Source organism: Mauremys mutica, chromosome 2 (genome assembly GCF_020497125.1).
Source record: "Mauremys mutica isolate MM-2020 ecotype Southern chromosome 2, ASM2049712v1, whole genome shotgun sequence".
In the NCBI taxonomy this organism is placed as follows: Eukaryota; Metazoa; Chordata; order Testudines; family Geoemydidae; genus Mauremys; species Mauremys mutica.
The window spans coordinates 125,474,666-125,546,754 of record NC_059073.1 but is presented as its reverse complement, the minus strand read 5'-3'; the positions used below and the strand labels follow the sequence as shown (position 1 = coordinate 125,546,754).

Sequence of the window (72,089 nt, the reverse complement as noted above, 5' to 3'; positions counted from 1 at the left end):
CCCATCTCTAGTATAACAAGCCACCACTCTTCTTATTTAAATCCCCTTTAAAAACACACCTCTTCAGTGATGCTTAAAATAACTAAGTCAATCATATTCACTGTCTTTATCTTCAGTATTTACCCATAAACCAGCAACAACCCTCTTTAATCATTTAAAATGTAATCATTTCTGAGGTTCATCACTTATTCATACATATACAATGCCTACTGTATTCATCCTTCTGCCTTATATGTCCTTTTAGTAAAGTATTTGTGTATGTGAGCTACATGTGCATTGGATTTGTCCTTCCTTTTATCTACAGATTATGTATATTCATGCACATATTTTCTAGGTAGAATGGACACATGCTTTACCACATCTTCCAGATTAGATTCTTTTTATGTTAACAGCAATGTTAGTCATGAAAAGAAACCCAATACCCTTAGATCTTTACAAACTGAAATCATTCTGACATTTAAAAAAAAATGGAGTCTTCCCTTAAATTGTATTTTGCTTGATGGCCCAAGAGCAGCAGGTAAGTCCTCTTCCTGAAAGATTTCTAGAAAGAAATGTTTGGGGCAGAAGAGGGGCAGGTGATGAACGGAATGCCTTTTGACAAATGATACTAGGCACTTCTATCGAACCTTCCATCCCAAAGGATTTCAAAGTGTTTGAAACGGTATACAAACCAAATTTTCACAAGTGCCTTTAGTCTCTGCATGCCCAATTTTGTGCCTGCAATCATTTGTAGGCACAATTTTGTTGGCACAATTGTGGACCCAAGTGATAGTGTTCAGATATTTAACTCTCTAATCTGCATTTACAAATATCATTTACACCTGCAAAACTTGTAGTTACATGTTTAAATTCTGTCATTTGCCACTGCATATTTGCAATGAAATTGATTGTGAGTCAAACCTAGATGACTTTATTCACCTGATTATTCCTATTGAAGTCAATTGGACTACACAAATGAATAATACAAGCAAGATTTTTCCCCAAAGGTACAAAATCAGAGGTCAGGTTGAAGCCCTTTTTGAAAATGTGATCTTATATGTATAAGAATCACTTCACCCAGTACTAAATCAGAGACACCTCTAAGGTTAAGTGCGGTAGATATTTTACAATGCAGAGCAACATTATACCGCTATCTAGGCCAGATAGTGTAGAAAAATATCATCTCATAATCATTCGAAACAGCAGGTGGATTTAAGTAGACAGACTAATTAACCAATCTAGTAGATAGGATGCCAAACCTAATACCTTTACTCTTGCAAAAAGTGGCAAGGATTCTTTAGAGAGCACAAACAGACAAGATATCAGTATTACATCTTATCTGAATGATGCCAAAAAGGAATTCCTCATTATATCTTATGATGTTGTAAAGCCAGTTGTGACTGAGTCACTTGCTTTGTTTATTGGAAATAGATTGTACTTAATAGAATGGCCAGCTAATTGTTTTCACTGGATATGTGCAAAATGAACCTGCGCTGTGAGGCAGAACATGAGAAAGATTTTGTTTTGTTTTTTCTTGTGTTTTCATACCAGGGATTTGAAAGGCAACATAAAGGTAGGCTTACTTGCATATAGTTGTGAGGAGTAGTGCATGGTTAGCAGTTTTATCTCAGTCTTTAATAAGGTATTAATCAGCACATGCAGAAGCAGAAACCGTTTCTGAATAAATACTGCATCTCTGCACTAAAGATGGCCATTTTGTTGATTTAATGTGATAACTCACTGAGGGTAGACAGATTACAGCATGGTATGTATCACAATGAGCCATACAGTAGAATCACTTAGGGGTATGACCCATTAGATGAAGTGATAATCCTAAAGAATGGTATTTAAGCATATTTATACTGTTGAGCTGATTTACCAAGTCACTGAACTATATTGTTATCATGTGAAAAGGGAACCTCTTGGGCAGTCAACACACAGATCAACTGCATGCTTGCATTTCAGCCTTAACCATAAAGTGCAGCAATTACAAATAACAAACTTCTATTCACCAGTTCACCTGAGGAAAGGTTTTTTTTGTTTTTTTTTTTGGAAAGGCCAGTAAAATATCAGTTTTTCTTCATTATTATTACTAATCATGGTAAAGAGTGTGCAAGCTGGTTGTTTTTTGTCTATCCTCATAAATGTTAACCACATTTGGCAAGGATAATTCATTCTTTATGCAAACCTGATAGGTTCTCAGGTAAACCAATACAATAAAAACAACTCTTAACAAATATGGATTCAGCATAACCAAAGCGGAAAACTAACAGATGTCTGAGGAAAGACTAAATAAAATCTGTAGTAAAGCTATTAATGAAAGGGAGTGAAGACTATTAGAATCGTGGGGTTTCAATATGATGAGAGTCTCTAACTTAATGTCTATACAGTCTCAAATAAATCCCCCTTTCCCTTCATTTTTTACATCTTCTTTTGGTAGGATTCCATCTGGGTCAAATTAGAAGTCCATTCTATTTCCACTTTGAAAGCACCGTCCTTCCAATTTCTTGATATAATCCTTTTTGCCACCATTAATCTTAGCTAATCTGTATCCAAGTATCTTTTGTCAAAATTTCTTTCACTTCTGAACTACCTTTTCCTAAGTGTGCTGAGAGGGAAAGAGAGCACTTACTTTGATGCATCAGTTATTGACAACTTCCAAAGGCAGGATACCATACTTAACAGATCAGTGACCTTGTCTGGTAGGAGAACTCCTATGTTCCTTAAAGGTACAATACCTGTGAGTAGAAAAAAAATTTAAAAGGCAAAATTATAAGGAAGAAAAAATTAGTGAACAAAGCATAAATATAGCAGCTTTAAAAGAAGCATTTTTTTTGCCGCAGTGGATATGCAGATGGGCTCGCAAGGAAGATACACTGGAGAGAACTATAGTGAGTAAGAATGTATTTCATAGAATCGTAGGACTGGAGGGGACTGCAATAAGTCATCTAGTCCAGTTCCCAGTTTTGCTTTTCTTTAAGTCTTCCTGTATTTTCTTGGCTAAGTTGTTTTTGTAGAAATTGTAAGATATCCATAACCCTCCATATTTGTGCTGTTCTGGTCAGTTCTTCTGACAGTGCCGCACTTCCAGTTACTTTTCAGATGTTATATGGGGGGAAAACATTAAAGATGTGGGATTTAGGCCTGGCCAGTACTTGGGGTTACCCTCGAGTGAGCCAATGGTAGCCAACAACTGAGGTAACTGCACTGAGCAAGTCCCAAGCATAGATAAAGAAAGCCATGCTTTGTACTGATTGAATTCATTCCCCTTTCAAGTCCACATTGGGGTTTGCACTGATATATATTAACCAATTGCTAGCCATCAGTGGCTGAATTCCTAGTATATACAAGGCCCGAGACATTAGAAGGCTATGAAGTGTCTCAAGTCTGTCATGAGCATAATAACAATTATTTACATGTAGATAGTATATGTCATCCTGACAGACTATTAACAAAAAACAGATATATTCAAATGCAGCCATCTTTCAGATGGAAGGCAGCAACCAACTAGGTCACACCAAACTGCACAACAGTTTTCACCAAGAATACTGTAGCAAACTCCTATTCCGAGCACACAGATCCTAGGGTTCTGAAGTCTCTTCTGAAAGACCCACATATAATAAACTGCATGAATTCAGTTTTCCCAAAAGTGATGGAGGCCCAAGTCAACCTCAATATTATTTATTACTATAAATAGCAAAGACTGGTGTGCCTTAAAGAAATCCAGATGGATGAACTTGAAAATAAGTCAGCTATAGGAATATTGCATATTGTGGGTGGTTTGTGAAGCTGGGAATGGAGTCCCAACACCAAATTATGAAAGACAATAAGAATGGACAATGGCATCCTCTTCTTAAAGTGTATTATTGGTATATGTCACATTCAGGGAGGCCAATTAGATAGTACCACACACACTTCCTGTGGCGATTGTAACAATTGGGTCTGAGGAACAAAATCTAGAGGTTGATGTGAAAATCGTCTCAGACTGTTTTTTTCAAGGTTTAGGAATGTTACTTTTGCTGTATTAGAACAGTTCTGGGACAAATGAGGTCAGTATGTCTTTATTCCTTGTTGCTTTATTCTTTTAGCCTGAAAGATTGCTGTGAAGGCCATGCACTCATATTTCTTATTCCCAGAGGCACTTTGAAGCTTGGAGATAAGAACGAGGTAGATAGCTCTGTAGCACCTCAGATAGTTATACATACTGTAAGACTCTATTTCTTGCGCTGGTTTGATTTCATAGACAGCAGCCTGAAGTTGGCTCAAAAGGTTCTTCATCTTGTTGGTTAATAGTATTTCTTCATGCTTGGTATTGGAGTCGAGGCAATCAGCAAGGTCAGGGCCAGATAATATAGCTGTCAGTGTTGGCCTGCAATATAAATGTCAGATCCAAGAAAGTTTCAATTAGGATGAGGGTTTCCAAATCCTGCAATACTGATAGCCACACGGGCAGCTACCCTGTAGCTTGGTGGCCATATCTGTCCTACTTTATAGGACATGTTTTAATAAAAGAAATTAATACATGCACATGACTGTATATTTAATAAATGTATCTTGCTAGATGGCTAGAAAATGCTTGTTGTTTGGAACAAAAATTTGCTGGTGATCATCTTTGTCTTCACCCTGCAGCTGTTCGGAGATGGTGGCTTTGGGTCAATTTTTAGGATATTACATTTATCCTTGGACTGGATTTTTGGCATACTGGGATTAGGAGCATACTATGTATTTTATAAAACCCACCTTTTACGATTAACGTATGTTTTTCAAATCCATACGTTCTCACTCTCACCTGGAGTTTTGAGTTTGTGTCATATGCGCACCAAAATGCCACTGGGAATATCAAGCTAACTGGCAACACTTAATGGTTTTGTAATGAAACTAAAAAGTTTTCTCACCTCCAACAGACCCCCGTCCCCCCTTCTTTCTGATCTCCTCTGAACACCTCCAACCCAATCTTCTCATATTTTTGCTGGCAGCCAGGCAGCCTGCTCTTCATGTCTATTGTTTGCAGATAAGCTGACAGGTATAGCCTCCAATCTCTGTGGCACTTTCTGGGGAACAGGCTGCCTGCTCATCCCTCCATTCAGCAGCAGTGGAACAAGAAAGACTCCATCTCTCACTGTTGGGTGGAGCTTTACCACATTCTGGACCTGAAGCATCCACAATACAATTCCTGATAAATAGGGGGAATGCTTCAGTTACCTTAGTTACCATGCAGTGTAGGCTGGGACATCTCAAATTCAAGGCACTATCCATTTGTGGAACTGGAGCTGTTTTTAAATACACTACTGCTGAATGAGGGAGCAGGCAAGTCACCTGTTCAAAACCCAGCAGATGTTTGTAGCTGTAGAAAACAGGTTATAATTGATCTCACAGCAAATGAAGGAGCTGGACATCTGACTGAGCCCCAAATACGTTAAGAGGGGAAGGGAGATCACAGGCTGCTAGGTTTCTCCCTACACAGAAGAGTTCAGCACGCAAAAGGTCCTGGGTCAGCTGAAGAAAGAAGGTGGGGGTCATGCTGAGGGGAGAAGGGATGCTTGAGTGGGTCCTCATCAAAATTTACACAGACCTCTAGTCTAGTGTTATAAAGCTCTAGATCAGGTTCACGTTCACAAAACATCTCTTGGTGGTGGCTTGCCAATCTGAGCAAGAGGTTTGTGGGAACCCATCATGAAACCTGGATTTACCTAATTTTCAAATTTATTCTGAAGTCTTGCACTGCCTTAATTATAGGGGCATTGTTTTATTTATATTTATGGGGTTTTCAAATATACTCAGCATTGGCCTAACTCTGCTCCCATTGGTATTGACTTTAGAGGAAGCATTTCAGCCAGCACTGAGCAGTTTTGAAACGCCCATCTTTATTTATTATAGCATGTCATTGTCAATTAGCTCTCATTTAGTGAAAACTTTGGAGTAGATCCTCAGCTGGTGTAAATCATTGGCATACTTCCATTTGGAAATGTTTACCTTGTGATTGTTTGTAAATTTCCTTCTTGGTATGTTTATGGTCCTGTAAGCATTCTACTGGGATTTATATGATGGGACTCCCTCTGTCATTCTGCAGGAGTTCTTCATTCTGCAGGCATTCCATAGTTTTGAAGGACTTCAAATCTTGAGTAAAATGAGTTCCCTGATGTGTCCCAAGAGAGATGGTTGACTGGTCTGTGGATGTAACTTTGTGACATTGCTCCGTATTCTGAGTTAATGCTTACGCACCATATGGTGCATTGTCAAGTTTCATTGTATTTATCCAGATCTTAATAAAAAGAAAAAAAGGGGGAAGGGGGAGAAAGAGAAAAGCACATTTTCAGACCCAGTCTATTTCCCAAACTAACAAATGTCTGGGGAATTTGTTTTTTAATGTAAATTTGCACAATATGTAGCAATAATCCCCAACAGTAGCATTATGCTAGAACAGGGATCAGCGCAAGCAACTCTGAAAACACCCCACCTTCCTTTTGGTAATGATGAGCATGGGGTGCAGCCATTTATTCCCTTGTTCAGTAGGAGGCTAGTACATAAGTATTACAAGACAGCATTATGAACAACTAAGGGGACAGTACGACTGGAAAGTAAGCTGGGAAAGAATAAAAAAGTAATCCATTTACTGGAGACAAGTAGTCACCCCTCACCCTGTGTTTTAAATATCACAAGAAATTCAAGGAACAAAATAAACAGCTCACTTAGAGCACATTTTGCACTCAAGTTTAATTTCTTCCTACTGTGTTCATTACCAAGCTGTTTGGTTTCTTTAGGCAGGATGGTGGGTGGGGGGGGGCCTTTAAAAAGAATCATTACACATGGAAATCAATTTCCACTAATGTAGTCTTAATACAGGATAAGTGCTACTGAAAACCATTTCTGCATGTATATGTAAAAAAATCAAATGTATGTGTGTGTGTGTGTGTCTATTTATTCCTAGAGAGAGAGAGATTATAAATGTATCCCTCTTCCCCCACCTTTTCTGTGTCGCTTGTCTTTTAAGGCCTCCATTCTGCAAACAAATTACCTTGCGTCACCCTGTGCCCACTGAAGTCAGGAGGGCTCTGTACAGGTGCAGGGGTCAACCCACCCAGATCCAGCTAAAAGATTTTATGCATGTGAGTAATCCCATTGCCTTTGATGAGCTCACCCCCAATGCATTCATTGACCTTACTCACATGCATAAAGTTAAGAAGTGTGTAAATCTTTCCAGGATTTGGGCTTTAGCTAATGAGATCTTGGTGCACTGAATCTTCATATGTTCATGTTTGTAAAGTGCCTAACACAATGCACCTAGCCCTGACTGGGTGCCAATATCATTCTATAATACAAACCATATTTTTATTCTTTCTTTGGAAGTACCATTGTCTGCGGAAATAACATAAGAAGTGGTTCATGTATAAGACCAGTGACAAGTTTGTTCCTACAGATATTTCTCTCCCTTTTAACCTTAGCCTGAAACAGATATTGAATAAGCAGTAGTTTAACTAAAGCATAAATGTAAATTTTTAAAAGATGGGAGTTTTACATCAGCTCCTACATAGAACACACATTAATATTCAGTTGTAGAATGTGAGTTAAGAGTTATTTCAAACATGGTGGAGAATGCATAATTGTGCCCCTTTATATGGAATGACTAAAGAGTTGTGGACCACCAGTTCCACAAGGTTCAAAAAGGGCTTCACGGGTCCTAATGATGCCAAAAGCCATATTTGTAACTGTTTGATAAAAATAATAAAAAGACTTTCCCACAATGTGTCTGAGGCAGGAGTAGGAGAAGGAGGTAGCCTAGATAACTAGGTAGCCTAGATAGCCAGATAGCCATCACAAAAAGACAAGCAAAAAAGGAGTTCATGTCGAGCACTTTGGGTCAGAGATCTAAGCTGTTCTGATGTAGCCAAGGTGTTACCATGGGGGTGTCAGATGTGGATAACAAATTGGGTTCTTAGACACACTTTTAAATTCCATCATTTATTTCTAAATTGAAAAATAATATACTCTCTGAGGTAGGGTTACCACCTTTGAAATGCAAAACAAAAACTTCCCTCCCACCCCCAAAAGGGCAAGCCCACCACAAACCCAACCCCCAGTTACATGTCAACTCCACAAACCCACCCCTCTTCAACAGCCACTTATGGTATCTAGATAACACATACAGATAAGATAGATAACATTGCACGTCTCTTCACTCTCCAGTGACTCAAACCCTCTCTCACATGCACCTGCAGTTCGCTTGCATGTTCGTGGGCAGACAGCTGCTGTATTTTCAACAGTTTTGATCTGTTATTGCCTAAACTGTGGAAGTGGGAACACTGCAGCATCTTTAGCTGGACACAGAAACTTTTAACATTAGATATCCCAGTGTAGTGTGATAACAATGCCAGATTAAATTATTTTTCTGGCACCTGGCAAATCCATTTAAAAAAACAAAAAACAGAAAAACACCAAGCCAGTCAGTAACCTTCCTCTGAGCCAAATCCTGCTCATGCAAACAGTCTCACTGGCTTTAATGAGGCTCTCCACATGAGTAAAGAAAGCAGGATTTCACCCTTTATTCGGTTTCTAAATTTTTTAAGTAGCAAAATCCTAACTAGTCCAGTGTCATTTTCTGTTATATACTCCATGTGGAAAGCAGAATAGCTATCATTTCCATCTTTTCAGATGTTTAAGCCTCTTGAAAACTCTTACATGAGTCCATAAAACAATTTGCATTAAGGGAAGGGAATATTAAGGACCTTACTACATGAGTAATTTCACTGATTTTACTCAAGCTACTCACATAGTAAGGTACTACTTAGCGTGAGACTGGATGGCATTTGATCCTAAAGTTGTGTTGTCAGTCACTGACATATCAGACATTTTAAAAAAACAACCTTAGGTACACGTGCGCTAGATTTCATAATGTTCTGTAGTCCTCCCTGTAACCTGACAAACAATATTATAGAAGTGCCTTTCACAGCACCAGAGTTAAGGAATTGGTTTTGCACTTAAAGCAGGGATTCAATTACTTTGCTATATATGAAGAATATAGTATATCCTCCCCAAAATTACACTTGCTCTTTGGGCACAAATAATTCTTTTGAAAATTTACAAGGAAATCCAATAATTTGAGTTAAAATTACTTTAGGTGATAAATTTCTTAAAAGATAATATTTTTAAAGTCTATGTTTTTGTCCCAAATGATCTTAGTAATGGAATAGTACAAACTTTGCATATAGTTAAAGTCATTAAAATCTAGTGTGTAGGCTACGTTGAAATTTGTTTTATTTAAGGATTAGTGATCATCACTTACCATTTTTCTTCATAGCTGAAATTTTCTCCTTCAGTAGAGGCTGACAGGTAATTTTTCTTCTACAGAGAATTCTAAGAACTTCCCTCTTTAAAAATGCCTGCCATCGCCCATTGTTCTCAATGAGATTGGAGCTACAGCTGCCCTTCATAAAGGTGCCATGTTTCAAAATGGCTACTGCCTCCCATTGTTCCCAGGAAGAGTGAAGTCAAACTACCCTCAGCTAAGATGGTGATGAAAGCATAGAGAGCCACTGGTTCAGTGGAAGGTGCCTTGAGGAAAAAGAATAGGGAAAAAAAAACCTGTGTCTTTAAAAATCAGGTTAATTTAATCTGGAACTACAATCATGTATGTACTAATCATAATTATAGGTTTATTCTCCAGCATCACTACAGGGCAGAGCCAACGTCATTTGGGTACCTTACCATGCATTTCTGTACCCTAACGTTTAGATTTCTTTTAAGTAACTTGTAATTATCCCCAAAATGAAGCATTAAAACTAGACGAAATTCAAACATCCCTATAATGTTGTTACTTGTGCAGTACCCTACCTCACTCACTGTGCATCTTCACCAAATTCACTAAGAGCTTGATCCAAACTCAAGTTAATTCAATGGAAAGGTTGCCCTATATGTAGCATGATGTAAATAGTTAGCTATGTGATTGTTAATTAATTATTTTAAAATACTAAAAAATGAAAAACAAAACATTCCAATATGCTGCACAGGCAATACATTTCCAAAGACATATCATCATATCATTCATAATATAAAACTAGGAGACTCAAAAGCACCTCTTCTCAGTGGTGCGTATTTTGTTGCCAAATTTCAACATTCTAATAGAGCCATCTTGTTGCTAGCACTGGTATTAAAAAAAAATAGTAAGAAAGCTGTTGGCCAAATATATTCTTTCTTACGCTTACTTTTAACCTTAGCCTGATTTGATCACAAGTAGATGCATGATCACAATGAGACAGAGTCAATAGAGTGCCATATGCCCTAATGGCGTTACATAATAGCTGAAATGTTCTTGCTTACATTAAATAATAATTAATAATAATTCATGCAGACACTAAGAGTGGAAAATTTCAGCCAAATTTGCAAAGTTTGGGAAAGTTGCAAGCTATTGAAAAGCCTGGGGTTAGAATGGGAAAGCTTACACAACTGAATGCTCTAGTCTGCCCACAGTGGGAATACATAACATTTAGAAACACATTCCACGTAGTCAAGACATTAATTTACATATATTCTGCCTAATGGCAAAATTTCTGATGATGGTATTACCATCATGAAAGGGATTTTGACTGTATCATAAATGTTCTCTGTGATATGGCTGTTGGGGACCATAGAAAATGCATGTTCTGTGGAGATGCACATTTTCAAAAGGAGTTTCTAATGGAAATTGAAGGCAAAGCCCAATGATGTTCAAATGAAAAGCAGTATTAGTACAGAAAGCATGGCAGCATGAATTTCACTGCTTCCCCCTTTCATTTTCCTGTTGCTTTCTGCTGGTACACATATAGGCAGATATAGGGGAAGGATTACTGTGATCAGATTCCCTGCACTAATCCCCCATAGCTGCTTCAGCTTCAGCCATATGATGTTATGTAACTGGTACTACTTCGGCTGACTGCAAACAACCCTTGCCAGGTGTACATAGTGCTAGGAGGAAACTGGCAGTGTTGGATTTGGATGGTTTGATGTTTTCTGAGATTACCTACAAACAAAATTCTAATTATAATGGGAATCTGTTCAGTATGTCAGGGCAATAATGTATGATTTGTGTTCTTTATAGCTATAAACATACCTGATTTGTGCTGATGTGCAGTAAATGGGATCACAGGCAAGTAAAATTTCAAGCAGAAACTTTGATGACTCATACTCCAGGTTCCCTGCTCATTATGGGTAGTAGATGAGTTCTTATGAACACTGGGGCAGGGCTGTGCCATGTACACAAAATATAATTCTTAAACAACAACTTCCTTTTGTAGAGAATCCCCCACTGGATCTTAAAATCTTCAAAGGGACTTTCTCTTTCAATGGGCCTTATCAATATCAACTCTCACAAAACCCTTAGATTGAATAGTATTGTGCTATCTGTGCCCAACTAAGGGTATGTCCATACTTACGGCCGGGTCGACGGGTAGCGTTCGACTTCTCGGCGTTCGAACTATCGCGTCTAATCTAGACGCGATAGTTCGAACTCCGAACGCGCTCCCGTCGACTCCGGAACTCCACCACCGCGAACGGCGGTGGCGGAGTCGACGGGGGAGCCGCAGACTTCGATCCCGCGGCGTCTGGACAGGTAAGAAGTTCGAAATAAGGTAGTTCGACTTCAGCTACGCTATTTGCGTAGCTGAAGTCGCGTACCTTAGTTCGACCCCCCACCCTAGTGTAGACCAGGCCTTAGGGTCGCAGGAGTCAGACAGATTTACCCCATACACATAAAATGAAGTAGACTGGAGCCACCTGACTTCCCAAGCCACAGATGAGTACTGCATGTTGGGATCAGGGGTTCCCATGGGCCACAGCATCTTATTAGAAACTAGGCAACTGAAGCAACATTGTAGAATTCTCTGGGCCATATATGTACTGCAAGCTGCACTTCAGCTGCCTCTCGCATAGAGTTCCCATCTTCTCTATATCATAGTAGGCATATGCACACTATTTTGGCCCTTTTGAGGTATGGTTCCTAGAAGGGGCCTATTGTATTTGGACCCAGCACAGAAGGAGCAAGACACAGAGGGAGCTTATAGAAACACAGCTTGTTTGCTGTGCTTGCTTTATTTTTCTGACAGCAAAACTGAAACAAACATTAAAGTGAGGCTTTGCACTGGGGAGTGGAAAGTGCTCAAACATTTAAAAGGACAGGACATCATATTACATTCCTCCACACTACTTTAAAAAACTTTACAAAAGCATAGACATTGTCATTTATATGGCTAACATTAGACACTGTATAACCTAACTATAAATTGAGGGGTGGTCTACCACAGACTCTTAAATTGCAAGGGATCATTCTGACCTGGAATAGCAGCTGACTAACTAAACAATCTATCAGTTCAGGTGCACAACTGGTTTTCACACTCTCTTGGGATAATATGGCGATGTGTGTGGGTGGGGAGGGGGGTGGAACAATCTGTGGTAAGGAATCAACTAGATCTAGTATGGAATCAACTGGATTTGATATCAAAGTTTCTCTCAACAAGTCATCGAAATTAGGAGTTGTCATGGAAAGAGGTTCGATCAGAGGAACAGAGACCTAGTGGAACATCCCTGGACTCCAGTAATAGTTGAGGCTGCAACTGGTACATATTTCATTTCCATAAAATACCATCAGATGTTTTGTTTGAGGTAAAACTAAGTCCCTTGCATTTTACAAGTTCTCCAAGTACCCCTTTCACTCCAGAACTGTAGTTAGGAGTCCACACTAAGTTTCTGACTTAAAAAGAATGATGCTAAGTCTCACATCATTGTTTAGTTTGCATAGCTTGAGATTTGGCTACATGTGAGGCAACATCAGGACATAACAGATCCCTACAGGTACACAAAGATCATGTAAAGAAAAGCATTGTAGGTGACTCCTGGGTACTAGCATGTCGTATGTTCCTGTAAACAAGCAAGAAATTGTCTAATTTCTGCTGATGACTCAAAATAGATGTGTTAGCTCTTAAGGTATGCTTAAGTGTTAGTACAAAGCATTCCACTGGTCTGTTTGTAGCAGGGTGTTATGGAGCAGAGCATATGTGCTGAATTTCATTTGAAGCTAGGTACTTATGAAATTCTTTAGAACAGAAATGAGGTCCATTGTCCTTCATCAACTGTAATGATAAACCAAATTGCTAAATAAGGTGCGAAGATGTCCAATCATCTTGGTAGCTGTAGAAGATGTTATTCTGAAAACTTCTGGCCATTTCAATTGGGCATTGACTACAACCAACATCATATAACCTTCTAAAGGTCTGGCAAAGGCCATGTGAATACCTGTGCAAGGAGTCTGCGGCCACAACCAAGGATGTAGACCAGCGGGGCCAAGATCATGTTGAATTTCCTGACACATAGTCCTCCCAATATCTTTGTGGCTCCCCAGCCACCACACATGACTCCAGGCTTTGGTCTTCATATGTACAATACTTGACCTTCGTGAAGAGCTTCCAAAACTTGAGATTGAACTGATTTCAGAATGATCACTCTCATTCCCCATAAGATGCAACCATGTTTCACAGATATTTCACGTTGATGTGACAGGAATTGTGTAAACTGGGGATCCAACACAGTAACGTGTAGTACCTCCCCCTTCACAACAGAAAGCATATTATCCTTAGCAAGTTCTTTGTTGATATCCGTGCTAGTGATGGGTAACTTATCCATTAAACTGAGATAGAACACTTCATCTGAAGTTTCGTTGGGTTGAAGGGAGCTTGGACATGGCAGGCACGACAGCCCATCAGCATTGCTGTGCTGAGTCCGTTTATGAAATTGAATAGCATAGGAATGAGCTGAAAATAGTAATGCCCATCACTGCACACAAGCAGCACCTAATGACAGAATTCCATGTTTCCATCCAAAAACAGAAAGTAATGGGTGATGACATACAGATAGGTCTGGAACTTCCAGATTCTGAAGATAATGCTGAAAGCTTTTCGCTCTATTTGTGCATAGCTGTTCTCAGGCTTAGTGAGTGTTCATGATGCAAAGGCAGTTGGTTTCTTCATATCATTAGGGAAAATGTAGGAAAGAACTGCATCCACTCCATATGATGAGTCATTACAAGTCAATTGCAGTGGTAGCTAATCATCAAAGTGCATAAGAATTTTGACTGATTATGAATTTTGACTGATGACAGCAGTTTCTTTGCTTATTTACCATAAATGAACACACAGACTCATTAGTCTATTTCTATTTTTACTTTGCTTATAATAGTTCAAGTAAAGGTCAATACTGGTGCCAGATTAAGCAGAAATTTACCATGGTAGTTAAATAGTCTTCAGAATGAACATAACTTTTGAGGATGATCCTCTTGATCCTTTTGTATAACAAGGATCATGTTCAAATAGCATTTAACTACATTCAGTCCCTTCAGGATCTCATCCATCACTTTCTGGAACAGGGCAGGTACCAGTGTGATACCAAAAGACACCCTGTTGTAACAAAATAAGCCTTTTTGTGTGTTGATTGTGAGATATTTGCAAGATGCCAGATCATCTCCATTTGCAGGTATGCATTGAGCAAATCCAATGTACTGAAACATTTTCATTCACTAAGAGTAACAAACAAATCTTCAGTATAAGCTAGTGGACGTTGGTCTGCCCAAAAAACTGGGTTCAGAGTCACTTTGAAATCTCCACAAATTCAAACAGAGCCATCCTTCTTGATCACTGGTACAATGGGTATAGCCCACTCATTGTGTGTGAAACCAGTGACAAGACTCCAATATTCATTAAATGGTCCAAATCAACTTCCACCAGAGGCTTCAGAGCATAAGGCACAACTCTGGGCTTTCAATAGTTTGGCTGGCTGTCAGACTGAACAGTGAGCTTCACTGACACATTGCTCATCTGTCCAAGCTCTTTTTCAAAAACTTTGGAGTGTAGGTCCAGTGTTTTTCAAAGATTTTCAGGTGCTTTCGTGACTGCCTTGATCTTCGTCCAGTTCACCTTGAGCTTCTCAAGCCAAGATCTGCCAAATAATAGTAGATACTTCCCTTCAATCACATACAAAGATAACACAACTGATTATCCATCTAATTGAACTTTCACCTGGAGTATCCCTTTTGGGACCTACTTTCCCCCAGTATAAGTCTTCAAAATTGTGGAGGTGGACAAAGTCTGGTGATAGTAGATGCAGAAATCAGTGAAACAGTAGGTCCAGTATCAAGCTCCATTCTTATAGGAACTCCTTCAACCAACGTTGTGACCCAGATGCCATCTCTGACTCCAGCTTCTGGTAACACATGTAGTGTTAGATCTTGGTCAGTGTCAGTAGAACTCTTGTCTCTTTCCACATAATCAATTCCCACCTTCTGTCCTTTCTTAGGTTCATTCTTGGATGGACTGTTTCTCTATGTTTCTGGTTGCTGAACTGTGATACAAGTCACAATGATGTGCCCAGCAATCCTTCTAAGCATGCACAGTTTCTGCCAAATGGAAATTTCTTACATTCCCATGTTCCCCACTGTTGCTCATTCACAAGATGAACTTCTCGGTTCACACTAAATTCCAGAGAATCCTTCTCTGAGGGTTCCATTGCAACTGCTACATTAACTGCCTTATTGAATGTAAGTGCTAATACAGTCAATAACTTCTTCTGAACCTGGTCATTGCATAATCCAAAAAGCAATTGGTCACACAGGTCATCACTTAATGTTTGTCCAAATGACAATGCTCTGACAACTTCCTTAGAGCAGCAATGAACTGTGCTATCGACTCTCCACTTCTCTGATGTCACTGATGGAACCAATATCATTCTGCCATGGGGTAGGAGAAAATGTTCCTGCATTGCTGCAGTAATTGCAGCTTACATGGCAGTTCTGTGCACAGTAAGAGACAATAGATCATGCAGCAGTCCATATGCCTTTGGACCCATCACTGTCAATAAGGTTGAAACTCATCCATCAGAAATGGTTGTTTGCAGGTTACAAATTACTCAAAACATTCACTCATCTTTTGCAGTTTTTGTCGAATTCACCAACACACCCCACAAAAGTTGCCATTTCTCTACTCTCCTGTTGGACTCTGCACCTAGGGGATGTCTTCTCTGCCACAGAAAAACTGTTACTGCACTATCTGTGCTTGACCTGCCTCTTCTGGACCCATGTCAACTACAAATTTTTTTCTTTGCCTGTTCTTGGTTTCTCTCTGCTTGCTATAGACCCTCAGCGCAGACTAAACTGTTTGTCCGTTTGTCAACCAAGAAGGCTGCTTGATTTCCACTCACTGCTTTGTTTTCAGATACTCCAGGCAGCAGCCTATTCCTTTATTCTATTTTTAATTGCCTATTTTCCCATTCTCTAGCTGTCTGGTTCATATTGTCTCAGCAGCAAAAGCAGCAGTCTATCGCCTTGTGCCTATAGATGAACTTTTCCCCCTTTTTACAGTATTATTTGCTTACTTTCTCTTGTTTTTCAGGCAATGGGAGCAGTGGACATTCATGGGATAGAAATCTTCCATTGCCAAATATTATATTCAGACCCGGCAGAGAAGGAAATAGACACAGAGGGAACTGATAGAAACGCAGCTGTCTGCTGTTCTCACTTTATGCTTCTGGCAGCAAAACTGAAACTAACAGGAAAGTGAGGCTTTGCAGTGGGGTGAGGGGAAATGCTCCAATATTTAAAGGGACAGGACAATCCTGGGCCCAATTCTGACTTGAGTTACACAGGTGCAACTTCCATTGACTTTACAGTGAGTTGGATTCATTTAATTGGGGACAGAGTTTGGACCCAAGGGATTTATCATGCCAACATCAGTAACTGCCCTCCCTCTACAATTTATAAAGGCCCGTCTATTCTGTAAATCATTATGGCTATAATGTATTTATACCATTGAATATTTGTTGTATTTTGTGCCTTGTTTGTTGTACCTGTTATGCTTTAAGCTCCTCAGGGCATGGACTTATTTGTTTGCCACACTTCACATAATGTACAACAACATGCACATCAGTTGCTCTATATAAGGACACCTTTTCTATTATACCCCCTTAAAAGCCATGGTTATATTACAGCACTCCATTCTTGTAACTTCTTCATGTTGAAAATATCACATTATATTACTTTCCACTTAAAGAATTTTCTCTGCAGCTGTGCAAAATAATTTTTAATGATTTTTAATCCTTTGAAGGGTTTCAGTTAAGGGAATTTGACAGATATCTCCTGCCAGTTTTTATTTCAGGATGAAACAATTAAGTAGGCCTCAATGCCATAAATTTATAACATTAATGAAATTAAGTGTGTGTTAGTTAAGTGTCACAAGTGAAAAAACACTTGCTAAGGAGTTCATTTGTTCTGAGAGGGAGGGAAAGTAAAGTTCCCCAAAAGAACAGCAGAAATAGACCCACAGGATGTGCTGTGTATTTTGACAGAGTAACTCAAGTGCAAAGTCACTTAATTTAACCCAGAAAAACAGTAAAAGAAAAGATTGCAACAGTCAATGGCCTGGAGTGAGGTCACCAGCTAATCTGACTTCATGACAAGAAAAGATCCTAGACTGAGGAGAAAGTGTCCTCTGATGGAGGTCGCATTCCTCTGCCTAAAATGAGCCTTTTAGGCTTAAGAAGGAAAAATGTGTTAGCTCGCCTCGCTTACACATATCCCACAATAGCATGTGACAATCAGCATTCTGAAACCTTTTGTGGATTATATAATGATTAACTGACCATTCACATTCTAGAAATGTCACGTTAGAAGCAGCAATCAGCTCCTCAGAGAGAAAGCAACAGAGTGTAAAACCTGAATTCAAGCAACAGGGGTTTGAAAGAATTACAAATAATTAGAAAGAAATAATTTGCAGTTGCTAGAAATGAAATTCAAGGTTTGTAATATAGCCATCATATTTAAGGTGGTTTCTAGACAGAAAAAGAAAGTCACAGAGGTATTAGTTATCTATCATAATTTCCATCTTTTAAATGTTTTCATGGGGCTTCTGGTCATAAATATTTCTAAAGTGCAACCTGTTAACTCAAGCTGATCAATAATATACTGGAACCCTGCAGGTACTTAAGTTAGCAAAGCAGAGAACTCTTTCTTACTAACTATATCCCATTGGTGAGTGTGCAGTGCTACAACTAATAAATTAACAAGTCTTCCTTGTCTAGGACATGTATACCCTGGTATCAGAGTTTTATGTGGAGAATTGAATGTTTTACAACACAGTTGTCTTTTGTGAAAAAAGATGCTCCCTCTACATTGGCAAAAACATGAACTTCTTACTGTAGATTATCCTTAACTTTACAGGAGACCATCATTCTTAAAGCTGTCCGCTCCAGTCAAAGTCTCTCTTGGAAGTTTCAAAGGCCTACCTTTTTCTTCCTGAAAAACCCAAACTGTGATGTTTTGACTTTAAAAAAAAACCCTGGTAAACAGATGTGGACTTCAGATAGAATGAGCAATGCAAAGAACTGGCTTAGGCTTGGTGTGTCCTTATATTTTTGGGGACTGATGGACCTTACTACACTTGCACTGTCTGGGAGTGCCAGGCCACTCACCAAAAGCCAGGAAGATATCCTGTCGGACAAGCTGCTACTGCATCTGCGAATGAAGAGGAGCTGGGTATGGAACCAGTTTTTTGTTCTTGAAGAATACACTGGAACCGATCCTCTCTATGTTGGCAAGGTAAGAACCATGAAATCGGAGGGAGAGGGGAGATCAAACAGAGAGAGAGAAAGAGAGAGTGTGTGTGTGTGTGTGTGTGTGTGTGTGTGTGTGTGTGTGTGTGTGTGTGTGTGGCAAAACATGGGAAGTTTCCCCAAGTACCTGTTCTTCCCTTCCTGTGGCAATGAATTCATCCACAGCTAATTTATTTCAGCTCCTGAGTGCTTTTGACTGGTGTCACCTTGAACAGGGAAGAATGTCTGTTTCAAGAAGCTATCAATGTGTTTGCGTATTTCAGAAAGATCCACTCTAACAATTATCAGTTGTAATTGGGGTAGCTTTAGAAAATCTGCAACAGACTTTCTAGGGACCACTAAATTGTCAAGGCAAAGCAAGGTTATATTGACATATGAGGATTAGGGAAGAAAGAGAGGGCTTGTGATCATGCTTCTGTCTGTGATCAAATCTGGTGTTAAAGCTAAAATTTACACTCGAATAAGAATAACCAGTGGCTTGTGAAAAGCAAGACTTCAAATGATTTTCTGTTGACTTCTACGGTCTGAATCTCCTCTCATTTACACCAGCTTTACTATAATGTAATTCTATTGATTTAAATGCAGCTAATGCCTGATTTAGACCAGTGTGAGAGCAGGTCATTAAATTCAAAGACATTCGGCCTGATTCTCCATTAGCCTGCACCTTGTGTAGACTACTCCACTAGTACAAAGCCAGGGCAAAGCTGATGTAAAATGCTATCAAATCCAGTGGTGCAAGAGGCTACACAAAGTACAGGCTAATAGAGAATCAAGCCCATGATGTTTTCAGTCACAATTTACCTTTTGTCACACACTGTAACCCATCGTCTCTGCTCCATTTTACCACTGCTTATCGAGACTGATGTGGATGAAACAATTTTGACCCTGCTATTTTAGAAGTTTCAGCAACTAGCTTTGCTTCCAGTCTGTGTTGATTGCAGTAAGTTGTAATTATAGCTTGAACAATACAGTTATGGTTTCCACACCTCAGGATGATCAGATGCTGTGGTGAGGAGCACACTATAAATACAGATAAATATGATAGATTAATAGATGGGTAAGTAGATATGTAGAAAGATTACATTAGATTACATTATGGTTTTTACCCACATCATCGGGTTTTGACATGCTGTATTAGGACCTGGGGAAAGTCAGACATCTCTGGTTCATTCTTTTCTTCTAAGTTGTGGATCTCAGCAAAGAAAATTTCAAAAGTCAAAGGGCCTGCTTTTGAATTGATTTATCGCTAGTATAACTCCATAGGGTTCTCGGTTACATGGTGTAAAATCAAAATAATTCCACTGACTTCAGTGGAGTTATTCCTGATTTGGTGTTAATGTGACTAACACCAAAGACAGTCCCGTTGACTCCAGTGAAGTTACCCCTGACTGACACTGGTGTAAATGAGCCCCCTTCGAGAGTCTCACCATTTTCGCTTCATCACACAGCCTAACTTTTCTGTTCTTGGTCTCCATTTCTTTTGGAGTGAAAGGAGTTAATATTTAATTCCCCCATAAGTTTAGGAATAGGGACAGTTTTTTCTCAGTCACACCAGGGTAACAGTGAAGTTATTTCAAATCTGCACTGGGCACTTGGAGCAGAATCTGGGTTTAAATGCATATATAAAACTGGTTAATGTTTTTTGGGCCAGGTTTTGTAATTAACCATGTAAAAACTTAAATATAAAAAACTGCAGGCAAAATCCTCAGATGATCTGAGCTCCCACTCAGCACAGCTGAGAAAAGTGTGGCAAAGATAATTCTAAGACACCTTTCTATCTGCCTTGATCCTAGGATCTGCCCTTGACACAATTCAGAACAGACACAGGGCTGCTCTAATTTATGCCATATACAGTGGCCCTCTGTGCATCGTTCTGGTGGCCAGAGATTGCTGGAGCGCACATATTTTGTCAATGCTCCCTCCCTGATGGAAGGGGAAAGAGTGAATACCAAAAAGCCAGTTATATTGACTTTACACTATGAAGTGTTCCCCTGTAACAGGGAAATCCCTTGCTGCTTCTTTAGAACAGCATTCTAGTCCCCTTTGTGCCACTGGAGCAGCACCAAGGAGACTCAATCTACGCTGTGGATCTTGTCGGCTATGGAAAATGTGCCTCATAGTTAACTGAGAAATATAGGGAAAGTATCTTTTGGGCAAGAAAAAGGAAAAGATTCTCCAGGGCTTTAGTCAGCATAATGCTTGCTTTTTTCTGTGATGCCTGAAGTTATCATTTAGTTGTCAAAAGCCTGGTCTACACTACGCGTTTAAACCGGTTTTAGGAGCGTAAAACCGATGTAACGCCACACCCGTCCACACTAAGAGGCCCTTTATATTGGTATAAAGGGCTCTTTAAACCGGTTTCTGTACTCCTCCCTAACGAGAGGAGTAGCGCTAATATCGGTATTACCATATCGGATTGGGGTTAGTGTGGCCGCAAATCGACGGTATTGGCCTCCGGGCGGTATCCCACAGTGCACCACTGACCGCTCTGGACAGCAATCTGAACTCGGATGCAGTGGCCAGGTAGACAGGAAAAGCCCCGCGAACTTTTGAATATTTCCTGTTTGCCTAGCGTGGAGCTCCGATCAGCACGGGTGGTGATGCAGTTAAAAATCAAAAGAAAGAAAGAGCTCCCGCATGGACCATGCGGACGTGATCGCTGTAAGGGCAGGCAAATCTGTTCTATCAGCACTCCATTACAGAAGACGAAATTCAAAATCATTTTTTAAATATCTCCAGACAGATGCCATAGCAGGGACTCAGCGCACTGCTGCGTGACAAGCGTAACGGAAAGCCAAAGAATCAAATGGACGCTCATGGACTGGAGGACTCAAGCTATCCCACAGTTCCTGCAGTCTCTGAAAAGCATTTGCATTCTTGGCTGAGCTCCAAATGCTTCTAGGGTCAAAAATAGTGTCCGCGGTGGGTCAGGGCATAGCTAGGCAATTTACGCACCCCCCCACCCACCCCCAGAAGTGAAAGGGAAAACAATCCTCTCTTGACTCTTTTACATGTCACCCTATCTTTACTGAATGCTGCAGATAGACGCGATGGTGCAGCACTCAACACCAACATCCTTGCTCCCCCCACGCTATGGATGGCTGATGGTACAAAATGACTGGTACCCGTCCTCATCATCAGCCTATTGGCACATGGGGCAGTGCAAAAGGACTGGTAACCATGCTGACTAGCATCTGTTAGGTCGATCAAGGGCACCTGGTCCTAATTTTTCCTGGTAGATGGTACAGTATGGCTGATAACCATCGTCGTCATAGCAACAGGGGGATGAGCTCCATCAGCCCCCACCCTTCATGTGTAAAGAAAAGATTCAATTGCCCCTGAACTAGCAGAGGGATGCTGGGCTCCTCTCCTACACACTCCTTACTGTCCTGGACTATCTTACTGGACTATCATAGCAGCTGGAGGCTGCCTTCCACTCATATCTCACTAACAAGTCACTGTGTCTTATTCCTGCATTCTTTATTACTTCATCACACAAGTGGGGGGACAATGCTACGGTAGCCCAGGAAGGCTGAGGGAAGAACGGAATCAACAGGTGGGGTTGTTGCAGGAGCACCCCCTGTGAATAGAATACAGCTCATAATTTCTGCAGGATCTGACACAGAGCAGCTGTGCTCTCTGGTTCTCTGATACAGTGGTTCTCTAGTACACTTGCCCATATTCTAGGCAGGACTGATTCTATTTTTAGATACCAAAAAGGAGGGATTGACTCAGGGAGTCATTGCCAATTTTGGCTTTTGCGCCCCTGGCTAAGAGCAGCCAGGGGCACTTATGACAGCAGCAAATGGAACAGTGCAAAAGGACTGGTAGCCACGATCATTTTATTACCAATTTATGGTATGGTAGATGGTACAATATGGCTGATAACCATCTCTGCTATCATGCAAAAGCAAAAGCATGCTGCTGTGTAGCGCTGCTGAATCGCCTCTGTGAGCGGCATCTAGTACACATACGGTGACAGTCACAAAAGGCGAAACAGGCTCCATGATTGCCATGCTATGGCATCTTCCAGGGCAATCCAGGGAAAAAAGGCATGAAATGCTTGTCTGCCGTTGCTTTCCCAGCGGAAGGAGTGACTGACGACATTTACCCAGAACCACCCGCGACAATGATTTTTGCGGCATCAGGCACTGGGATCTCAACCCGGAAATTCAAAGGGGCGGGGGAGGCTGAGGGAACTATGGGATAGCTACGGAATAGCTACCCACAGTGCAATGCTCCAGAAATCGACGCTAGTCTCGGACCGTGGACGCACACCACCGATTTAATGTGTTTAGTGTGGCCGCGCACACCCGATTTTATACAATCTGTTTTGTTAAACCGGTTTATGTAAATTCGGAATAATCCCGTAGTGTAGACGTACCCAAAGTGTTACAGCTACATGACTCTCATTAAAGTTAAAGACTAGGTAGAGGTGCGTGGCCAGTGTGGTAAGTTAGGGAGACAAAAACTAATTTTCAGTGTCAGGCTTTTTCTGACTTCATCCAGTAACCTACAATGCTCCAGTGTTTGAACTCTGGTTCCAGAGGAGTTCAGGGCTCACTTCTTTGCACATACCATTCCTCCCCACCCCTGTTTTAGAGGTTAACAGGCATTAGAGCCTGGCAGCTGAACAAATGTGCAAGGGAGTGGGGAGGCCACAGGACACCTCCCACTGTGCGCCGTTGTGCATCAGTGCAGCACAGTTACACTCCCTCACAGAGCCCCTGCACACATTAGCTTCCCTAAAGGGATGGAAGGGGCAGGGGGAGGTAGGGCCATGTCCCAGTGAGTGGAGCTGGTCGGCTGCACAAGGGAGCACATGCTGCGCTCCCTGAGGCACAGTTCCCTCCCTGAAATAACTCCTGGGGTGATTTCTCACTGCCCCTTACAAAAGCCTGTGTCTATCAGACATAAATAAGCTCCCCCGCAGGTTTTACCATCCTGGCCAAAGAAGACTACTCAGACTGACATGGTTAATGCTTTCTCAGGGGCCACCTGCTTCATCTCTCCAGTAGCTCATCTTTTACTGTGCAGAGAAAAATCCAAATAAATTCCTCCCAGCTCCAAGCCTGCCACATAGCAGCATGATGCTGCAGCAGCCACAGCACTGTGAAAACTTAAAACTGGATTTCCTTTCCAGCATAGTAACTGCTATACTGAACACACCTATTCATAAAACTGCAGTGTCAGAGGATTTGGTTTGTCACTGCAGTGATATGAGCTTCCATCTCTGCAATGATGAAATGTGTTAGATTTATAGTATAGGCTGAAATGATAGAACCTTTGCTTTCAAAATGCTAAACGCATTGGAGAAGAAATCTCGGTTTCTTCACCCTATCTCTCCAAACACACACAATTCACTTTTATGCTCCTCCTCTTCGCTCTGTCTGGAAACTATATAGGATATGAGATAAGTAATGCTAACAGCAGTTTTACAACATAACAGCTACCCTGCTTGGGACAGAGTACTCTTAACACACAACTGCAGAGTAGGACACCCTCCACTATCCTAAAATTGTTATTAATTGGCCAAATTTACACCATGTAGCTTCCTATATTTTATTTGATTTACTGTTTAATGAACACTTTTTTATGAATGTACCAGACACATCTCTTTCTCTCTGCCATAGCCAGTCAAATGTGAGAGCTACACCTACCCAAGAGGTCATGCTAACACACAATACAAACACCCTAAAAGAGTAGGAAGTGGCTAAGTAGTTCTGAATCAAAATTTACAAAAGTGTCCTCCTCCTGGAAAAGTCCTGTTTACTAGCTTCTAAACTGATATTCTGAGTAATGGGTGTGTAGAGCAAATGGTAACAACTAGTGTCTTTTTTAATTAATCACCAGATACCATTTTATAAAGATATGCTAGTTTGTAGGGTGGCATCTGTGTTAATACAGTAACTCCGCACTTAAAGTCATCCCAGTTAACGTTGTTACGTTGCTGATCAATTAGGGAACACACTCATTTAAAGTTGTGCAATGCTCCCTTCTAATGTAATTTGGCAGCCGCCTGCTTTGTCCACTGCTTGCAGGAAGAGCAGCCCGTTGGAGCTAGCTGGTGGGGGCTTGGAACCAGGGTGGACCGGCAGCCCCCCTATCCGCTCTCCTAAGCTCCCTGTGCTGCAGCAGCCCAGAAGGCTATCAATTGCCGGGCAGTTCAGCTGTCCCTCCCACCATTGCCATGTGCTGCTGCTGCCCTCTGCCTTGGAGCTGCTCCTGGAGACTCCTGCTTGCTGTGGGGGGGGGGAGAAGGGAAAGAGGGGGGCTAACGTCAGAGTGTCCCCCTCCCTCTGCTCCTGCATCCTGCTTACCCCATCTTCCATAGAGCGGGGACACAACAGGGCTCAGCTCAGGATGGAGGGAGCTCGCTGGCAGCAGCTGTGGTCTCAGCAAGCTGATCTAATTAACAATGCAGTGTACTTAAGAGTAGGGTCAGCAGTGTACTTAAGAGTAAAGGGGAAATGCGCATCTCTCTCACACATACACACAGGGTGTGTCTCTGTCTGCGATGCTGTCTCCCGTCCCTCCATTCCTGTTGCACTGTTGAGTGTGAAAGTTAACCCTTGAGGGCTCAGCCAATTGCTAGTTCATCATTTAGCAGTAAGGCATTCCCTGGGAAATATCCCACCCTCTGACTCCTCCACCTCAACCAAGCTTCACATCACTGTGTACCAGTATTGAATTGTTTGTTTAAAACTTATACTATGTGTGTGTGTGTGTATTTGTCTGGTGAAAAAAAATTCCCTGGAACCTAACTCCCTCATTTACATTAATTCTTATTGGGAAATTGGATTCGCTTAACATCGTTTTGCTTAAAGTCGCATTTTTCAGGAACATAACTACAACGTTAAGTGAGGAGTTACTGTACTGGTAACAGTCATCTGAATTTGACTGCTTTGTTTATGCTGAATGTAACTGGTTCTCCTGTTCTTCCCCCATTTAACTGATGCATCAGCTATGAAACGCTAGTGTTCCAGTGAAATGTCAAGACTCCAAAGAACACTGTCCGATTCCACAGTAGCCATAGCAGAGACCAGTAGCAACTGGTTAAATGAAATATAAATTACCAAACAAGTTCACTGTCACCACCTGTACCTTTAGGTTTTTCAGCATTTAATAAAAAGAGGCTCAGTTGTAACTTTTAAACCAGTGTGATTCAGAGTAAAGCCACCAGAAGTGGATTTTTTTTAAAGGGATCAGGTGGTCTGTAGGGAGAAGGACCCTAAAATATGCTTTAATGCTTTTTAAAAGAAATACAAGTTACATGTTTTAATACACATTTTTCACATTCTGATATGGATTTGATTATAAAATGAATCTACTGCCTCAACAATGTAATTTCAGTGTCCTTTAAAGGAAACACTAGTGATTGGTAGACCTCTATTTAGCTAACTTATATATTCTAAGCAGTTTTTTGGGGGCACTCCAATTGTGGCTACAGCTTTGCTGAATCAGTCTAGTTCTGATCTAAATTAATGCGAAATGTCCACTGAATTCAATAGGGGTAGGCTCAAGGGCTGCATAGGTAACACATTGTACTCTGACAGATTAGGGAGAAAAATAGCCTCCAAAAACTTATAGAATCATAGGGCAGATCCACAGCTGAGTGCAAATTGACATACCTCAGTTGAAGCAGTGGGGCCACAGTGACTTACAATAGATGAGGGTCTGGCCCATAGGAATTAGAGACAGGCAGTATAAGGTGACTTAGTCCATCCCCCAACAAATCTGAGGTTCTTCTATATTGAAATCAGAGGTTATTTTATAATGTATATTGGTAGAATTTTATCAGTTTAATTTTAAATGTCCCTGAGATGGGATTTCACCACTTTCCTCAGAAGAGTATTCCTTTGACTAATAAATCTCACCATCAGGACTTGGTTCCTGCTTTTCAACCTAAATTTCTTCTTTAGTAATTTCATTCTATTGCTCCTATTTATATCCATTTTATTATTCTAAACAATTCCCCCCCGCCCTTGATATTTGCTGGTGCTCAGTCCACTAGACCAATGCTACTCCTGTTGGCCACAGTTCAGTGATGCTCTTACGCAGCCCTCCTCATCAAAATATTTATACATGTGTAAAGTTAAGAAAGTGCTTAACTACTTTGTTGCAGCTGGGCTATTATGCCCACCATTGTTTATTCATCCACCAGTGTTGCAAATATATTTAAAAAAATAACAATCAAGTTTGACGAACAAAAGCTATTCTTCCTAAATCCATTCTGATTATTGTTCATAGTTCTATTATCTTCCAAATGCATAGGTCCTGATCTAAAGTGTTTCATTGATTTCATCAGGCCATAAGGCCCCAATCCAGCAAAGCATTTAAGAATGTGCTTAAATTGAAATTAAACAATTTGTTTGATCTTAATATTTGTTCTAATATCGCACTAGGGTTAGATGTTTAGCAGAATGGTAATTACCAGGGTGACTCTTGTACCTGGTTTTGAAGATAATTAGTACAACATTTACTTTTCCTCTGTATTTGGTTGTGTTTCCAGTTATCCACAACTTCTCGGAACTGTTTACCAGTCATGCAGCAAATTCATTTGTTAATTCTATTTAAAACTCTGGGATGCATTTAAAATCCACAGGCTAGCTTGTATATACACAAATGTTCCAAACTGCTTGCCTTACCTGTTCTTTAATAATAGAAACAAGGTGGGTGAGGCAATATCTTTTATTGGACCAACTTCTGCTGTGAAAGAGACAATAAAAGCTCCGTGGAGCTCTAACGCGTGTCTCTTTCACCAACAGGAGATTTTGTCCAATAAAAGCTATTACCTCATACACCTTGTCTGTCTCATATCCTGGGACCAACATAGCTACAACGCTGCAAACAACTTTCATAATAGCTATTTTATACTACCTGCTTTATTACCTATCTATCCAGATTTATTTTTTCTTGAGACAATTTTTTAAAGAAGTTCTGCCTCACAGCAATTATTGAGTAGTCATTCACTCCATTGCACTCCTCATTCACTAGTTGACTGAGGGCTTGTCTACACGACAAGTTACTGCCCAGCAAGCCAAGCTATAGCTCACCAGCTAGCTGTGCAGTGACATCCCATGTGGACACTGATACCACATACTGAAAAACCTGGAGTGCAGCGTGGCAAACTTTCAGGGTGATGTAGAAGTGTCCACATATGGCAAGTTGGTGCACTGTAGATTCATACCCTGGCTTGCTGGGTAGTAATTTGCTTTATAGACAAGCCCTTACTGTATTTTCTCTCTAGTCCAGTACTACTTTTGCCCATGGTGTACTTTATAAGAGATAGTCTCATTCCTTTTAATCCTCATTAGAAAGTGTAAAGACATTCTGTATGTTTTTTGTCCTTATCTTTTCCTAAGCCTTAGCTCAGAGGTCCCCAAACTGTGGGGTGTGCCTCTCTAGGGGTCGCAGAGGAACATTCATGGGGGTGCAGCAGGGCCCAGGTCAGCCTCCAGGGTGGCAGAGAGGGAGCACAACCCAGTCTTGCTCCGGTGCCACCTCCCGCCCCAGCTGCCAGTCCCACGCCTGGCCTCCCTGCAACAGCAGCTCTGCCCCTGGCCCCAGACCCCATCCCTCATCCAGTCGAAAAGGGTCCTTGGCAGCTCTGGTCAGCACTGCCGACCAGGCCATTAAAAGCCCCGTTGGTGGTGCTAAGTCAGACTAGCCCCTATCTGTCCTGGCTGGCACTACGCTGCGCTCTGGAAGCAGCCAGAAGGTCCGGCTCCTAGGCAGGGGGGCCATGGGGCTCCATGCGCTGCCCCTTCATCGAGCACTGGCCAATGGGAGCTGTGGGGATGGTGCCTGCGGGCGAGAGCAGCACGTGGAGCCTCCTGCCCCCCCACCTAGGACCCAGACCTGCTGGCTGTTTCTGGGGCACGTGTAGTGCAGTGTCAGGACAGGCAGGCAGCCTCCCTTACCCTGCTGCACCACTGACCGGGAGCTGCCTGAGTTAAGACTGCACCCCAACCCCAAGCCCCAACTCCCTGCTCCAGCCCTGAGCCCTCCCCTCAACTCAGAGCACCCGCCTGCACCCCAAACCCCTCATCCCTGGCCCCAGCCCATAGCTCTTACCCCCTCCTGCACCCCAGCTCCCTTCCTCAACTTACAGCCCCCTCCTGCATTCCGAATCCCTCGGCCCCACCCCCACCCCCAGCCTGGAGCCCCCTCCTGAACCCCAACCCCCTGCCCCAGCCAAGTGGAAGTGAGTGAGGGTGAAGGAAAGTGAGCCACTGAGGGAGGGGGAATGTAGGGGGAAGGGGGCAGCTAGGGTGTTCGATTTTGTGTGACTAGAAATACCCCCAACTGTGGGCCCAGCCTCAGCCTCCTGACCCCTGTCTGCTTCCTGTCCTGGCTCAGAGGGTGGGAGGCATGGACAGGAGTAGGGGGCAGCATGACCCTGAAAAGTTTGGGGACCATTGCCTTCGCTGAGTATGGGCCTTATCTGAAGCCCATTGAAGTCAACAGAAAAACTCCCACAGATTTCTAAGAGCTTTGAATCAAACCCCAAGAGCATTCTTGTTTGGTTGCCTCCTCCTTTTTTCCACAGTACAGATTTGGGGGTAGCAATGGGTGGAGGTTAACCTCAACTTTGCACTTCTGCTATATGAATTATTTGCATCCTTCCATATTAAACAACAACAAAAAAGTTTCTAAAACCAGCAGATGAATTTCAATAGGGAGACCAAAATGTTCTGAAAAATAATTTTCATAGCGGTGTTCTCCACATACACTCCATGCTTGTGTCCTGAGTAGATTGTGTTATTTTTTGCAGCTCCATTCCGATATGGACAGAGGAGATGGATCAATCAAGTACATTCTCTCAGGAGAAGGAGCTGGTATTGTATTTACAATCGATGATACCACTGGAGACATTCATGCCATTCAGAGATTGGACCGAGAGGAGAGATCCCAGTATACCCTGAGGGCTCAGGCTCTGGACAGACGGACAGGCAGGCCAATGGAACCAGAATCAGAGTTTATCATCAAAATCCAAGACATCAATGACAATGAACCCAAGTTCCTGGATGGACCTTATATAGCCTCAGTTCCAGAAATGTCACCAGTAGGTAAGGTGGATTTAGGAACATAATTTTCATTATGAGCAAATTACAATTAATCACCAATACATAAATTACCCACGTTTTTGGCCTCTACTTTGGGTCCTTTGTTCTGCAACATGGGAAAAAACTTCTCTAGAACATCTCTGGCTGCTGCAAGCAAGTGTTCTTGGTCTACATCACCAGTTGCTGGCCCCACCCAGCATAGGACGCATGTCAATGGAAAGATGAGGGCAGGGAAGGGCATAGCTTGAATGTACTGTGCTCTGACCATCTGTATGTGTGTAATGTTCTCTTGGACACCCACTACGAGTCAGTGAAGGTTAGAGCACCTCTGTGCCTGATCTAGCTTATACCAAAAGTTGGAATTGCCTCCAGCTGCCCTCAGGATTGAAGGTGTGCAAAGCTAGCTTTAAGCCACCTTTTGACTTCCACTCCTTTCTGGTCCTGCACCAAGCTTAGCTCAGAGGACCCAAAGATCTGACCCAATGTGTTTCATGCTGTTAGAAAGAGTGGGATCAAAGAAGAATTTATTGGATATTTTTTGCAGTACAGCCGGAATGCAAACAGGAGGCTTCCTGGGACCTGAGCAAAACAGGAAAACACCTTTCTATGTAAAACTTCTAGTAAACATGGAAAGTATTTTTTTCCAATTTTGTCAATTTTTCATTTCCTTGGAAGAAACAATTGTTTTATGGTGGCATAATGCTGACAAAGAAATACTGCAAGATAAATCATCTGTTGTTGCTTACAGGCAGAGCAGAGCACCACACAGTGTAGGTGCACCGGCCCTCAGGCAGGGTGGAGCACCAAACAATCTGACATCCTAGCTCTGCAGATGGCAGGCAAACACAGGCCTTTTACCATAAGGCGGGGAGGCTGGCAGCAAAGGATAGTAGGGGGACCTGGGCCCACCCTACTTCACCGGGTCCCAGCCCAGGGCCCTAAAAGCGATGGAGTGTTCTGCCACTGAGTCAGTGGGGATTTAGCCAAAACATGCTGACTTGGATTCAGGCAACAAGAAAACTGGACTACAGTCTGGTGTCCCTGGGCTACTTCCTATATTCCCTGCATGGTGTGCCTGTGTCTCGGGTTCATCCTCTGTCTCGCCAGGGTACATGGCTAATGGCAGTCCCAGAAATTCCTCATCATTCCTAGCAACAGGAAGCTGGATCCTCTTCAGGCTCCAGCAGCAGGCGGGAGGCATCTGTCTCCTCAGGTGGCTCCAGCCCAGCTGAGCTGCAGGGCTTGCCTTTTATAGTTCCTGTCCCGCCCTTCTGCTTCTGGTGGGGCGGGTGCAGATGTCCTGGTTCCACACACCAGAAGGTGGGCAAGGGTCAATCTCAGAGGGAAGCTATGGCGCCTCACTACAATGGCACACACTAAATGAATTGAAAACTGGCTAACTGAGAGGTCTCAAAATGTAATTGTAAATGGGGAATCATCATCTAATGAATTTGTTTTCAGTGGGGTCCTGCCAGGATCGGTTCTTGGCCTTACACTATTTAATGTTTTTTTTATCAGTGACCTGGAAGAAAACATAAAGGCATCACTGATAAAGTTTGTAAATGACACAAAAATTGAGGAAGTGGTACATAATGAAAAAGGACAGGTCACTGATTCAGAGAGATCTGGATTGCTTGGTAAACTGGGTGCAAGAAAACAGTATGGATTTTAGTATGGCTAAATGTAAATGTATACATCTTAGAACAAAGAATGCAGGCCATATTTAGGGGATGCAGGATGGGGAACTCTGTCCTGGGAATCAGTGACTCTGAAAAGCAGGGGCGGCTCTATGTATTTTGCCGCCCCAAGCATGGCTTTCGGCGGCGCACCTGTGGGAGGTCCTCTGGTAACATGGATTCGGCGGCATGTTCATGGCGACCGGCAGGCCGCCCACCACAGCTTGCCGCCCCAGGCACGCGCTTGGTGCGTTGGTGCCTGGAGCCGCCCCTGCTGAAAAGGATTGGGGTTTGGGAGGGAGATAATCAGCTGAACATCAGATCCCAGTGTGACGCTGTAGCCAAAAGAGCTAATGTGATCCTGGGATGCATAAACAGGGGAATCTCCAGTGGAAGAGCTTATTTTATTTCCATATTTGGCAGTGTTGTGACCACTGCTGGAATACTGTATCCAGTTCTGGTATCCACAATTCAAGAAGGATATTGAAAAATTGGAGAGGGTTCAGAGAAAAGCCACAAGAATGATTAAAAGAATTAGGAGACATGCCTTATAATTTACTCAAGGAGCTCAATATACTTACCTCAACAAAGAGAAGGTTAAGGGGTGACTTGATTTCAGTCTATAAGTATCTATATGGAGAACAAATATTTAATAATGGACTTTTCAATCAAGAGAAAGTTATAACATGATCCACTGGTTGGAAGTTGAAGCTAGACAAATTCAGACTAGAAATAAGTCATAATTTTTTAACAGTGAGGGTAATTAACCATTGGAATCGTTTACCAAGGTTCATGGTGGATCCTCCATCATTGACAATTTTTAAATCAAGACTGGATGTTTTTCTAAAAGATCTGCTCTAGCAATTATTTTGGAAAAGTTCTATGGCCTGTGTTATATTAAAGGTCAGACTAGGATACTCATAGTGTTCCTTCTGGCCTTGTAATCCATGAATCTATGAGATCCAATATAATAGAACATTTGTTATGGATTAAAACTTGTTAGAACTGGTTTTTTTCTTCCCAGTTATCAATTTAATAAGGGTCTACCCCGTTGTGGGTTTTTTTGTTTGTTTTTTTCAGGCACCTCTGTTATCCAGGTGACAGCAACAGATGCTGATGATCCAACCTATGGGAACAGTGCCAGAGTAGTATACAGTATTCTCCAGGGGCAACCATATTTCTCTGTGGACTCCAGAACAGGTATTTCATTTCAACAAGGAATTAGCCAAAGAGTATGACTTCTCTTATGGACCCCATTCCTCCCCAAAGAAACACCCAGTTTGTATTAAATACCAGATGGACACAGGAGAGCAAAACTACTGGAGCAAAAAGAAAGTTAAAAGACAAAACACAATATCCAACTCTTATTTCTATATATAAGAGCCAGGAGATAACAGTTTTATGTTGGAGGTTAAGCATCATTGCAATAGAGATCTTCAGAGCAAGAATATGCTCTCTGCAGTAGCATATTCATCTAAATTACCAAATTCTGCATTGGTGGAGTTGGCTTTATTTAGTGCTGTTACTATCCGTGTAGACTATCATTTCAATGAAGTCTTCAGCAGATCTGGTTGTTCACAAATCCACATGTAAAAAATCTTAATACTAATGGAGGTAAGAAAGTAGAAGCAAACAAATGCAGTTAGCTGGAGTAGTCCTATATAAGGGTTTATTTATTAAGAGCCCTAGATTTATGCACAGGATGCTGCATATAACACACACACACATAATGTCTATCATAGGAGGAATCGTATATTTTTTGACAACTCCCAGGGGCCAACTGTAGTGTTAAGGTCAGAAACTCATGAGAGGATATTTACTGTTAAACCCTAGGGGAACAAAATAAAAAGAAATACCATATAACTCACTTTTGAAAGTTACCAGTACATGAAATATGTCCATTATCCAAGAACAAACTTAGATACGGTTTGCTCTTTCCTGAGCCCTATTATACATAGACAAAACAGAGCTATTTATTTAGTATATGGGTTATAAACCATAGAATGAGTAAGCCCTTAATCATTTTTGTTTTCAGATACTTAAGAATTTCTAAGAGGGTGAAGTGAGGACATTTGCTGTATTAAGGGGCAGAGAGGGGACACAGTCTATAAAGTATTCACACACAGAGGGACCATTTTGCAAAGATGCTAAGCATTTTCATATCCCAGTGGGAATTGAAGATCCACAGCACTTAATGGGCAGTGCTCAACTTCTTGCAGAATCAGGCTCATAAAAACTGCAGGTGGCACCATTTAAACAGTGCACTTGTGAATTGCTTGCATTAGTCTCTATTTCTTTCTTAGTATATAGGATGATAGTTGCCACTGCAGTATCATTTTAGTGCTATTTTGTTAAGCCCCACACATAGTGTGTCTGCTAAAAGTAACCACTAAAAGTATGTAGAATTCAGCAAGGGCAGTCAGGTATTAAAAAAAAGAAAAGAGAAAAAGAAGGGAAGGGGGTGCTGACGTGTGGATGAGAATAAGAGGTCAGTTACACTACCAGAATCCCTGAAGCAGGAGACCGAGAGCGAGCTAAAGAAGCATGATCTAAAAGTCCAGAGAGCTATAGCCTTGTGAGTTCCCGCTTTTATAACCAAAAGCAACAATCTGCTTTAGTGAGTCAGCAAAGGCAGTAATTGCATTGGATGGCTCTTTGCAGACTCTATAAGAGAAGTAGTGCTGCCACCTCGTGTTCTTTTTCAGTAATATTACCATAGAAGAAAGTGGACTGCATTGAACTGTGGATTTTTGTGTGATTACCAATAGCAATTTCTGTCCTCCTAACCCTGAGATGTAAATTACAAAATAAACTACCAGTCTTTTTTAACAGAATATCTACAGGAGACAAAATGGAGACTGAGGGACAAATTCTGTTCTCATTTACACTGGAGTTGATGTGAATTAACTCCATTGGCTTCACTTGAAACACTCTAGATCTACACTAGTGTGATTAAGAGCATAGTCTGACCCCATTCTTTTAAATTAGAAGCAATTGTGTTTGTTTGTTTTTTATTAAAACCAGCTCTGTCCTGTTTTGCGTATTGTTTAACCAAACCTTTAAAAAAAAATCTTACAGGTTTAATTAGGACAGCTCTAATGAACATGGACAGAGAAGCAAAAGACTATTATGAACTGATTATCCAGGCCAAGGATATGGGTGGACAGCTGGGAGGATTAGCTGGGACAACCACAGTCAACATCACCCTCTCTGATGTCAATGACAATCCACCCAGATTTCCACAGAGTGAGTATTTGCTGCATTACAATGTTACTGAAAAGGGAAGATGGGTTGAAATACTTGCATGATGAATATCTGCACTTACTTTGACCTTTTCAAATGGAATCAATCCATGACAAGAGTAGGGCACAACACAATTTTCCTATCCCCCTGAGCATTTTTTAAATTTTTTACTGTCTCAAAACAGGATGAAAAGTTAAAATCTCAAAAAAATTCTGAGAACTGATGATCCAAAACAAATATCAGATCTTGTTATTGTTTCAGTAATTTCAAAACATGTATTGATTTAGACATTTTAAAATCTTATTTTAATGAAAAGGTTTTTTTCAAATTGAAAAACTAAACTTTTTGTTTAGAAAATGACATTTCAAAATTTTTCAAAAAAAAGTTTTAATCAAAATATTTGTCAAAACTGACCCTTTCCTGCAAACAGTTTTAGACAAATTGACATTTTCCAAGCCAAAAAATAAAAAAAAATCTCGACCAGCTGTTCCTGTTCCTGGCCCCTCCCCCCCTTTTTAAACCTATTTTTTTTTTGTTTTTATGGTTTTGTTTTTCCTTCTTAAATTTAGGAAATCAGGGGCATTCCTTTATCCCTAGATTAGATACTGCAGGCCTTTGGCAAGTGGGTTTCCATGTACTACTATGTTTTCTCATCCTTAGCATGGAAGGATGTCTGTCTCAAGGGTTGGGAGGAGGAGAGAGAAAGGGATTGAATTCAGCAATTCAGTTTAGTCTCTTCTCTTTATGAGAGAGTCTGTTGTTTGTGCTGAATAGTATGGAATAGTTTTGCATGCAGACTGTTCCCCAGTAAAAATTCAACTGAACTCACCAAAAGATTATTTAAAGTCAAAGACATATGATGATTTCAAAAAGGTTAGTTTGGATTTACACCGGTGTAACTCAAAGCAAGATTTGGCTCATTATGCCCTTCTCTAAATGCATCCCCTAATGGCCTGATCCTAAGCAAAGTCCATTGAAGACTCCCTTTAACTTTAGACTAACAGCCTGATATTCTAGTTATTTTTAATGTTTTCAACACTTTTGTCTGTTCCTTTTCTCTTCCTCCCTTTGATTTGCTAAAACCGAACTTATGTGAGAGCACCCTCCAGCAAAACCATCACTGCATATTGCTTTTAATTTTCTTCCTCCTCTTCTCTTTGTTAATCAAGTCTGACTTGATGCATGTTATTGATGTTATTTCTATTTTTAAAACAACATCAAGTGGAGAGACTTGGTGTCAATCCTATGGATTAGGAAAAATGGTAATAAATGACATCAGGCCCCATCATTGATGCTGTCCTTTACAATGGAGTTAAATAAACGGTATAGTTAAGAGAGATTGTTCAAGCATGGAGCTGAGCTAGGGTGGCAGGTAATATCATAAGCACAATATTTGTGCTTTTTTAAAAAAAAAATAAAACCTACTTTATTAAATTGCAGTTCTCTCTTTCCCCAGGCCTGCTGTTAAAGCAGATCAGTTATGCACTAATTCTGCTCTCATTTCGAGTTGCCATTGGAAGCACTGGTGTTTTGATGAAAATCACTTAAATATGCCCCTAACAGGCAGCTTACTGAAACTCAGCAAGGCAAATCCAAATTAGTGATGGCTTCCTAAATGGAGATGACCCTTTGCTTTTCAGCCTGGAAAAAAAGAACCTTTAACTGGACCTCTCTTCAGACTGCTGGATTTGTTGACTGTGGCCAGTCCTCTGAATTCCTGTACAGTTTTTGTTCCAGTCATGTTTTTTTCCCCCTTCCCCTCCACTTCTCTTGCCAGAACATTATCAGATGAGTGTGCTGGAGTCCGCTCCAGTCAGCTCCACTGTGGGCCGTGTTGTTGCTAAAGACCTGGATGAAGGCATTAATGCTGAAATGAAATACAGCTTTGTAGATGGAGATGGACTGGATGTCTTTGACATTAACACTGATCCTAATTATCAAGTTGGCATCATAACTGTGAGAAAGGTAGTAAGTTTTCTTTTTAAATCCATTTATACAGCTAATAGTTCCGGTTACATTTCATGGGTGCAATATTCTGTTATAGCTACTGTAACTTGGTTCCCATTACATGACAATAGCTTCTTTCCTGTTATGAAACACCATTTCTTTAACACTCTTTGCTAAAATATGAAAACTGGCTATATTCTCAGAAAAATCCTTAAAAAGAGGGTAGTGTGATTATAAATAAATATGTACATAAATGTCCCAGTTCAATATTTATTCATGTAAATAACCTTTGTAGCTTAATTACACAACAGTGTGAGTGATCTGATCAATATTTGCATTTGAACTGTAGACATTTTTCATGCTGGTGTCCCATAAACAATAATAAAGCAAGCCAAAGAATTATTTATAAATCAATAAAAACCAAGCAGTTTTTTTAATTGCTGCTTGAAGATCCATAAATGCTAATTAGGTTAGAAGAAGCTCTACTTTAAAATGGCAGCTGTGAAATTGCTAGTATTTTGTACCACAGGCTACACAGAAAGGAATATAGTATTTTGCTTAGAGTATCTCCAGCAGGATATTTATTCTATAATTTTATATAAATGTTAGTTGTTGAACTCTCTTTCTAGATTCTGAAGCTATTGTTATACCTTTTCCTAGGCATATCTCGTGCACTCATAATGAAATACGGTCTCTATTTAAATAGCCTGAGCCAAAATCATCCACTAAAATAGAGTGACACACAGGATGGATTTGATCCTCTACTTTCCAGATTACTGTACCCCTTTCAGGAGTCTGTTTTGTCTTGCGTACCTCAAGTTTCACCTCACTTAAAAACTACTCGCTTACAAAATCAGACATAAAAAATACAAAATTGTCACAGCACACTATTACTGAAAAATTGCTTCTTTTCTCATTTTTACCCTATAATTATAAAATAAATTGATTGGAATATAAATATTGTATTTACATTTCAGTATATAGTGTCTATTGAGCAGTATAAACAAGTCATTGTATGAAATTTTAGTTTGCATTGACTTTGCTAGTGCTTTATACGTAGTCTGTTGTAAAACTAGGCAAATATATAGGTGAGTTGATGCACCCCCTGGAAGACTTCTGCGTACCTCCAACTGAGAACCACTACTTTAGTGCTTTAGGCCAAGATTCAGCAAAGCATTTAAGCATAAGTATGCAGTACTATAAAAGATGCATTCTAGAACATACCAAATGAGAAGAATATCTAACACCAACACAGTAAGGTACATCTCATTCTAGGCTAACAGAGTTTATATGCTAGTAAAACTGTGTGTGCCTATGGTATTTTATAAGATGATTCATTTGTATATAGCCACACTCCATTTTGGAAAAGTTCCCATTCAGATCAAGATTTTACACCCCAAGGGCAGCAGAAGTGTTATATTGAACTTGCTTTGATCCCCGGAGCACTGCTTTACTGCGTTATATCTGAATTCGTGTTATATTGGGTCGCATTGTATCAGGGTAGAGGTGTATAACCTTGCAATTGCTTTTGCTTCCACTAAACTTATGGATAGCACTTGATTGGGTGAATGATTTTCAGACCTTCAGTTGTTTCAAACAGAACCCTTCCTCTCATCAATTTAGGTGTTGGGTTTTTAGTTAAATATAGAATGTTCCTGATACAATTGCCCCTTCAGGATTTATTTTCAACTAAAAATATTTAGATGCGGTATTTGGCATAAAGACTGACTGTGTACTAGAGATTAATCTGTGGAAAGATACTGAGATGCAGTAAAAAGGGGAGCAGCATTTATTTTAGGCACACAGGAGGCTGCAGCCTAACACACTGAATTCAACAGGCTTAACACAGTCCTTTTCTCTTCCTCAGCCCTTAAGTTTTGAGAGCAAGAAAAGCTACACTTTAAAAGTAGAGGGCACCAATCCCCACCTGGAAATGCGTTTCCTGAACCTGGGCCCCTTCCGAGACACCACGACTGTGCACATCAGCGTGGAGGATGTGGACGAGCCACCAGTGTTTGAACCTAGCTTCTACTTTGTGGAAGTGCCTGAGGATGTGGAGATTGGAACCACCATACAAATTATTTCTGCCAGGGACCCTGATGTGACCAACAACTCAATCAGGTTTTTCATACTGTTTTTTTTAGCTTTTCTTGTTATCCAGAGATTTTCTACTGTATGTCTTAGGCCAGATACTCAGCTGGTGTAAATTGAAACCCCCATTGCAGATCTGTCCTCATCTTGTGTTGTAGGTAATCAACTCTCTTCTCCCTTCTGTTTCAAAGCACGTTGTTACACACAACCTATCTTTGTCAACAGTTCAGCTATACAAATACATTTATAATAGAATGCATGCTAATAACATATGCCTGGACCACTCAATTATCTATTGTGACATTCAAGCTGCTTAGTTAGATATTCCCATAAGTAATAAAGGAAGGTAAACTACATTCACAGTCATGGGAGCTTCATGTCTACAATTCAGCTAGGAACCAAAAGAATGAGCTGCATGATTATCGCTCTCATTTCCAGAGTGGCAGCCAAGTCTTACCAGAAAAGACCAATATTCTTTGAGACCATATTCAGTATTGAAACTTACATAAAGTTGCAGGTTCATTGCATTTTCATAGACCAGCAAATAACCCTTAAAAGTTTCTCTGATCTATGCAAGCGGTTGCTATATTGTTTCCCTCCCCCTGTGCAAGTTCAGCTTCTCAGCTGCCTGGCTTCAGGATCTTTACAGAGAAGCACAGCAGGAACGCTAGATGCTGAGTTGTTACAATTTTTGAAGGGACAGTGAAATCCTTATATGTGGCTTTACGGGCTTCACATAGGGAGGGAACCGGGTAGACACAAAGCCTGTTCTGCTTAGTGCACTATTTTCCCTTAGCAGTGCTCTCTCTAAGATGTATGCTTTCCTTTTTCCTACATCATGTCCATTGTTTCTAACTCCTAACTAGATTATGAGACTATCCTTCATTCGGCTCTGTGTTTCTCATCTTAGTCTTTCCTTCAGTATCAAATCAATCAAACTACATCATTCTACTCTCTCTGCCTCAGGGTCTTATCATTCTAATCATTTGCTGGCATCATCCACATGCTGCAGCTTTGCAGTGAAAACAAGTTCATGTGCATTTGTGAAAAAATATATCCGTAGACACAAAAGGTAGATATATGTTCATATTTTTACTGTGGTTTTGAGTTTTTCCCAGGACTTTTCAGCTAACTCAGTTGAGAATAAGCTTTTTAAGGGGGGAAAAAATACAAACAGCAAGGCAAGAACAACTACACCTCTACCCCGATATAACGCGACCTGATATAACACAAATTTGATATAACACGGTAAAGCAGCGCTCCGAGGGGGGCGGGGCTGCACACTGCAGTGGATCAAAGCAAGTTCAATAGAACACGGTTTCACCTATAACATGGTAAGATTTTTTGGGTCCTGAGAACAGCGTTATATCGAGGTAGAGGTATATTTAAATTCAGGCACAATTAAAAATATGCTCCAGTATTTACATACACATATTTTCTTGTGTGCAGCCTCTCTTTCCTCCTGCATTGTAAATACACAGAGAGAAACAAAATATGAGTGATTTGGGTAAATAAAGATGTAGAAATCAACTATTGCTCCTCCACTGCCTTGCACCTCATTTGGCCAGTTACATCGACGCCTAATGAGAGCAAAATCAGAATGGTAGTGTTTTACACCGTCACTTTCTACTGGTGTAAATGACTGCACAAGGTGCAAGGTTGGGGAGAATCTGGCCCTTGTAGTGCAAGGAAGGAAAGGAGGAGGAAAACGTACATTCAGTGCATCAGAAATGATTCCACCAGAAACTAAGGTTGTAATAAAAAAAAATTAATCAAAAATGCCTTTTTTTTCAAATTTGAAAATAAATTTAAAGCACCAGACCATGTTTCAGAAGGGCACACTAAACACATGGGAATGCTGAAATCCTCTTATTCCCAGCTTCTGGCACCTGGACTCCCCCACTGAGAGACTCCGATTGCTGGAAATGTGGCTTGATTACTGCTGAGTGACTAAGGAAGATTATTTAAACAGTACAATGGACATGAGCGTGGAAGACTAGTTATTAATAGGAGATAGTGTGTGGAGAAATCAGTACAAAGCCTCCACCTGTGCTTTGTGACATCACTGATTAATGCTGAACCACTAATCAGAGGGCTATATTCACTCTCAGATACTAGCTGGCCTTAAACTGTCATAGGAAAAATCTTTTTATAGACCTCATACAAGAATGATTATTATAGAAAAATACAGCAACTCTCATGCAGATTTCTGTAATAAATTTAATAGCTCAAAAATCTCTATTTAAAATAGAAAAAATACCCTTTTTCCCCTTCTCTCACTTTTTCTGGGGGAAATAATTGCTGTTTCTTTCCCAAGTGCATAGCTCTATAGTGTTGTGTATTGCCAGTGCTATACAGCAGCGGGAGGAGGGATAGCTCAGTGGTTGGAGCACTGGCCTGCTAAACCCAGGGTTGTGAATTCAGTCCTTGAGGGGACCATTTAGGGATTTGGGGATTTAGTTGGGGATTGGCCCTGCTTTGAGCAGAGAGTTGGACTAGATGACCTCCTGAGGTCCCTTCCAACCCTGATATTCTATGATTCTCAAAGTCAGGCTGCCGCTTGTGTAGGAAAGCCCCTAGCAGGCCGGGCCAGTTTGTTTACCTGCCATGTCAGTTGGTTCGGCTGATCACGGCTCCCACTGGCTGCGGTTCGCCGTCCCAGGCCAATGGGGGCTGCGGGAAGCAGCGCAGGCCGAGGGATGTGCTGGCCAGTGGGAGCCGTGATCGGCTGAACCTGCCGACACCGCAGGTAAACAAACTGGCCCAGCCCCCCAGGGGCTTTCCCTGAACAAGCAGCAGCCCAACTTTGAGAAGCACTGCTATACAGCATGATGCTGTCCTAAAATCAGTTTTGCATGTTTGTTCTGCTGATTGTAAAACAGAAAAAAATTCAGAATAAAGGTCCTGATTCTGCTTCTGGTGAGGTCAGTGGATAAATTCATATTCAATTCAATGAGAGCACTGTGGAGTGGGCCAACAGTGGTGGAAATGGGTCTGAACTATAATCTAAGGAACGGTGCTTGGATTGGTGCCTGGTGATATCTTTTGAGGGACTGTCTATCTTAGATCAATAGCTATAATAGATTAACAGTATACATTACAGTTACACATTATACATTACACATCAGCAACCTCCAAAGACAGAAAGAGTCTACTCTAGTCTTTAAGTGTGAAAATTAAAGGTATTTATCACCTACAGAAAAGCATCATAATACTGTAGAGAAAGTGGTCTTTGCTTCCAAAGGCCAAATGTTCTTTTCCACAACATAAAATGAATCTGTGGACCTCATTACTGCAGGATATCATTGATGCAAATAGAAGTCAAAAAAGGATTACACATTATGGGTTCATTGCAGACTCTCAGAGCCAGAATGGTACTGAGGGGGCAGATGAACTGCCTCCACAGCAGTGGCTGGATGCACTTCTGCACCCTATATTCACATTGCCATCTGAGAGTTTTGGATGTGCAGAGAAATGGCAAAATTTCCACCTCTGGTAAATATATGACAGCCATCAGAAGGATTGTCCCTGTGTTCCATGAAGGGTGATAATTGTGGATCAAATGACTGAATTAAAAAAAAAAGCCATGGGTACTGTCAGACAACTCTGCTCACCACAGAGAGACACATTCCAGTGCTTGTTCCTAACATCCAAACTAACATGGTTACTATACTGGTACAGTCAAAGTAGTTCAATCTCCTGTTGCATGGACACCTTTATACTAATATAAAAGTGCTTATACCAGCATATCTTATTCCTGTACAGGACAGGAAATAACTATACCAGTACAAGGTACCTTTATCCTGGTATAATTGCATCCCCAGTAAGGGTTGTACTAGTATAACTATCTCAGTAACGGACTCCCACCCCCAACTAGTTAGTTAGGCAGTACAACGTTCAACATAGTCTGTAGTGAACAGTGCATTACCTCCCTACCCTCCAGCTTCAAACTATTAGTGTTCCCTGTGAAAGGAGGCCAACATTGAACTATTTATCAGTTAGTGAAGGCTCCAATCCTTACCTGCTGAAGTCAATAGGAACAGGAGCAGGTCCTAGATGAATGCAGTTATGTTCTATATGATAGTTGGTGAGGTACTTTAGTGGCTCAAAGTTGGGCAACTGGGCAACAAAATGGGAGATTAAATTCAGCGTTGATAAATGCAGAGTAATGCACGTTGGAAAACATAATCCCCATTTTTTTATATATATGTAAGAATATGAAATGATGGGGTCTAAATTAGCTGTTGACACTTAAGAACGAGATCTTGGAGTCATTGTGGATAGTTCTCTGAAACCATCCCCTCAATGTGCAGTGGCAGTCAGAAAAGCTAACAATGTTGGGAATCATTAGGAAAAAGATAGATAAGACAGAAAATATCCTGTTGCCTCTATATAAATCCATGGTAGGCCAACATCTTGAATATTGCGTGCAGATGTGGTCGCCCTGTCAAAAAAAATATATTTGAATTGGAAAAGGAACAGAAAAGGGCAACCAAAATGAGTAGGGGGTATGGTACGGCTGCTGTCTGACGAGAGATTAATAAGACGGGGACTTGTCAGCTTGGAAAAGAGATGCCTAAGGGGGGATATGAGAGAGGTCTATAAAATCATGACTGGTATGCAGAAAAATAAATAAGGGTTATTTACTCCTTCTCATAACACAAGAACTAGGGGTCACCAAATGAAAATAATAGGCAGCAGGTTTAAAACAAACAAAAGAAAGTACTTCTTCACACAACGCACAGTCAACCTGTGGAAATCTTTGCCAGAGGATGTAGTGAAGGCCAAGACTATAACAAGGCTCAAAAAAAGAACTAGATAATTCATGGAGGATAGGTCCATCAATGGCTATTAGCTAGGATGGGCAGGGATAGTGTCCCTGCCCTCTGTTTGCCAGAAGCCGGAATGGGCAACAGGGGATGGATCACTTGATGATTACCTGTTCTGTTCATTCCCTCTGGGGCACCTGCCATTGGCCACCATTGGAAAACAGGCTACTGGGCTAGATGGACCATTGGTCTGATCTAGTATGACCGTTCTTATGTTCTGTATGTGCTGTATGTGCTATAACACAACACTTCCCCAAGAGTTGCATAATATTTTTAATATGTACTTTTGCAGATATTCAATTGATAGAAGCAGTGATCCCGGGAGGTTCTTTTACGTCGACATTGCAACAGGCGCTCTGATGACTGCAAGACCTCTTGACCGGGAAGACCTTTCTTGGCACAATATCACTGTGCTGTCTGTGGAGCTGAGTAAGTGGATGGAGACTGTAGATAGATTAGAGATACAATAGGTACAGTGATAGATTATTTTCAATTAAGCGATTCACATTTTTTTTTATTAATTGAATGGAAGTCACATTATCTGTCTGAATTGAACTTCTCACATTACAGAGTGAATATTGCATTTTAGTTTTTACACTCTTTTTTGTAAAGGGATGAGATTTGGGAGGTTACAATTAAATGCAGAGTGTTGTTTTCTCAACTCATTAGTATTCAAGTGAAGCTCTTCTTGAAATATGATTCAGTGAGAGCAGTCTCCCCAGAACAACTAGTTAACAAAAATAGATGCTTCTGTGTGTATATCAGAGTAGACACCAAGGCTCCTAGGGAGGATTAGATGGCTCAGGGAATTGGTAATAGGATGAGAGCTTTTTCATTTCTGGGTCACTGATTCAAATCCATCCTAGGTCAGTAGAGAGCAAATGTCATTGCCATCTGCTTGCTGTTTACAACCAAGTCATTTCGCACAAGCCACAGAAGCTGCGTGAATTGCTTTTAACAACTCCAGAACAGTTGAAATTTGCTAGGATTCCATGTTTAGTTACATACCAAAAACTCAGCCCAGATTCACCATTGTGAACTTCTAGGTGCAAAGGAGGCACTGAGAGTTTTAAAGTGAATCTATGAAAAACTGCAATTTTGATAGCGCTTAGCTTGAGGTACAAATGAACATGAAATTCAAAGCAGAGCTTCAGGCATCTGAGCTGAAACCTCTGTGCTTCACAAGGTTTTGTTAATGATCTCAGTCCATTTTCTTGTGGACATCACAAAATCTGCCACCACTCAGCATTAACTGGTATCTTTGTCAGCAGTCTCTCAGTTGTCCAAGAACTGATTGGACTCGTCTAGAAAGATCATATCTAGGGCTACATCAAGTTTGAAACAGACTAGCTGGGCAGTTTGAATGAGTGTGCACTCCTGCTATTTAGGCAGTGCCTGCTTTACAGCTGGAGTACTTCATACTCCAGGGCTCTTTAACCTGGCACCTTTTGCAATCAGTAACTTAAATGTTAAATTTAACATCCCTGTGGCAGGGAAAAATCCACAGTGGCACAACACTGTAGCATTTAATTTCAGAAAGGGGAACTACACAAAAATGAGGAGGTTAGTGAAACAGAAATTAAAAGGTACAATACCAAAAGTAAAATCCCTGCAAGCTGCGTGGAAACTTTTTAAAGACACCATAGTAGAGGCTCAACTTAAATGTATACACCAATTTAAAAAACAAAGTAAGAGAACCAAAAAAGAGCCACTGTGGTTAAACAACAAAGTAGAAGAAGAAGCAGTGAGAGGCAAAAAGGAATCCGTTAAAAAGTGGAAGATAAGTCCTAATGAGGAAAATAGAAAAGAGCATAAACTCTGGCAAATGAAGTGTAAAAATATAATTAGAAAGACCAAAAAATAATTGAAGAATATCTAGCCAAAGACTCCAAAAGTAATAGCAAAAACATTTTTAAATACATTAGAAGCAGAAAGCCTGCTAAACAACCAATGGGGCCACTGGCTGATCGAGATGCTAAAGGAGTCAAAAACAATAAGGCCATTGCAGAGAAACTAAATGAATTCTTTGCATCAATCTTCACTGTTGAGGATGTGAAGGAGATTCCCAAACCTGAGCCATTCTTTTTGGGTGACAGATCTGACGAACTGTCCCAAATTGAGGTGTCATTAGAGGAGGTTTTGGAACAAATTGATAAACTAAACAGTAATAAGTCTCCAGGACCTGATGGTATTCACCCAAGAGTTCTGAAGGAACTCAAATGTGAAATTGCAGGACTACTAACTGTCATCTGTAACCTATCATTTAAATCAGCTTCTGTACCAAATGACTGGAGGATAGCTAATGTGATGCCAATTTTTAAAAAGGGCTCCAGAGGTGACCCTGGCAACTACAAGCCAGTAAGCCTCGCTTCAGTACCCGGCAAATTGGTTGAAACTATCATAAAGAACAAAATTGTCAGACACATAGATGAACATAATTTGTTGGGAAATGGTCAACATGGTTTTTGTAAAGGGAAATCATGCCTTACCAATCTACTAGAATTTTTGAGGGGGTCAACAAGCATGCAGACAAAGAAGATCCAGAGGATACAGTGTATTTAGATTTTCAGAAAGCCTTTGACAAGGTCCCAGGCTTTTAAGCAAAATAAGCAGTTATGGGATAAGAGGGAAGGTTCTCTCATGATTGGTACCTGGTTAAAAGATAGGAAACAAAGGGTAGGAATAAATGGTCAGTTTTCAGAATGGAGACAGTTAGATAGTGGTGTCCCCCAGGGGTCTGTACTAGGCTCAGTCCTATTTAACATATTCATAAACAATCTGGAGAAAGGGGTAAACAGTGAGGTGGCAAAATTTGCAGATGATACAAAACTACTCAAGATAGTTAAGTCCCAGGCAGACTGCAAAGAGCTACAAAAGGATCTCACAAAACCGGGTGACTGGGCAACAAAATGGCAGATGAAATTTAATGTTGATAAATGTAAAGTAATGCACATTGAAAAACATAATCCTAACTATACATATACAACGATGGAGTCTAAATTAGCTGTTACCACTCAAGAAAGAGATCTTGGAGTCATTGTGGATAGTTCTCTGAAATCATCCACTCGATGTGCAGCGTCAGTCAAAAAAGGGAGCAGAATGTTGGGAATCATCAAGAAAGGGATAGATAAGAAGACAGAAAATATCATATTGCCTCTATATAAATCCATGATACGCCCACACCCTGAATACTGCATGCAAATGTGGTCGCCCCATCTCAAAAAAGATATATTGGAATTGGAAAAGGTTCAGAAAAGGGCAAGAAAATTTATTAGGGATATAGAATGGCTTCCGTATGAGGAGAGATTAATAAGACTGGGACTTTTCAGCTTGGAAAGAGGCGCCCAAGGGGGGATATGATAGAGGTCTATAAAATCATGAGTGATATAGAGAAAGTAAATAAGGAAGTGTTATTTACTCCTTCTCATAATACAAGAACAAGAGGCCACAAAATGAAATTAATAGGTAGCAGGTTTAAAACAAACACAAGAAAGTATTTTTTCACGCAACGCACTGTCAACCTCTGGATCTCCTGCCAGAGGGTGTTGTGAAGGCCAATACTATAACGGGTTTCAAAAGGGAGCTAGATAGATTCATGGAAGATAGGTCCATCAATGGCTATTAGCCAGGATGGGCAGGAATGGTATCCCTAGCCTCTGTTTACCAGAAACCGGGATTGGGTGACAGGGCATGGATCACTTGATGATAACCTGTCTGTTCATTCACTTTGGGGCACCTGCCATTGGCCACTGTCAGAGGACAGGCTACTGGGCTTGATGGACCATTGGTCTGACCAAGTATGGCCATTCTTATGTTCTTATGTTCTAACCTAGGAGCCAATTCTGCCACCCTTCTGTGGAGCAGAACCCCCAGACTGCTAAGTGAATTGGACTACCTGCCCCATAAGGTTCAGTTCACTATGGTGGAGGAATCAGGTCCTTAAAAATTGATAAAAGAATAAGGTTGAGATTTTCAAGATCACCTAAGAGATTTATACACCAAATTCCTATTTATTTTAGGCAGCTTTGAAAATCTCAAACTAACTGTGCTGTCAAAAGGCTTCAAAAGTAAATGTTACTTCTGCAGCAGTGAACACATAGGGCTAGATTCACAAAAGGACTTAGGTGCACAAGTGCCACTTTATGGACCTAAATCCCAGAATCAGGTCCCTCAGGGATTCACAAATCTCCAGCTGAGCTGCCCTCAAATCCTGTAGGCACCTAAACTTATTCTGTGCCTAAAATTGTGCAGTAAAAGTTCATTAGGAGCCATAGGTGCCAATATAGGCCAGAGCACCCACAGAAAAAAATTGGTGGGTGCTGAGCATCCACCGGCAGCTCCCCATGGCCCCGCCCCCCTGCTCCAACTCACCTCTGCCTCTGCCATGAGCACACCGCCCCGTCCTGCTTCTCCTCCCTCCTAGCCCTTGTGTCGCGACACAGCTGATTCGTGGGGCAGGGAGGGAGGAGGGGGAATGCCGCACGCTGGGGGCAGAGATGGGGCCGGGGTGGGGATTTGGGGAAGGGATCCAATAGGGGCAGGGATGGGGTGGAGTTAGGGCAGGGACTTTGGGGATGCGATTGGAATGGGGTAAGGGGCAGGGATGGGGTGGAGTCAGGGCGGGGCCAATGGCGGAGGGGCACAGGCACCCACCAGCGCCGGAGAAAGTTGACGCCGCTGCTAGGAGCCTACGTTTCTGCTGTTGAGCATGTGCTCTGCAGCCTCTCACCAGGCATCCAGCTGGCTAAATCCCAGAATGATGCATGATCCAGGAGAAGACAGACTTGCCTACCACATTGGGCTCCAATAGACAAGCTTACAAAAACAGCCAGGGGCGGGTGACAACTCCTAACTTTTAGCTGGTGGGTAGGGTACTTACCTTGGATGTGGGAAAGCCAGTTCAAATCCCCACACACACACACATACACACCTGAAGAATCTGGACTGAGATCTTCCACCTCTCAGATGCATGCCTTAGCCATGGTGTTGTGGGATATTCTGATGTGGTCCCTCAGTCTCTTGTTCAATCTGTGGATAAATTTAAAAAAAATCCATTAGAGCAGGGGTACTGGGTGCGTTCTGCCCACCGTGCTACAGCATCATTCTTATGCTTGCCTCCCTCTCTGCCATGAATTTTGTTAAATTATATACTCACCCTCAGTCTACAAGTGAATATTTTTTTTAACATTTGTACAAAATATACCCAGCCATCTCTGAGTTAGGTGAAGGGCGGAGGTTGGGGGGGGGGTGGAATATACCATTTCCGCTTTAATAGAAGTGTCAAGGGTTTTTTGTTGTTGTTGTTTTGTTTTGGGGTTTTTTTTTAATATGCACAGCTCAAAGATAGAAGTGTAAAACTTTGCCTTGGCTTAATCCTCGAAGAAGAAGAATTGCTTGTTTTATCTGAAAAAGATTGAGGGACAGATCAAGAGGATCTTGACTTGTCACTGCTTTGCACTACTGCACCACTAGTGCAGCCAAAACTCCAATTTCATAAGTCCAGGGAGGCTCACCTAAGTCAAGGGCAAGGATGACCTACCCTAGTAGTGGAGAGCTAATGTAAGGGCTTTTATAACACACCTCCCCTCCCTATATATCAGCAGAAAGGTGTCGTAACCTGATATGACCTCACACCATCCCAGCCTATCCTTAGCTGTGTGCTCAGTCTTCTGTGGCCAAAGCAGCCCACAGGCTCAGTTAAAGCCGTGCATTACAGCAGCACTAGGATCAGAGAAAGATAAGGTGAAACTCCTTTGCACAGCACCCACTGACTCATTGTATGGGTTGGCTGTAGCTACAGAAGTGTCCCATATTGTCTGAAGCAAATAAAATTTCACTTTTCTATATGTGCAGTACAACATTTCTAGTAGGTTTCTAGCTTCCAAATTGCCTGAGTCTGTATGCACTTGTGCATACAATAGATGAATAAGGTGAAATGGGATGACATTTAATAGTGCAAGGTCATGTATTTAGGGACTAATGAGAAGAATTTTTGCTATAAGCTGTGGATGTTTTAGTTGGAGATGACAAAGGAGGATGAATGTATTGGTTGATCACAGGATGACTATGAGCCACCAATATGATGCATCCATGAAAAAAGCTAATGCAGTCCTAGGCTGCATCGGGCGAGGTATTTCCAGTAGAGACAGAAGTGTTAGTACAGTTATACAAGCCACTGGCAAGACCTCATCTGGAAGACTGTGTGCAACTCTGGTCTCCCAAGTTTAAGAAAGATGAATTCAAACTGGAACAGGTGCAGAGAAGGGCTACTAGGATGATCAGAAGAATGGAAAACCTATTTTATGAGCAGAGACTCAAACAGTTTTGCTTTTTTAGCCAGAAGGTGACTGAGGAGATATGATTGCTCTCTATAAATACATCAGAGGGATAAATACTAGGGAGAGGAAAGAGTTATTTAAGTTAAGTACCAATGTGGACACACGAACAAATTGATATAAATTGACCATCAGCAAGTTTAGACTTGAAATTAGATAACGGTTTCTAGCTATCAGAGGAGTGAAGTTCTGGAACAGCCTTCCAAAGGGAGCAGAAACCCTAACTGGCTTCAAGACTGAGCCTGAAAAGTTTTTGGAGGGGATGATCTGATGAGACTGCCTACAGTGGCATGTAGCCGATCTACGACTGCTAGAAGCAAATGTCTCCAATGGCCAGTGATGGGACACTAGATGGGGAGGGCTCTGAGTTACTACAGAGAATTCTTTCCCAGGTATCTGGCTGGTGGGCCTTTCCCACATGCTCAGGGTCTAACTAATCACCATATTTGAGGTTGAAAAGAAATTTTCCCCTGGGTCAGATTGACAGAGACTCTGGGGGCTTTTCATCTTCCTTTGAAGTATGGGGAATAGGTCACTGGTTGGGTTAAAGTAGTGTAAATGGTGGATTCTCTGTAACTTGGAGTCTTTAAATCATGCTTTATGGACTTCAGTGACTCAGCCAGAGGTTAGGGGTCTGTTACAGGGGTAGGGGTGTGAGATTCTGTGGCCTGCAACGTGCAGGATATCAGACTAGATGACTACAGTCAGAAGGGACCATCACAAAGTCTATGAGTTTCTATTTTTAAAAGATAGTCTGATATTATTCAGTCTATAAATTAGATATTCATATGCCTCTGTGATAGGTACAGTATAAAACATATAGATAGATGACAAGCTACATAATCAAATTATTTGACAGTATTAACTCAGTGGGACAGGCATGCTACATGCAATATGAATACCATACATAAAAAAACTTATGAAAATTCCAGAATGTATGCTGTACTGTATTTGAAACCATTACATAATGCTATAAAGAGATAGTATTTTAAATATATGCACAAGGTAGCAGGGTTAAAGTTGAGAATTAAATCTCAACTTTTATGAACTTTTGAACATTTGATCGCTCAGTCTTCATCTTGTTTTTGTATGGTGTTTCATTTTGGTTTTTTATGTGGAATGATTGGGTGTGGGGGACCAAAAAACACCACAAGAAGAAAGAAGCTAATGTATTCATCTTGAAGACACAGGGTTTGTATGTTATTTGATCTGAAGATATTTACCTTGATGAACTCATCTCTACTTCCATTTGTGAGCAACTAAGCCAATAAATTATGTTCCACTTGGTTTCCACAAAAGATGTCATGAAAATTCCATCTTTTTCTCATTGAAATTTGACTGAAAACTTTTGTAGAAATTTTTACATTTTTCAACTAGTGCTATAGCTGATCAAAAAACTGGATGATTTTTGTATAAAATATTTGTCCAAAATGTCAAGCTGTTTTATAGTTGAAATTCAAAATTTTGAGAAAAATCAGAATTGCAGAATTTCAAAAAACAATGTTATCAGCTCCTTGAGCCCAATGCCTTCTGAAACAAGGCTAATTGAACCACACCTTCCAACCTTAGCCTACCTTAATTCTTGGCATTGTCTCAAACTTTCCCAGAAATTTACCTTGTGTTTGTGGCCAGGTTTGAGATACCTGTGAACATTTCAGGAGTCGAGGTGGTTAGACTGGAATCTGGAACTTAATCTTGCCTATAGTATCTGCTCTCTTCCCACACCTGTTACAATTAGAATAATTTCTTTCAATGCAACAAGGCTAAAAAGGAGAGTTCGCTTGCCTTTTTGGTAGAGCGAGCAGATACTTTTTCCTGTGATTATAAAGTCCCTGTAATTATTTTGTTCTTTCTTCTTTTAGACAATCCCTCACAGGTTGGCAGTGTATCAGTCACAGTAAAAGTCCTGGATGTGAATGATAATGCTCCTCAGTTTTCCAGGTTCTATGAAGCTTTTGTGTGTGAAAATGCAAAAGCTGGACAGGTGAGAAATCCTATATGTCTGTGTGAGATGAATGTTGTCGCTTATATGCAGATACTGCATTGTATGGGCATAGCCAGCAACTAAGAAAAGGGAGGGGACGGGGCAAAGTAGATTTGCACTACAGGACATCAGACGTTTCTTCAGAACTCTGTTCAGCAGTTCTGATGCTCTTGGCCCAATGATGACTTCATTGTTTTCCAAAGGAAATTTCAGTATGCTAGTAATAATCTCATCCATAGCACCTTTCTCCTCCTTATTGATCACAAAGTACTTTGCAAACTCTGATTCACTTCACTTCTGACATGAAGCCATTTTTAGAGAGGCTGGCAGCAGACAACCAGACAGCATGTTGCACAGCAGCAATGACAAGAGGAAATGTGAGACCACTGGGGCAAACTCTGCCTCTAATGAAGAACACTTGGAGTCGTTAGTGCTCCTACATGACAGGCAGTGGGTTGGGTTGGGTTTTTTGTTTGCTCTTGTTTTTTTTTTTTAAATCCTGGCAGGAAGAACTCCACATGCACAGTAAGTTCCATAGAATTGAACATATTCATCTAGGAAGGACGACAGACTGAGTCACCTCTCTAGGGGTTTGATCATGTAATTACAGGAAGTATAGGTATTTCTAACATAGGATCCTAGGTTCCACTCATTGACACCCATGAAAATCAAGAATCACTCCACTGAAGCAAGCAGTGCTGACATCACAATGGTGTCCCTTCTCTGTCTCAAATCACATCTTTCATATATGGACTCATTCATTAGGGTTTCTGTATTCCACAGGCAGATGCACAAACTCGGCATTTAAGGACCGATCCTATGCTCATTGATGTCAGTGGAAATTTTGTCACTGACCCCAGCAGTTGCTCAACCTGGCCCTTAGGCATTCAGTATCCACGGTACTACATTTGGGTGCTCAAATCAGAATTGGATGCCTAAATTTAAAAACTGGAGTGCCGATCTCTTACTAGGGGAGGAAAAAATAGACATTCCATATTTTAAACCTGCCCTTAGCTTTCACTAAATCTACTTCAAGTCTATTTACCCCTATAAAGTATCCTGGAGTGACTGGGCCAACTTCATGATAGGACTCCCCTGAAGTCAATGGGTTTATACCAGAGATAACTTTGTACAACTATGCACACAGAGCCCCAGAATGAGGCAAAGAAGAAAAATCATTGTTTGGGTTTCCTAGGGCAGTGGTCTCCAAACTTTTTTGATCGCGCACCCCTATCAGTAAAAAAATTTTGAGCATGCACCCCCTGCCATGCTGGCTCTACCATTTTTGCCAAAGCAAGAAAAAAAAAACCACTCGGACTCCCACCCAAACTGCTGAAGCAAAACAAAACAAAAAACCCACTCCTTCTGCCACGCACCTCCAAGGATCCTCTTGCGCACGCCACTTTGGAGACCACTGTCCCAGGGGACAAACTTTCCAAGTAGTGCTTGAGAATTTAGACATGCAGCTGCCATTAGGAATAACTGGAGTCATGTGACTAAATAGCTTTGCACCACTTTGAAAAGTTCCTGGAATCAATTTAAAAGTGTTGTTTAAGGCTGCCCAGGCCTATCATTTCTCAGTTAATCACTTAGAAAACAAACTTCAATGCTATGAATTCAAGTAGAAGTTTATTCCTTATATTAAAACTAAGCAAAAGGTTTGTCCCTGATTCTATTACATGCTCAGGCTGAGCAGTACCATACTCTCTTACTCCCCATTGAAATCAACAGGCTCCTTATGGAGTAAGGGTGGTAGAATCTGGCTTCTATTTTCTTTCCAAACAGCCTATTATATTCATTGCTTAAGGCAATGCTTGCTTGTTTTCTTATTGTTGACTCCATAGGAAAAACCTAATTAATTTTAAAAAAATAAGGGCGCTTAGATTTCACCGTTTAAAGTCAATGGCAAAACTCCCACTGACTTAAGTGGGGTTAGACTTTCTCCCAAGGTATTTTGAACTGTGGGTCAACTACAATATCATGAGCACTAGTTCTTCTGAAATCCAAATGCTTTTTCTAGTGCACATCCTTGGTGACAGAATATATAAAATGGGGAGGGAAGTTTATATTCTGTAACTTACAGCAAGTGTAGCTTATTGTGTGAAAGACCGTAGAAACCAATAAATGGAGCAGAGGCAGGAATTTAAATGTGACCATTTTTGGAGGGGCATGTTCTGTGCCCCTGCCAATTATTGGGGGGAGGGCATGCCCCCACTTGCCATCCCCCTTGTGCACACCCCTGAAAGGGAGAATTCATCATGTGGAAATCAGGCATGGAAAATTTATATATATAATACTGCAGAACTGCCTTTTTTTCTCTTCTTTTAAGCAAAGTGACATGTTTCCCTATGAAACAAACCTTACTATTTAAAATTATGTTCAAAATACTCATCTAGGGTTCAGTGTGGATAAGTGTCTGAAAGTTATCTACTTGGTAGCAGAAAATGAGGTTGGAAATCTATTGACAATGGGCTTTCTTGTGACAACGATGCATGTGCTTCTGAGCATTTCAGAGCCTTCAAAAAAGGTTTGATTTAAATTGGGAATGGGGGTGTGGCTTGTCTGTTATTTTAACCGAACCAGTTGGCCCATCCCTAGTTTTACTGGGATTTGTATGATTGCAGTGAAATAAAATGAAGTCTAGAAGGCTTTCAATGTCTCAAGTCATGACTTGTCCCTCACAAGATGGTCTTGTTCAAACACTGCATTTGCTTTCACTTTTAGAGTGTAATTCTTTAAGCGGTGTCTCCCGAGCAGGGCTGCTACCACTCTGTTTTGTTCTTGCATCCCACAGCTGATTCAGACAGTGAGTGCAGTAGACCAGGATGACCCACAAGAGGGTCAGCACTTCTACTACAGCTTGGCTCCTGAGGCAGCTAACAACCCCAACTTCACTCTAAGGGACAATCAAGGTAATCAGAGTGGACACAGTCAGTTAGTTACACTTATTTCTATAGCCTGAGTTGGACATGAGAGGCTTTGACTCACAGTGCGCTATGAGACTGCCATTTCCAATAATGCCAAGTGACACCTGCTCCTTAAAGGCAGCGATAAAATGACATATTATTTTATACACTTGAAGGTTATACAACATTTGCTTCTATATAAATATTTCCCAGTGATAGGCTCTTTTCTTCGAGGAAAAGTGTCAGCATTGTGCAAATTCGGATCTTGTGGTCATGCTGTAGGCATCTAAGATTTCAAGAGTGGGACTTGGTTCAAAAGGCAAGGCTTAAAGGTAGGATTAGAACTGGAACTAGGAGAAATGGAGAGCAAAATAATTTCCCTTTTTTGCACCCTACATGTTTTCTTCCAGGCACAGAAAGTGAATGCTCTTATTATTCCAGTGTCTCCTCTCTTTTTCTCAAAGCTCTTTACACTTGTTCACTTACTGCTCATAAAAAAGCTGTAAGAGTTACAGGGGAGATGCATGGCACAGAGGAAGAAGCCATCTAGGATGCACAGAGCAGAAAGGGAGAAGCCAGAGTAGAACACTCCAAAAAGGAAACAGGGAGTAACAAGGGAAGACAGTGAAAAACCATTGTCCAAGAACAAGGAAATAATCAAGCACATTCGCTGGATGCTTCAAATGGGATCATTCAAAGTGAAAAACATTTGGAACTGAACCTGACCTTGCAATCTTTGCACACAGGATCAGGCGCAAAGTGTCCTTTATTCTAGTTCTAAGAGGTGACCATAACTATATAAAGGTTCTCAGTGAAATATTTAGTACAGAAGCAGCTCACCACATCTTGACCAGTGGCACAGAGCTACTCCTCTGCACTGCCATATAGGAGACCTAGCATTGATTTTGGAGCTGATACAGGGTTGGAAAATCATGCTTTCAGCCTGTGGTAGGAAGAAGTCTCTCCTGTATAGCAGCAATGATCCTTTGAGCCAACTGATGGGCTGCAAAAGGATTATTTCAGGTGCCTCAAGTGAGGTTACACTGGGGGCAAATGTAGAAGACTCACAAAGTGGAGATCTTCCTCCCTCCTGGAGAGGGAAAAGTCTGCTGCTAGCTACAATATACAGCAATAGACTCCAGTATTTAAAATCAGCTTCATGCTTCACCTCTGCAAATAAATGGGGGTGCAGTGTTGTGGATGCAATTAATGGTAAGCACAACCTGTGTACACTGGCTGTCCAACTCCCCTTGCTGACCAGACCTGCCCCACGCACACACACCATCCTTTTACCCATCCAGACTGATACATTTCTGAAAGGATGATTCAGCACTAACCAAACACCTGGAATATTATTTCTGAAAATGGTGAACGACAAAGAGAAACCCCTTTGGGTAGTGGAGAAACAGCAAAATGCCTGTAAAACTGGGGAACAGATGGGCATCCTGTGTTCAGGTTATCAATTTATGTAAATCGGTCAAACCCCATTAAAGTCAGTGGGATATAAACAATTTTACACCAGTTGAGGATCCAACCCCAGTTGTCTATTCTCTGTCCAAGTTAACCATTTCTATCCAAGAGCAATTTGGAATGTCTTATGATCTCCACGGATCTGAAAGGGCTAGATTAATATAGCTACATGAGCACCCATTTCTCATCACAGCAGTTAAGAACTACCTAGGGCAATATGGCTATCAATTTCTGGAAAATAACTTTCTAGGACTAGTGGTGGAAAGGCATAGGCACCGGCACCTTAACCTGTAGAATTTACTTCCTTGAGAGTCCACCAGAGCTTAACTTGGCTTAGGTGGCCTTCAAAAGCATGGAGTACAGCCCACCTGTAGTCAGGCATTTAAGGGACAACCAATTCACCAGTGAGAGGATCACTCTTAACAGACAGAGGTAATAAAGTCAGACCCTCACCTGACTTCAAAGGGAGATGGGGCAGGCCCTTGATTAGCTAATGTAACCATACTTTAGTGAGCTATGGATGTGAATATAGCTTATGATATACTGAACTTGTGGGGGTGGGTATTTTTTGTAATCGTTAAGGTGCCCCAGTTCAGCAAGAGAGGCTGGGGACATTTTTAAATTAATAAAAATAAAGGCACCTGCAACAGCATTGGCCATGATCTGAATACAACATTGCTTCCTACTCCACCATGCATCTGTCCATCTCTCTCCAGGAATACAGAGGAAAGTTTCTGAGGTCAATCATAAATGTAGATGGAGTTTCTGCCATGGCTAGCAAATGGGTACTTTTAAAAAGAATGCAAGTAGCAAGCAGGCCAGTGACCTTTCACAACAGCAGGACAATGCTATATCTGCTCATAACAGTTATTTGGAGAGAGGCCCAAAGGTTTCCCCGTGCAACATTTTGTGACCTTGTCTCTCTTTTGGGGGTGGGAGGCAGGAGACATATTTTGCCAATAAAGTTGAAAGCAACCTTCACTGTAATATTTGGCAAACTAGGCTCATTGTGTCCTTGAGGCATTGTGCTAAAAATAGAAACTTATGAAAATTCTTAGCATCAGATGTACTCTTTCAGACCAAGGCTGTGCTTGGTAAAATGTATAATGGCAGCAGTGACTGAATAGCTGTGCCTCCTTACCACTTTAAAATGCCAGCTTTTCAGAGACATATATCCTAGCAAACACAGGGATAGTATTGCTTACAAATCTGAAATGTACATGGAGTAGTTTATGAACAAGATTGTACGATTTCAGTAATCGAAGAGGTCCCTTCCAGTCCTACCTGCAATCTATAAGAACCTACTGCCTTGACAGTTCAGTGGTAACAAATAGTAATAAAACTTCATAATGATACTTTCATCTGGGAATCTCACACTACTTTATAAATTAGGAGACTGAATCACAGAGGGGATAGATACTTATCTAAAGTCACTTTGCGGTAATGATGGGAACAGAACACAGAACTCCCAAATCACAGGTCCTGTTCTTTACTAGAGAACAAATGCCTCCGAATTTGGAGTAAGGGAACAAACTAGTAAGATTACCGATGCTGCTGAATACATTGCTAGCCACTGCAGTGATTAGGAGTAATTCTTTATCAAAGCTGTAGAACTCTAGCACCAATTAAAACTGTAAGAGTCAGTTTTCAGTCTAAAGAGCTCCCCTAACACCCCCTCTCAGTTCAGGAGAACATATAGAGGGTAAAGGCATTAAGTGTTTTGGATGGAAGGAGCTACAAATTAGTGGATAATTTCCTCAGTTCACAAGGAAGATTTCGATACAGTCGTCTCTTGACTTAATCCTCTGGCCTCCAGCTTCCGATAATGAAAATGAATAGCAACCATGATGGGTACAGACACTAATTCTATACTGGTGTGTGGGTATTCATCTGCAATCTCAAACATCCACCTCCTCTCCGCACAGTATTTTATGGCTTGTGGGTTCTTAAAGACCCTTTTCCTTAAATGGGAGGTTACCACTATCTCAGACATGAGAGAGAAAACCAAAAAGCTGAAAATCCTGAGAAAATCAAAGTTCCTTCTTCATGGTTGGTTATCAAAGATGGCTGCTGCTTCTCCGCCCTCTCCCCTAATCTCTGGTAAATTATTTTGCATTAGTTATTAACTATGGTAATTACTTTAAGAAAACCAATACAAATTCTGAGGTAGATTATCCCTGGTCCTTGTACAGATACATAGTGCCTTCCCTAGCCCCACAAACCTAGATGCTGGAACTAGAGGTGCTGCTGCACCCCCTGGCTTGAAGTTGTTTTCATCATATACAGGGTTTACAGTTTGGTTAAATGGCTCTTAGCACCCCCATTATACAAATTGTTCCAGCCCCCATGCCAGGGTTTGTTTTGTTCCCTGAATTTAGTGGAGTACAGTGATTACTCCCCTGAAAGTACTAGGCATGAGCAATCATCTCAGCTGGAACAAGAGAAAACAACTACGGTGTGCCCTCTTGCACACACACACCCCTGCAAAGCCGATCCTGCATGACATGGCGTAGGCTCCATCCTATGGGATGGAGTATCATGTGTGCTCCCTCTGTTTGCCCAAAGGCTGACTGAGGAGACAGTTCCTCTGCCACAAGTGGTACAGAGCTACATCTGTCTGTACTCAGGGTTGTGGCTAAATACTACAGTCTATCCTTCTGTGATGAAAAGAAGCTGCATGAGGCTGTAGTGAAGTCAACACTACCTGTGCTTTTGTATCATCCATATTTCATAGAACTTCTCTTTTGGGTTATGATCTAGCAGGTATCCAATCTGGGCAAGTGGTGTATTCAAATTTCTGACATGCCAGGTCACATTCCATCATATTATACACCCAGCAGTATTGTATCAAATCACATTGGCATTTGATGAGACACATGACTACACAATATGGCACAAACATATTGCAGTTACACTGCAACAAGTCCAGCTATTCTTTAGGGATGAACTGGATCCCTGCCTGTTAACAAAAACAAAAGGGTGGCAGACGCACAACACTGAGAAACACCAAAGGGAACTACATCACCATGACGGTTAAGAGAGATCTGGGAGACATATTTGCAGTAAATTAAAAAAAAATGTGCTTCAACATTTGACTATAAAAGTCTGTTTTTCATCTTGAAAAGGAACAAATATTAACAAGACCTAGGGTTTGTCAGTAACTAATGCTGCACAGCTTCAGCCAGACGCACTCCCTGTATCAAAAAGTTATTTGTTTTATGAATAAAGTAGAACCCTCTTATTATCCGGGGCACCAACCAAGAGGAGCTAGGGATGAACAGGACTTCTATTCTTGTTCACTTTAAACAGGCTGTTCCTGTGTCCATGTATGCTCTAAGCAAGGTCCCATGCATAGTGTGGCTGTGCAGCCAGCCAGCCTCATAATTTACCTTTTTGCCAAAATGCCACAGAACTATCTGTTGGCACAGTATAAATTTAAATTGCCATTTCCTGCCATTACTTCAGCTTCTCCACCCACTCTACTAAATGTGCTGCAGAAAGGACATTATATTAGGTGCTGGAGAGGAGATGTCAGAGGGCACATGGGCAGCCTAGAGACAAGAAAGAGCTTGGAGAGGTTTGCAGAAGAAGGCAATTGCCATTTTGCAGTTCCTAAGCCAGAGGTAGTCACTAGGCAGACCATGGGCCAAATCTGGACTGCCAGAGGCTTTTGATTGGACTGCAAAATATATTTACTTATTATAATCGTTATTGCAGTGTGAAAAATGTTTCTCTGTAGTCTGGACCTTGATTATACCTTGACCAAGAAATTTGGACCTTGAAAAAACAATTAACTACCCCTGTCCTAAGCCTTCCCCAGCTCCAGAGCTACTAATGGGCACAGAAACAGAATTCTGCTTTGGTGCCAAGGATGGCAGACACCTTCTTCTCTGTTTCCCTTTTTTAAAGCTGTGCAGTGTATCAAATGGGCTGGTAATCAATAAAAATTGCCACATAATCAGTGCTGTTAAATTGGGGGTGGGGACGAAATGTTCAGCTTAAAACTGACAATAACACTGTTTCCACGGCAAACAAAGCAACTCTCTGTCCTAAGTACATTTATACAAATTCCACATTTTACAGGTAGGAAAATGTCAATTTCCCCTCTCCACCCCCACCTCCCTTTATTTTTAAATGGAAGTTTTCCTAGCTAGCGGTGTCTTTTATGCCAGCCTACCCTGTAAACACTGACAGCACCAGGTACTTCACCAATCAAAAGCAGAGATGGCCAGCTCATTATTTCCTTTGTACCAATCAGAGGGAGGTAGCAAAAATTAAATAGGAAACCACGAGCTGAAATTCAGACATCCCACAGCATCATTCCATCCAGGGAAGTTGCAGGAGTGGAGTTTGTTGGCCCATCAAAGAGAAAAGGAGCTGTGGCCCTACAAATAAGTGGATGCCCCAATATCTGCAAATAAATTGCAGTAATGATTAGGCCATTTGTACATAGGGCCAACTCGTCTGCCCTACTCCTTCAGGTTCCTCCCCACTCTTAGCAGCACAGACTGGTTAAGAGCCCTGCTACCATACTTTCCTACTTATTCATGGGCCTTCCAAGAGGCATTGGGCTTGTCTAAATGAGAGGTTTAAACTGGACCAGATCAAGTTAAACTGGTGGGAAAATACTTAAGTACAGATGCTCCAATTCATTATAGCATATTAACTCTGGAATCTTCTTTCAAAGTGAAAGAAATTTGACTCAGATAGAATTTGTTCTATCTATTGTTTGTGTTCATGCAAAGCTGTTGTGCACTTCTTTGCAATCCTCCAGCTGCTATCCCACACTGCTTTGCAGGCAACCATTAATGACTTGTCTATTTACCTCTATGCCTTCCACTGCTCTGGTGTCAAGCTGACCAGATGCCCCTTTCCCTGTTTAAAAACTGGCACGGGGTCAGATTTTGTCCATTTTCTCCTGGATTTGAATATATTGGCATTGCAGCAGTATTAGTCCAGAAGCCCTACAATATGCCTAGAGCAGCTGCCTGGAGCTGTGCTGAGACCCTGAATCTCATCACCATCTGGGGAGAAGTATCAGGAAGCTCTTGTGGACCCCCGACAGAATCAAGCTCTTTTTGCGGGCACTACTAAGCACATAGCCAGGCAGGGCCTCAACCAGCACACCAAACAGTGCAGGGTAAAGAGCAAACAGCCCAGGAGGACTTACATTCACACCAGGGATACTGGGAAAAGGTCCAGTAGTGGCAATGTGACCTGTCCATCTTTTGAAGAGCTAGACAGAATTTTGATCAGTTACCCTACCACCCAAACCAGGAAGGTTATGGACCCTGCTCTGTCCCCACCCCAAAGACAACCTGCAAGACTCACTGGAGGATGAGCATGAGGGAGCCAGTGAAGACCTGTCCCCAGAATGCTAAGATTTCTTCAGGACTCAGAATCATGACGTTGGCCAAGTAGAAAGTGAGCCCAATTCCTGATGTGCAGCAACCAAGCCCAATTCCCAGCCAGAAATCCAGCCTGGGACTGAGAAGGCAGATCCTCTCAAGGGAACCTTGTCATGTAAGTATCTATCTTTATAATTTATTATTATTATTGTGCTATGCTGCTGTGCTAGCTTCAGTTTGGGTGCCCCATGGCCACAGCTACTTTAGTTTGATGTGAGGTAGGAGCCTTTCCAAGTCTCCAGCCCCTCATCTCAGCCCACATTATGCTTTTGGCCCCTCCATACAGTTTTCAAAATGGTGGCTGCTCTGGCCAAGCAGCCTGCATCTGTCTTGTGCTAAAGCCTTGACCATTTTCAAGCCCATGCCATGGAGGGCAAATACCCATCCACCTATTTTTCTTTCCTCTCCCCACATCTGTCCTGTCTGGCAACCCCATTTGCCTGCTCAAAATGGCAGCCAGCAGCCCGGCACAGTCTCCATCTGCACCCCCCATGTCTCCCCCACACACATCTCCCCAAGCTTATTCAAATAATGAAAACATTCATTTGTGCAAAATTCAACAGTTTATCAATGCAGTGGTTACAGGAAGTTTGGTTACTATTCTCAGTTTACATGAGGTAGACATGGACATCACATGCCTGTACAGGTACAAAAACTACAGCTCCTCCAGGAAGTATAGATGCTCTGTAACAGTGAATGCTTCAGACAACCACTGCAGAACCCTGTTTTTCTCTGCACTTTCACCATGTCTGCAAGGAAGATATGGAGGATGGCTATGCAGTCATTCCCCTTCCATTTCTGAAGCATTTTGTGAGGAAGAGCCATCTTGGTGAATAACTTCACAGCATATCTCACTGGTCTGCCCTTTGCTTTTTTCAAGAAGGCCATTCTCTGCCTTTTAGTCAACCATCTCTATGTAACATCACTGAATCAGGACAGCCTAAAAGTGATGTAGAGGGGATTGCTATCCAGTTCTCCCCCACAGGGCCTCTACTCACCTCTACCACACTGTATAAGCAAAAATGCAAAATTCCCAACCCTTCCCTAGCCTCTTGGGGGGCAACGGCAAACCCAAGCAGCATATACCACACAGACAAAAATCCCTGTATAGTTCTCATTTACACACCACTTACCAGCTCTGAATTCCCCCAAGCCTGGGAAGAATGTCACCAAGTCCATATTAAGGGGAAAAAAAGCTATCTTAGCCTCTCTGGAATATGAACAATAACCACTTATATGTTTTCCTTCCTCCCACAGTCGCAGCACTTGCAGTGGCCAGACCCTCCAGGACAAGGCCTTTATCAATGGCTGAGTTGCTGGCTAACCTAATGGGGAAAGAGACTTAAAAAGCAGCATTGCAGAGGCCCAATGACAAATAAAAATAGTGGAGAGATGGAGGCTGTACTTAGGCAAAGAGAAGGAAAAAGAAACGGAGCTCCTAGAGAGACCATTGGGGTGAACAAAGTGGGTCACAGTGGCCAGGGACAGCATTGCCATGGCAAAAGATGCTGTTGAAATAGACATGGAGATATGAAGGCAACTTCTGGAGGCTATAGAGAGCCAGAAGGGTCTGCTGCAGCTTCTGTTAACCAGGATCTAGCCATGTTATGCAGCCCCTGCAATACAGGGTACTGGGAATACTAGCAACAGAGTGTACTACTGTACTCCCAACAGAGTACCCCAAACGGTCATTCCTTCACAGACCCAAGCTCAGGGCAGCAAGAACAGTTTTAGTTGGGAGCCCTCATTTTTTGAGCCATCTACCATCCTTAATAACTTTGAGCCTTGCCATTCAACACCAGCAGGCCTAAGAACAAGAGGAGGAAGAGGCGAGGCATATGCTCACCTGTGACTTGAGTCCCGCCTCCACTGCACGATGTCACTTTGAATTTTTGTTTAGTTATTGTTCTAAATAAGGCCTGTTTCTGTTTGCTATATAATAAAACTCATTAAAAACCATTTATAAAAAGAGTCGTCAATGCATTTTATATAGCAAATCCATAGACTGTAAATAGTTTAGTGTTTTACAGAAGAACCAAGCACAAACACAAAATAAAATGAGGATTGCCACGACATTGTCCTTCACTTCACTACCCATAAACAATATTGCACTGCTCACAGTCCATCCCACATACATGCCCTCAACTGGGTAACAGCTGCACATTTTCAGGCCTGAGACTCAAATTAAGATCCAGAGGTATCTATGACAACATTGCCCTGGCCGTTTCTCTTTTGTATTGGATGCCTTGCTGGCTGCTCAAGGCACAGCCTTATCCCGGGTGGAAGGCTTTTTCCCTTACTCTGACAAATGGAGCAATAATTTTAAGGCACTTATTTTTTCCCCTCCAGCTTCCAACCTAGTCCACAAACAGCGCCACCTTCCTTTCAAACTGCAAAATGCACACCCACTGTCATTCCGCAACTATTAAGACAATAGTTAAACAATTCCTTCCTTCTGTCCAAACCGACTGTGAATGGCTGTTACTTAGGGAAGCAAAGGACAAGCCAGGTCTCCTAGGATAACCAGAGCAATCTGCACACCATAATGTCCATAATCATCCTCTAGGCAAACCGTTCTTGATCCATTAAGGCAGTGGTCCCCAACTTATTTGGCTGGCGGGCGCCAGCCCAAGGACCACTGCGGCGGTGGAGCACCCACCGAAATGCTGCCAAATTTCGGCCGAATTTCGACAAGCGATGTCATCGAGAGGCGTCCCCGCCAAAACTCGGGGGCGATGTCACTTGTCGACGGCAAGCAGCGTCAGCGAGAGGCATCCCCGCCGAAATGCCACTGAAATTCGGCGGCATTTCGGCGGGTGCTCTCCCGGGGGCCAGGACACGGGCTCATTAAGATGCCTCCGCGGGCGCCATGGCACCCACGGACACCATGTTGGGGACCACTGCATTAAGGTAAACAGAGCTGAGTTTCCAAAATCCTATCATTGTAGACTTTTCCAGACCACCCTGCATTTATGTCTGTAAACCTGCCACGGTGGTCAACAGCCTTTGTAGCACCATGGAGAAATACCCCTTTCTGTGTATAAACTCTGAGCTGCGGGAGTGCGGGGGAAGGGATGGGAGGAGCCAAATAATAAGTACATTGCTGCCATCAGTTGCTCCAATACAGTTTGGGAACCCCATGAGTGCAAAGTCATCAATAATATTATGAACATTACCAAGCTTTATTACCTGGTGTAACAGTGCCTCATCCATGGCACCACACATAAACAATGGCCCCCACAGCTGATCTCCCCAGGCCAAATTGGTTGGCTGTGTTCCAGTAGCATTCTGGGGTGACCAGCTTCCAGATGGCAATGGCAACCTACATCTCCACAGGTATGGGGCACCGTGTGTTGGTATGCTGCCACTCCAGGGCCAGTTCTGAAGGATCTCAAAAAAAGGTTGCCTTCACCACCCTGAAATTCTCTCACCATGGCTGATTGCCCCAGCTCTGCAGAATGATCTTTTCCCACCAATCCACGCTGGCTTCCCAAGCCCAGAAACAGCACTGCAGGCTGTGAAGCTACTTCAGCAACTACTTCTCTCATATCAGTTGCTCGCCGTCCTCCTCTTCTTCCTTAGCCTCTGAAGCTGATGTGGTCAGTGAAGTCCAAACCCAAAGTCATCCAGCTTTGAGTGCTGACATAGAGTTCAAGCAACCTCTGTGTGCTTGCAGTTGCCAGCATTATTGAGTCCATCTGGCTGACAGCAACTCAAAAACAATGCTAGTCTGCCCAGAAAAGGAAGCATGAGGCAGAGAGAATGAAAAAATGTTGTTTTTTTTAATTGAACTTCTCTGTCTTCTGATATGCATCCCACAATTCACAGAAAAATCCCAGCATGCACACTGCTCAGCAGCAAAGGACTATGGGATACCCTCAAAGAATGCTACATGATTATTGTTCACCAAGCTGCCACTGTGTGCACACAATGATGCGAATCGAAAGAGGCACTGCCAGCCTGTGCGCACCTTAGTTCAGCTCATGTCCTGTGAGTTAAATAATGCATGTCATATCAATCCCCTACCCCAACCTCCACTCTGTGTAGACAAGTCTAGTGATAGCACAGAATTCCTCTTCACCAATTTAGCGCTGATAAGATCAGCACTGACTTCCACAGGAAATCCCTGCAGGTTTTCCTGAGGATAGAACTATGAAGAACTGCTGCCTGAACCCCAACCCTTCTGGCCAGCTGCACCCATGGTAATTTGGAAGTCCTGATTCTGTGAAGTTTATAGTGTGGATAGGGGCCTTTATGTTTTGAGAAGAGTTGGTTGAGAACTGGAAATTCTGTTCTGCAGGAAAGTCCAACATTTTGGCAGGGGGTGGAGGTGGAATTGTTCTGAATTAGAAAAAAAAAGTAAAATTTCAATTTCCTGTGAAATAATTCCAAAAATGTTTGAATTGAGACCAAAATGTTTCATTACAATAGTGTTGAAATATTTTGTTTCAACTTTGTTTTCATTCAGTTTTGACTTTTATATTATATTAAAAATATGGCAATATATAAATACCATATTATATAAATTATATATAATCTAAATGAAATTAATAGAAATGAAATGTTTGATATTGTCAAAAAAAACCCACACATTTCTACCTTTTTCCATCTAAAGTTTTGTCAAAATGGACATGTTCCTGCAAAATATTTTAATTTTGATTATTTGGGGGGGGGGGAGTGCTGAAAAAGCACGCCATCCTCCCCCCCCACGAGACACTGAATGAGACTTATTTTTGGTGTCTTTTATCCACTTGGTGCCCCCAGTGGACAGTTTATATAGCCCAGAATGATTGAGCCAGCTGATTTTAGAGGTCTTTCAGATGTAGGGGGAAAAAGCTACACATCAAAAATAAGAGAACACTACATGTCCACAAGGGTTACACAAAGAGGTTTCCACAGCATTTTCATTGGAAACACAAAGAAACAACAAGGCCTAGAAAAGCTGCTGAGCAGGAACAAACAGGGACAAGAAGTTGCCCTCAACTGTTCATTTCTATCTTGCTTTCTGAAAGATATTTTAGCAAGATCTGAAGGCTGAGAGTTTGCTCTAGGCACTTAGTGTCACAAAGGGTAAGAGAGTCTCATAAGGTGTACGCCTTACAGGTCTATGTGTTTTAGCCTGAAAACATGTTGGCGTTAGGATGGGAGGCTGAGGCAAAATGCTGATTAGTGACAAACTGGTGAAAAGCAAAGAAAACAGGGAGAGGATATCACAGATGTGTGTCTAATGCTGGGAGAGGGGTTTTAACCTCCCTTTCCAGCTGAAAATGTTTGCATCATAAATTCTTATACATCTTTGTTAATTTCCTGCCCTAGACAACACCGCCTGGATTTTAACCAGGAGATCTGGCTTCCGACAGCACGAGCAGAACATCTTTTATCTCCCCATCCTGATTGCCGATAACGGGCGCCCCATGTTGAGCAGTACTGGCACTCTGACCGTGCATGTGTGCAGCTGTGATGACGATGGTGTGGTGATGTCTTGCAATGCAGAGGCCTATATACTCCCTGTCAGCCTGAGCAGAGGAGCACTCATTGCAATCCTAGCCTGCATCTTTGTCTTGTTAGGTAAAACTTGTGTTGCCTTTCCTAATGAGGAGCTTAACTCACCTATTTTGGTCACGACACTTGGCAGACTGTTAGCCTCACTACGGCTGATTTTATACTATGCATAAAATAGAAGTGTGTGTATAATATATATATAAAGCTTTTTCTTTATTTACCTCAGCATTTCCCCCAAGATTTTATGAGACAAAGAAGGGCAATGGGGCAAGGGAGGTCAAGCCATTATACGATGAAATGGTCTAAGTTTCTCTCACACACACAAAAATCAGGAAAAAAATGAAAACTTGTAAATTTCATTATTTTGGCTCTGAATCTTCCAGATATTTAGCACCTCTGCTCCCATTCTTTGTTTTAATCAGAAATATCTACTTACTTAGATATGGTATCTGAGGTTAGTATCTGATTGCCAGCGGGAGCTAAGGTGCTTAATATCTCTCTTTCTCTCATTTACCTACAGATCTGGTCTATTTCCCTACCCATTTCCCCTATACTCTGCCCCGGATATTGGGATCAACAGGAATCTGGGTCAGATTGCTCCTACCCTTGATCACCACACATTCCCTAACATTTCAGGGCTTGGCTACACTTACAAATTTGCAGCGCTGCAGCAGGGTGTGAAAACACACCCTCTCCAGCGCTGCAAATTGCGGCGCTGCAAAGCACCAGTGTGGTCAAAGCCCCAGCGCTGGGAGCGCGGCTCCCAGCGCTGTCCGTTATTCCCCACAGGGAGGGGGAGTACGGACAGCGCTGGGAGAGCTCTCTCCCAGCGCTGGCGCTTTGACTACACTTAACGCTTCAAAGCGCTGCCGCGGCAGCGCTACCGCGGCAGCGCTTTGAAGTGCTAAGTGTAGCCACAGCCTTAGAAGTTCATCTTCAGTCTGAGAAGCAATGGGACAGAGGCATAGGCTAACGTTTTCGAAAGCACCGAAGTCCTATTTTCAACAGCGACTTAGGCAATTAGGAGCCTAAGGCCATGTCTATACCACTGTAAAATCTCTTTTATAGCCACTCTATGCTGATGGGCAAGAGCTTGCCTGTCGACATAATTAAGCCATCCCCAATGAGCAGCAGTAGCTATGTTGGTGAGAGAAGCTTTCTTGTTGATATAGAGCCGACCACACCGGTGCTTGTCCGTGTAATTTATCTTGCTCAATCAGGTGTTTTTCTCACAGCCCTTAGCAACATAAGTTATAACAGACTATGTTTATGCTATCACTTTAGTTAAGTGTCATTAAAAAAAAATCAATGGGATTTATGAGAGAAAGGGAGCAGATTAGATGGGCCCAAACCAGAACATTTGGGTATGGGTCCAGCTTACAGCAAACCCTCTCCTCACTCCAAAGTTCTGGATTGTTTAAATCCTGGAATTTGGTTTGGCCTATTATAGGAAAAAGGATCCAGCAGCCACATTCAGACCAAAAATTTAAAATTAGTTTTCTTAGCCCCATTCCAGCTGCCCAAAGCTCAGAAGTGTTTGTCTTCTATGGACCACTGATTTGGGCTCATATCTAGAATAAATCATTAAATGAGGTATTTCAGTTATTATCATTACAAAACTGTCATACTGATTCCATCAAAGATTGTAAATACCAAGGACAATGGCTGGACTGGGGGTTGGTATTTACATTTTCACTGCATCTTTTGGCCACGCCTTCTGTTAGAAATGCACATTTGTTCCTTTTCTCAATGGTTAAGGAGAGTAGATGCCAGAGAGCTGCTCTTTCTAATGCCCGTATGTTTTGGTTGCCCCTTGTAGTGCTCGTGCTGCTCATCTTATCCATGAGGCGGCACAGGAAGCAGCCTTACATCATCGATGAAGAAGAGAACATCCATGAGAATATCGTCAGGTACGATGATGAAGGGGGCGGGGAGGAAGACACCGAGGCCTTTGACATTGCTGCCATGTGGAATCCCCGGGAGGCCCATCTAGTGGTGAAAAGCAGGCAGGACATGCTGCCTGAAATAGAAAGCCTCTCCCGATACGTGTCTCAGACGTGCATAACGGACAACAATGTTCACAACTATGTGCTGGCCAAGCTGTATGAAGCTGACATGGACCTCTGGGCTCCTCCTTTTGACTCCCTCCAAACATACATGTTTGAAGGGAACGGCTCAGTGGCAGAGTCACTCAGTTCATTACAGTCTGTCACTACAGACTCAGACCAGAGCTATGACTACCTGACAGACTGGGGACCTCGCTTTAAAAAGCTGGCTGAGATGTATGGCATCACAGAGGGCAACGGGGCTCTGTGGTAACGAGTGAGGAGCAGAGTGTTTTCTACACGACACAAATGTCCTAATCTAGATCTGTTCTCATCAGAAGCTTGTATGGACATAGGGCGAGACCTCCTGAAATAGCAGTATGGTGCTTGAATGAGAGTGGGGGAGAAGGGTGCAAACAAAGCTCTCTCTCTCTGGCTCAGCTTTACTCAGTTAAATTAAGTTACATTTTTAAACAATGGAGAATGAAAAGAGGAAATTATTTCCTGATTTTTATAGCTATGTTTGAAAGCTTCATTCCTGGAATATAATATTACTCTGTTTTTTTTATATGGCAGCTTATGGAGTTCTTTGCATCTGGATATGAAGATGCTTAGGGTCCAATAATAATCTTCAGCTCACAGGGAAATTGCCAGTAAAAGAGGATCCCCAATTGGTTATTCCCCCCCCATTGCTTGCTAACAAAACAGAAAGCAAAAAACTGAAACTGGAGTCGTGAGGCGTGTTCATTATAAAAATCAGCCTTCTTCCTTTGTCGCTAAGAGTCCTTTTAACCCTTGAAAAACAAGCCTGACTTTTTCCATGTTGCTCAGAGGAGAGGGCTTGGAAAGACCTTTGGATTTGTGCTCTAGTTTAATGGCTGATACGTGAGTCACTGAGGTTAAATACTAATCCACCTCCTGTCAAGTTAGTGTAAATTTATTTTCCTCTCAGCTCTTTAAAATGTTGGCACTGTGGAACTGCTCAGAACAAAACCAGAAAATCTGCCTCTTTTGCACTGTAGATGTCTCTTCCATGTGCCAATTGTGATGGTTAGATGCTAGCAATGAAAGCCAAATAAAAAAAATTTGATAATACATGGGTTAGAGGGGCTTTCCTAATCTGTGTGAGGTCAATCCAAGGGATGTTTACATACTGTAGATAACCTACTTGAACAAATGCAGTATTATAGAAGAATAAATGGATGTAAGAAAATTACATGTATAAGTTTTGTATATTTGTTAATAATTTTGGTAATAAATATCATGTACTGCATACAGTACAGTACCTTAGCACCTCTTTTAATAAAAGTTATACTGAAGGGACAGTCTGATGACAATTTATTGGATGCTTTATGTACACCAGTTAGTGCTTGTAGGCAGCAGGCAAAACGTGGTTAGTCAGAGCTGTATAATGGAACCGAACTTTCAATCTGCAGGGTCAAGCCCATTAAATGTTCACTTCTAAATAGTGGAATCCTTGTCAATTAGCTAATTTAGGAGAGAGTCATTCCTCACTTTACGAAGCATTTAAGGCCATGTTTTAAACCCAGCTTCTCTTGTTGCATGCATAACACTTATGCACTCATTGGTTCACACAAATGATGGAATCTACTCATTTTCCTGTGCAAATAGAATTTGGGGATTCTCTCATTTGTATACCCTAAAGGTAGTACACAAAAATTACATGTAGAAGTGAACAAACAACTCAGTGCATACTTTACTGGAATCTTGTAATGTAATACAGATCTAAAATTGCATCTACAGGATCTTTACATATAAAGAAGCTGTGCGCACAAGGAGGTGCTGAAACATGTCCCAGGCCTAAAAATAGATGAAATAACACAGTCATGTTTTCTTCCCCGCCATCACTGCCCCATCTTCATTTTACTTACACACACGTCTTTATTTAGTCTAATTTTAGACTATAAGCTCTCCAGCAAAGAACTAGTCATCTCAGATGCCTACACTCCTATGGCACTATGTAAACAGCAAATAAAAGTGCTTTAGAGTTTCTCATATGCTTGCTCATCAGTTGTGAAAAAATGAGTTTTACTAGATGCAATATGCCAGTAGTTCAGTTCCACATCTGGATTGGACCCTTCACTGTCAAAGCGGGAAAAGACCCCTAAGAGCAAAGAAATGTGTTCTGTAAAAGTGGCTATAGTGTAAACCAAGTCCATACACCAGTTTTTCTAGTACAGCAGTTTTACAGCACTGTAAATCTCTTATAAATGAGTGAAGTAATAATACCATAAAATTATTTTAACAACATGGAGAATCAGGCTTATAATGTTTTAATTATAGAAACAAGAACTCAGGGTTTAACCCCTTTTATAATTTATGTATTGGCTCTAGAATTCAAACCCTGTTAGACCTTTAAGTGTATTTTTTTGTTTGTGTCAGGGTTCCCTCCCCACTCTGGGGTACAGATGTGGGGACCTGCATGAAAGACTCCCTAAGCTTATTTCTTCCAGCTTAGGTTAAAAACGTCCCCAAGGCACAAATCCTTCCTTGCCCTTGGACAGTATGCTGCTGCCACCAAGTGAGTTAGACAAAGATTCAAGGGAAAAGGACCACTTGGAGTTCCTGTTCCCCCAAAATCCCCCCCAAGTCCCTTCACCCCCTTTCCTGGGGAGGCTTGAGAGTAACCAAAGTGAGTAACTGACCAGACCCTTGGGTTTTTAGGGCACTAAAACCCAATCAGATTCTTAAAAACAGAACTTTATTATAAAGAAAAAGTAAAAGAAGCACCTCTGTAAAATCAGGATGGAAGGTAATTTTACAGGCAATCAGATTCAAAACACAGAGGATTCCCCTCTAGGCAAAACTTTAAAGTTACAAAAAAACAGGGCTAAACCTCCCTCATAGCATAGGGACAATTCACAAGATAAAACAAAAGATAATCTAATGCATTTCCTTCCTATTACTTACAATTTGTAATCTTAGAGGCTTAGTTAAGGTATGGCTTTGGGAGATGTATTTTCCCT

At 41.6% G+C, this 72,089-nt stretch overlaps 1 protein-coding gene across 2 annotated transcripts; it reads left to right on the top strand.

Annotated features, from left to right (window-relative positions):
* Window positions 1–18,217: 18,217 nt before the first annotated feature.
* CDH20 (cadherin 20) lies at window positions 18,218–70,391 on the top strand. 2 transcript variants are annotated; one of them, XM_045007603.1, is made up of 11 exons: window positions 18,218–18,583; window positions 29,375–29,669; window positions 32,423–32,542; window positions 34,421–34,588; window positions 36,363–36,550; window positions 38,400–38,653; window positions 43,745–43,881; window positions 51,650–51,771; window positions 54,566–54,683; window positions 66,872–67,123; window positions 68,877–70,391. In XM_045007603.1, exons 1-11 carry the CDS (start codon window positions 18,335–18,337, stop codon window positions 69,374–69,376), a joined length of 2,403 nt encoding a protein of 800 aa, XP_044863538.1. In that variant the 5' UTR covers window positions 18,218–18,334; the 3' UTR covers window positions 69,377–70,391. The 2 variants fall into 2 exon arrangements, with proteins under 2 accessions (XP_044863538.1, XP_044863539.1); XM_045007604.1 differs by lacking the exons at window positions 18,218–18,583; window positions 29,375–29,669; window positions 32,423–32,542; ... (4 more) ...; window positions 51,650–51,771; window positions 54,566–54,683 and adding an exon at window positions 65,544–65,757.
* Window positions 70,392–72,089: the final 1,698 nt, after the last annotated feature.

Bases quoted from the DNA above. Each gene is read 5' to 3' on its own strand.
- CDH20 (XM_045007603.1), top strand. From the start codon at position 18,335: ATGTGGACTTCAGATAGAATGAGCAATGCAAAGAACTGGCTTAGGCTT. The intron at 34,589-36,362 runs GTGAGTATTTGC...TTCTCTTGCCAG, and splicing joins TCCACCCAGATTTCCACAGA to AACATTATCAGATGAGTGTG. The intron at 38,654-43,744 runs GTTTTTCATACT...GTACTTTTGCAG, and splicing joins GTGACCAACAACTCAATCAG to ATATTCAATTGATAGAAGCA.